The sequence below is a fragment of the Terrapene carolina genome, unplaced genomic scaffold (assembly GCF_002925995.2).
Source record: "Terrapene carolina triunguis isolate 2854851 unplaced genomic scaffold, T_m_triunguis-2.0 Scaffold740, whole genome shotgun sequence".
In the NCBI taxonomy this organism is placed as follows: domain Eukaryota; kingdom Metazoa; phylum Chordata; order Testudines; family Emydidae; genus Terrapene; species Terrapene triunguis.
The window spans coordinates 329,829-401,917 of record NW_020665091.1 but is presented as its reverse complement, the minus strand read 5'-3'; the positions used below and the strand labels follow the sequence as shown (position 1 = coordinate 401,917).

General features: G+C 45.3%; 1 protein-coding gene across 2 annotated transcripts; it reads left to right on the top strand.

Annotated features, from left to right (window-relative positions):
* Positions 1–25,199: 25,199 nt before the first annotated feature.
* YBX3 (Y-box binding protein 3) lies at positions 25,200–60,975 on the top strand. Of its 2 annotated transcripts, XM_026660194.2 has the most exons (10): positions 25,200–25,549; positions 30,687–30,750; positions 33,202–33,235; positions 41,808–41,897; positions 42,767–42,889; positions 50,789–50,986; positions 54,637–54,731; positions 57,174–57,345; positions 58,473–58,573; positions 60,921–60,975. In XM_026660194.2, exons 1-9 carry the CDS (start codon positions 25,327–25,329, stop codon positions 58,536–58,538), a joined length of 1,065 nt encoding a protein of 354 aa, XP_026515979.1. In that variant the 5' UTR covers positions 25,200–25,326; the 3' UTR covers positions 58,539–58,573; positions 60,921–60,975. The 2 variants fall into 2 exon arrangements, with proteins under 2 accessions (XP_026515979.1, XP_026515980.1); XM_026660195.2 differs by lacking the exon at positions 50,789–50,986 and having other exon boundaries at positions 25,202–25,549.
* Positions 60,976–72,089: the final 11,114 nt, after the last annotated feature.

Sequence of the window (72,089 nt, the reverse complement as noted above, 5' to 3'; positions counted from 1 at the left end):
TGGCTAGTGTCATTCGGTTGCACAATCCAAGGAGCAGCTTACATGCCAGAGGCTGTGCGTGAACAGCCCAGGAGTGGGGTTCTCACAGCAGAGCAGGGTAAGGCTGGCTCCCAGAGTTAAGGATTGGAGTGACCTAGTAGATCACCGGTCCGGATAACACCAGGGGAACATCACAGAGGGTCCAAGAACCCAGGGTCCAGCCCAAGCCCAAACCTCTACACCGTAATTTCATAGCCACGCTGCCCAAGCCCCACAAGTCCGAGTCAGCTGACCTAGGCCAGCTGCAGGTGTTCTATTGCAGTGTGGATGTACCCATAGCGTCCTGCTGCCTCCCCACTGCTGGAGGCTTTCCCCACTGCAAGAAAAAACTCTGACAGTGGTGAAAGGGTCTGGCAGTGAGGAACTGCTGAAGCCTTTCACTTACACGATGTGTAGCTAAAGATGGCAAGATGGGCAAAGCCTGGTTTTCACTGCAGCATGTAGTTACACATACCCTGTGCCAAAAGTGGTATATACTGTAGACGCAGCCTCAGATTGCTAGCCTGCACGTAAGCCCATGCTGCCATGTCTTCATTACTGTTGTTACTCAAGTTAGCTAAACTAAAGGTAGCTCTGTGTATTGTGTGTGAAAAGGGATGCGTGTATTTGCGGTCTGTGATGTGTGTATGTGGCTGTGGTGAGATTTCATAGCCTTCAGTTCAGGTATAACCAGTCTTTTTTTTATGCCACTGTAGAGCAAATTATACCTTGCAATGTCCTTTAAGGACACAGACCACTTGTTCCTTTGCCCTTGACATTTCAGATAGGGCCAACAGCTGGCTCAAATCCAATCTTCTTAAATATTAAAGAAACAAAAATACTGAACTGAGATGGTGTGAATGTCACTACACAGTTTAGCGCAGAGAACCCGTATCTTGATAAGCGCCTTACAGGTAGTTTATAACTCATTAGAATAATATCACCCATTGAACATTCACCTTGTATTCCATTAACCCTTAAGACACTGCCTGGGTTCCAGGAGGATTGATGATGATACGTGGAAATTGGGAGTGTCTGGGGGACTGCATAGGGGAGTTGGGTCCAGATCCTTATAGCAGGTTTTGGCAGGTGAGGAGTGCTGGACTGAGTGCTTGTTGGTGGGAGAAGGTTGTAGGACAGGGGTGAGCAAACTTTTTGGCCCGAGGGCCACATCAGGGTTGTGAAACTGTATGGAGGGCCGGGTAGGGAAGGCTGTGCCTAACCAAACAGCCTGCCCCCCCATCCGCCCCCTCCCACTTCCCGCCCCCTGACTGCCCCCCAAGAACCTCCAACCCATTCAACCCTCCCTGCTCCTTGTCCCCTGACCGCCCCCTCCTGGGACTCCCCACCCCTAACTGCCCCCCCCCGGACCCCACTCCCTATCCAACCCCCCCTGTTCCCTGTCCCCTGACTGCCCCCTCCCAGAATCTCCACCCCATCCAACTGCTCCCTGTCCCCTGACTGCCCCACGGGGCCTCCTGCCCCTTATCTAACTCCCCCCACTCCCCACCCCCTTACCATGCCACTCAGAGCGGCAGGACTGGCTTATTGGAAAGCCTGGGAGGTGGGCGGGCACAAGCTGCGCTGCCCGCGTGGCGGCGTAACTACAGGGGAGGGGGGACAGCAGGGGAGGGGCTGGGGGCTAGCCTCCCCGGCCAAGAGCTCAAGGGCTGGGCAGGACAGTCCCACGGGCCGGATGTGGCCCGCGAGCCATAGTTTGCCCACCTCTGTTATAGGAGGATTTCAGCAGCAGAGAGAGGAACTGGTTCAGATTACTCTTCTTGTGGGAATTGCACAAGTGCTCAATAGCTGGGGGTGGGGGGGGAGTCAGGCGATTTTTTGGAGGGAATTGCATGTGGACTGCAGTAGATACAGGTTATCTGGGGTGGGTTGTTATGGAGTAAAGAGTGGATTCAACGCTAACAGCTGCATCAGTATGTAGACACGAACACTCCTCTGCAGATGAGTTATACTCAGCAAATTAGGTACATAGGAGGGTATTATTCTGCAGGGAGTGGTGTGGGTGACTCAGTAGGGGGTGGTCTTCCTCCTGACTCAGCACTGACCCCAATGCCCCAGTGTGGTGCTGGGGGCGCAGTGCTGTGTGGAGTGACATGGGTGATTCATGTAGAACTCTACAAAGATTAAGCAGAGGACGAGCACTAGGGCCTTGGCTCATTTCCTACTGTAGTAATTTCACTATATCTCCCAAGAAAGTCCACCTGCAGTTTCCATAGGGAATTTATTCTTTATTTCCCCTCTATGGTTCTGCTGTATAGTGTCACAGACTCAGAATGGCTGCTGTGTTCCACCACGTGGGATGTGTGGTTCAGACCTGGTTGAAATAGTCCACAATCACTGAGTTTGTAAAGTGGTTTGGAAACGTCAGGATGAAAGTAATTATAGGAATGTCATTTTTTTCATCAAAATGTGCCTACTGTGGAGTCTATAACCCTTCTCAGTGAAATAATTTCACATATCTAACTGCTTGTGAAATATCAAGAACCTGCTGTCCTTCAACAATTAAAAATTGTGAAATTGAAAAAAAAGCTGCTGATGGTAGAGAATGAGAATTTTGTAATTCAGAAGATTAAGGGCCTGATCCAATGGTGAATGAAGTCATTGGAAAAACTTCCATTGACTTCATTAGACTTTGGATCAGGGCCTAAGTGTTTGGTTGGCACTAGGAAGAGCAGAGTTGATTGGTCTTAATAATATTTATATAAGATGCTACAAACATCCTTTTGTAGGTAAATATCAATGTTCTCATTTTTCATTGAGAAAAGTGAGCAGGGGCTTTAAGAGATTTGACTGAGTCAGTGTCAGATTATTATGTATTATTTGTATTGCTGTATCATTGACAGGCTCCAGCCAGGATCAGGGCCCCATTATGCTAGGTGCTAAAGTTTACAATCTACATTCCTGATTAAAATCTATTAGTCCCTTGACTCTGCAACCAGAGTTGGACAGGAACTGTATTTTCTGTTTCATGGGAATTTCCACAATTTTGATTTTTTTTTCCATTCCAAAACTGAAGAAAATCAAAATATTTCAAAATGTCCCATAAAATGACATTTAAAAAAAATTTCTGCTGAAAAGTTTTGTTTTGATTTCAACTTTTGTTAAATAAAATAAATTTTGAAATGAAAAGTTATTTCAAAATGAAAAATCAAAATGTTCCATTTGATCCTATCAAAACCCTTTTTTTCCCCAGAAATTAAATTTAGTCAAAATTGACACATTTCCACAAAACATTTTGCTTTTGATGAATTGGCATTTTCTGACCAAAAAAGTTCTGTTGGAAAATTTCCAACCAGCTCTATCTGCAATCTCTGCCTTACCCATTAGCTAACAGTGCCTCCTCTTGGTATTTCTAAGTACTTCCCAGCTCCAAATCCTTTTCTTAATCCCTTAGACCAGGTGGCTTTTAGTATCACTGTTTTTTATGAATTCATGTTTGAATTTTCAAATGAAATTGGCTTTTCATGTTTTTGCCTGCTCAGTGGCTAATCATTTTCAGCCCCCTGAAATGTTATGAAAATCAACATTTCAGTGTATGAAATCATGTAACAAGACCTGAGAAAAAATTTGCATTATTTTTTATGTTTGTGGGGACCAGAGACTTGTGAGTATAGCTGGTTGAGTAACACAAAAAACAATTTGCAAATATTTTCACAAAGAAACTTGATGAGTTCATGTCAGTATGCTATACATGCTATACATTCAAGTATTTGAATGGCCAATGTTTCTTTGTGAAAATGTGTGCAAATGCTAAAAGTTTTATTAGTTTGGCATTAATAAGCATTCATCCAAAAAGGCATGAGAGGGAGCTATTTTTTATTCACTATTCAACATGTCCTTTAATCATTTTATTGCTTAGAAGAGAGGGTTACTGACCCTGTGCAATAACTGAGGTTCTTTGAGATATGTCCCCCTATGGGTGCTCCACTGTAAGTACGGTAGCATCCCTGTGCCTGGGATCAGAGATCTTCAGTAGCAGTGCCCGTTGGGCCGAACGTGCGCTCCTCCCTGTCTTGCGCTGTGAGCGGTGGTTATATAGCACTGTGCAGTCCAACTACCCTCAGTTCCTTCTCAACCGCCCTTGGTCTGGGACGAAATCCCTAGCAGAGCCCTTCATACACCTGTAGTGCCTTTAGTAATATCAGTGCTTCCGTTGCAAGTTCTTAGTACCTGTTTCCTTTATTTTTTCTTCCCTTAACCCCTTCTTAAAAATATTTATGTATTTTTTCCCTTCACTCTTTCCTCCCTGTTACTCTTTAGATGAGCATAGGTTTCCTTTTCTACACCCTTCCCTACTGGGAAGTTCTCCCTACTTGGGGTTATGCCCGGATCCCCCACTTTTTTCCTGCCTTAAGGGTGAGAGACGGGAGAGAAACCAGACCCCCGTCCAGTACAAGAGAGGAAGCCCACGGATGAGCTCAGCCAACATGATGAGAAAGGGGGAACCTGGCCCTGTTTGTCCTGTGGGTGACCATGCCATTTCCGTCGAGACTGCCCCTTCATAGATTGTTTGTATGAACAGGCAAACCTCAAGACTGGGAGGAACTGACCATAGAGGTGAAATTTATTAGTGCCCAGAAGGAAGACCTGATGCTCAGCCGAGCCTAAAAACAGCTTGCCAGCATGAATGGGGAGACAGTTCCTTGTTTGGAGAAGTTATGGCCCCGTTTTGAGTTGCGGGAAGAAAGATTGTATAGGATGACCCAAGATGTACAGACGGGTGAGACCTGAGCCCAACTACTGGTGCTAAAGGCCGGCCCGCGTGCCGGGGTCCACCAGGTTCCCGGCTGCCCAGTGCAAGCTCCGGGGCAGTCACCTGGCCCTGCGAACTCTGGGGTACGGGGCAGCCACCCGACCCCGGTCCAGGGCAGCTGCAAGGCAGGGGTCCGGCTCACCCCACGTGGTGGGGGTCTGGGGTCGGGGCAGCCTCCCAGTCCCACGAGCTCCGGGGTCTGGGGCAGCCGCATGGTGGGGGTTCGGGGTGGGCAGCCGGCTGGCCCTGCGTGGAGGGGGTCCAGGGTCGGGGTCTGCGCTGCCGCTGCCCTGCCACCCGGCCCTTGCGGCCCAAGTAATACATTGTGGGCCACATATGCGGCTCACAATGTGTAGTAAGTTGAGAACCACTGGCTTAGATTGTCTTCATTAAAGCACCACAGCGGTGCAGCTGCGCTGATGCAGCATTTTATGTAGATTTGCCCCTAGATTGCAGCTTTGGTTGTAAATTCTTTGGGGGTAGGGATTGTCTTTTGTTCTGTATTTGTACAGTGCCTAGCACAATGGAGCCCTGGGCCATGACTGGGGTTCCTAGGCACTATGGTAATACAAATAAATGAATACTAATAACACTGCTCTACAGCCAAAATGCTTCTGAAATAAATGTAGTCAAACTTTACTAATTCTGGGTCACTGAGAACGAAAATGATGCTTAAAATTGTTGATTGGCTCTAGTTTTCAAGATATGCTATTGGGTCAGTATATATGACCCTTGACTTGGGAATGGCGGAGGATAAGTGAGTTATAAAGGGAAGGGATCTCAATTTAAACCAGAAATGACTAAAATACATCTTTGACTGGATCTATGAATAAATCTATGACTGGGTTTGGACAGTACTTGCTTTTTAGGCAAAACAATGAATGATGCAATCTGAAGCTGGTATTGCGTCATCCATGATATGAATTGCATCATGTTATTCCTAGAAGTCATGGATGATGCAATCATAACGAAGCTTACATCACTCTGCTGAACAAATTGCCCTATATCAGCTCTAGAAATCATACAGTGTCGTGCTGTCTTATTTGTCAGTGTTTGATTTTGCAAAGGGACACATTTCTGTTTAGCCAAAGTGAGCAGAGATGCCTCGTACTTGTGTGAACAGTGCAGATAACTTCTGCTATGTTTGTGGTGAAGTGACTTTTGCATCACAGAAGCGCAGTATAACCACTATGGTTAAGAAAGCCTATCACCTTTATTTTGGCTGCAAAATCGGAGATCAGGACAAGAGGTGGGCCCCACACATATGCTGCAACACTTGTGCAACAAATCTTCGCCAGTGGTTGAACAGGAAAAGGAAATCTATGCCTTTTGCAGTGCCAATGATTTGGAGAGAGCCAACAGATCATACCAGCAATTGTTACTTCTGCATGGTGCCTCCAGTTGGGAAAGGTGTGTCAAAGAAGAAAAAGTGGACTTTGCATTATCCAAACATTCCATCAGCTATACGCCCAGTACCCCACGGAGAAGGACTGCCGGTTCCTGATGCACCAGAATCACTCTCACTTGAGTCAGACGAGGAAGAGGAAGAGGATGAAACTTCTGGTCCTGAACCATCAATGTCACAGGACCCACATTTTCTCCCATCCTCCTCCTCTGAACCATACCTCATAACACAAGGTGAACTGAATGACCTTGTCAGGGATTTGAAACTACCCAAGAGTAAGGCAGAGCTGTTGGGCTCCAGAATACAGCAGTGGAATCTCCTGGCAGGTGATGTTAGGGTTTCCATGTTCCGTGACCGTCAAAAGGATCTTGTCCCATTCTTCTTCATGGAAGGTGATCTTGTAGCCTGCAACAACATCGATGGTGTGATGGCAGCCCTCAACATCGTTCACGATCCAGATGAGTGGAGACTGTTCGTTGATTCATCGAAGACGAGTCTTAAAGCTGTTTTACTGCATAATGGCAATGTTTTGCCATCAATTCTAGTTGGTCATGCAGTCCATATGAAGGAAACCTATGACAACATGAAACAACTTTTGAGGTGCATAAACTATGGCCAACATCAGTGGCAGCTTTGTGGCGATTTGAAGGTTGTTGCTCTCTTGCTTGGTCTGCAGACTGGATACACAAAGTACTGCTGTTTTCTCTGCAAATGGGATAGTCATGCAAGAGATTCCCACTACATCAAGAAAGATTGGCCACTCCGACAGTCATTGGAGCCTGGGAGGAAAAGTGTTCAGCATCCACCACTTGTTGAATCAAGGAAGATTTTGTTACCACCCTTACACATCAAGCTGGGTCTGATGAAGAACTTTGTCAAGGCCATTGACAAAACACAAGCAGCTTTCAAGTACCTCCGTGGAAAATTTCCAAGGTTAAGTGAAGCTAAGATAAAGGAAGGTCTCTTTGTTGGTCCTCAGATTCGTGAACTTCTTCGAGATGATGCATTTGACCATGCACTGCGTGGCAAGGAAAAGACGGCATGGAAAGCCTTCCAGTTAGTGGCAATAAATTTTCTCAGAAACAACAAGGCAGACAACTACAGGTTGTTGGTGGAAAACCTCCTCAAGGCATACAAAAGCCTTGGTTGCAACATGTCACTAAAGATACATTTTTTGCACTCTCATCTAGATTTTTTTCCACCAAACTGCGAAGCAGTGAGCGACGAGCACGGCGAGCGATTTCACCAGGACATTGCAACAATGGAGAAACGCTATCAGGGCAAATGGAGCCCATCAATGCTTGCAGACTATTGCTGGACAGTGACAAGAGATGCTCTATTTAATGAATACAAGAGACAAGCCAAGAAGCGCCGAGTAGACACTGAATAGAACTAAACTATGTACAGAATAGTTTTTTGCCTTTTGTTTCATAATAAATTTTATTTATATAACCCTTTTGCTGATTTTTAAAGTGTTACATAAACAGGACAGGTGAAATATTATCATGTAAAGCAACCATAAACACATGAAAAGACCTAGGTTTACAATTTATGACTAAAACTCTACTATCTACACAATATACATAGACATAAAATGTAAAAACTTAAATATCTTAGAAACAGTAGCCAATCGGTTGTTTTAATTGTCATAGTTGAATTCAGCACATCAAAATACATAATAAATAGCACATTTTATCTCTGAAGCAGACGACTTCTCAAAAATTGTAGACCAGTGTAATGAAGAAGAAAGCAGGATGACTGTCTACAAGTGTCTGACGTGTGTAAATGCCAAAGAAAGAGAGGAAAACTTTAGATGGGAGTGAGGGGGATAATTAGGGGTAAATGGGATGAAATTGAACTCAGCTACACATCAGAGGACATTTCCTAATGGTTATATTTCTTAAACAGTGGAATAGTCTCTTTAAGGGACGTAGTGAAACTCCAGTTTGAGATGTTTATAACTAAGGGCTGGTCCACACTGGGGCAGGGGATCGATATAGGAAACGCAACTTCAGCTACGAGAATAGCGTAGCTGAAGTCGACGTTTCCTATATCGAATTAAATGTACTTACTTCGGGTCCACGCGGCGCAGGCAGGCTCCCCCGTCGACAGCGCTTCCTCCTCTCGGCGAGCAGGAGTTCCGCAGTTGACGGGGGAGCGCTTCTGGGATTGATCTATCGCGTCCAGATGAGATGCGATAAATCGATCCCAGAAGATCGATCTCTACCCGCCGAATTAGGCGGGTAGTGTGGACCAGCCCTAAGACTGGTCAGTGTTAATGTAACCCTTCTGCCAGGCCGAGTTGATAGCAGCAAGGGCCGGGTTCAGTACATAGCGGTCCCCTCCCAACAGTGTAACACAAAACCATCTCAAGCCCCCACCCAGTGACCTGGGAAAATCTTACACACACCCCTGGGCACCTCGAAGAGGCAATTCTTCCCCTCTCGCAATCACAGAGTCTCGGTGTAGCAGAAAATGTTTAATAACATGAGGTAAACGACATAGCATTAAATTGGGAAAACACCACAACTAGAGTTCATAGACCAAACCATGAGCGAAGACCCACCCCAGCAAATTGGGCCGTGTCCTTTCCCATCGGCTCTTGAAACCAGCAACCCAAAAATCACCCAAAGTCCCAAAAGTCCAACACCCCCAAAGTCTCTTGGGTCCATCAACCCAAGAATCACCAAAGTCCCAAAAGTCCAACAATCCCCAAAGTTTCTGTCCCTGGTCAGTGCAGCCCCAGAGTTCAAAGGAGGGGGGGCACGCAAGGTGTTAAGGGACACCTTACGTGGTCCAAGGCCGACCGGCCACCTCTCCATGGGGTTCCGCCGCAGCCTTCACCACGAGCCGCTCCACTCCACCAGCCGTCGCTGCTCCTGCCGTCCCACAAACTGCTCTGCTCTACCAGCTGCTCCGCTTCGCTCACCGACCTGTGAGCCGCTCCAGCCGTCTCCACAAACGGCTCTGCTCCACTTGCCTTTCTTTGGGCCGCTCCAACCATCCCCGCAAGGCTCCACTCTGCTAGCTGCTCCTCCAGCCATCCCCACAAACTGCTCCACCAGCAGCTTAGCAATATAGCTTCAGGCTCCCCCCACTAGTTAACACAGCACTCAGTGATCTCAGCTCTTAGTAACTTCAGCTCTTTTGTGATTTTAGTTAGTAGTAGGGGAGCCCCAGCACTGGTGCACTATTGGCCCAAAGTGAATTCAGCTTAGCAGCCTGTAACTAGATTCCTAATGGAATCAAAGTTAGCTCTGACATTCAACAGTGGAGAGCAAAGACAGTACAATTGGTGTGTCGGGCTCACAAAGGGACCCATACCACCAGGTACAAGTACCTGCTCCCACCTTCTCTCAATTCACTAGGTTTTGTAACCCATGCCCCTTGTCAAGCAAGTGCTACTTAGTTAATGGTGAGTCCTTCTGTCATACAACAGTTCCACTGGCCTTGATTCACAGAATCAGGGTAACAAAACTTTATTCTTCCTGCCCCAATAACAGAGAAACTGGAGATCCCACACCAGCCAAAGTAAGCACTTTCAGTTGCTGTTGTCTCATGCCAGGCGGGTGGGTGTGCCTATGCAAACAAGATCAGCCCCTGGAGTTCTTTTCCACACTCACCATAATTCACCACCAGATGTCAGGGTAGAGCTCATCCTGACTCTGCTTACATTAATATTACACACAAAACAAAATAAAAGAAGCAAAGTTGAAAGAACATTATTTAGGTGGCAAACTCAAACTCTCAAAAGTCAGTAAACCCTGGATTTACAGTTGTCTGTGAAACCTTAATCCTATCCCTGGAACATCAATCTTCTGTACTGAATAAATCAGGAGCCCTGTAAAAAATACTATGTGATCATGTAATTTGTTTGTATCATAATGTATAAAAGAAGAGAGTTAAGGTTGCTTGGGTGTCAGGCTAGGTGGTCAGGCTCTAGGTGGTCAGGCCTGGTGGTTGGAGCAGTGGTCGAAGCCAGACATAGGGTTGGAACGGGGCCAAGGGCAGCACTGAAACTTGGGTCCAGAGACAGGTTGTGGGTCAGAATCGGGGTCAGAGTCATGGACAAGCCAAATCAGGTTCGTAGGCAGAGTCCAGAGGCAGGCCAAAGGTCGAAGCCTGATTCAAGTCAGTCCAAGAGTCAGGAAGTCAGGAGGCAGGTGCACTCCTGGAGCAGGTCAGGAAAAGGGCTGGAGCAGGGTCGGGGTAGGGCAGGGACAAGGCTGAAGCGGGCTGGAACAAGCTGCAGGCAAGGCTGGGGCAGGAACAGGATCAAGGGCAGGCTGGAAGCCTAGGGGGGTCTGTGACACCATGAGGCAGCAGGAAGGTTCCTGTCAGAATAGTGCTGTTGCCCAGAGTAAGGCGTGGTCTACACTAGGAAGTTAGGTCAGTTTAACTACATTGGTCAGGAGTGTGAGAAATCCACACCCCTGAGCAGTGTTGTTAAGCTGACCTAAGTCCCTGCATAGACAGCGCTAGGTTGATGGAAAACCTAGCTGCCACCTCTCGGGGAGGTGGATTACCTACACAGATGGGAGAACCCCTCCTTTTGGCATAGATAGTGTCTACACTGAAGCACTGCAGCAGTCTCTGGTTGGGTCAGTGAAATATCTGTGACTGGGGGCCATCTGACCTGGGCCCCACTCAGGGATAAGGCTGCTGCGTGTGTCTGAGTGCTGAGTCACGGCGGCTCTGTTGGAGAGTGAGTCACGGTAGCTGAGTGAGCAGCCTTGGTCCAGCTGCGGGTTTGCCTCACAATGGGTAACCAGAAAACTGGCTTTTCCTAACATTTGAGTGCTTGTCTTTGCAACCTAATGACCTTCTTTGAACATGGGCTTTTTGTATGTAATTTCCTGGTTTTGTTCTTATTAAATGAAAAAAAAAAATATTTTATGTGCAGCTGTAACAACCACCCTACCCCAGTGCCTCATCAGCAGGGTTTGACCCCTGAACCTTCAGACAACATGATACCCAGACTTCTACCAGATGGACTAGAAGTCTAGATACATTAGCTGACAGTAGGTGAAGGCTGTTATCCCACAAAAAAGCAGAATTATCCAGTCCTGGGTGGTCAGCAGGGGGGCCCAACCTGACCCAGCTCTCCCTCTGGAGCTGGGGGAGTGCCAGCTCCACTTGGTGTCCCCAGAGGGCAGCATGGACGACTGGGCCACATGCTAGGTCCAGGGATCCCAGCTTTTTTTCTCCCTTGCTATAGCCACTCCTGCAGCTCATGGGGCATTCCAGTAGTGTGTGAGAGGCAGTTGCTGCTGCTCTAGCGGCAGCATGAACAGGCCTTAGAATATTTGCTGGTTTTGTTACTGTTTTGACAGGCTGCCAAAATGTTCCTGAAGAATGCAAATAGAGAAAGGAAACGGTGACTTCTAACACTTTATATCTTAGGAAAAGCTGAACAGAATTTCACGGGACAAAGAAAAGGCATTTCTGTAGCCTGAAGGAATTCCCCCAGCTGGATATCAAAGGTCTGCCACAAACAATGGAGGCATGAGAGCTTCTCAAAGAAAAGGTGGCAAGATTCCTTTATAATGGAAAGTATTAGATAACCTAAATGTAGGGGGATGCCTCCAGTTCCCTTTAATAATAGTATTTTGATGAGTTGTCCAATTATTTCAAAGTGCTTCATAGTGAGGGAGGGGGTAAGAATAATTGTCTCCATTTCAAAGATGGGGAAACTGAGTCACAGAGAAATTCAGCAACTTGCCTAAATTCACACCGGAAGTCAGTGACAGCGCTTAGAAGCTAGTGTTCTGATTGCTCCACCTCTGAACTGACCTAGACCACACTGCTGTACTGAAGCAGCAAATAATACATCTTCAGAATACATGTATATTATATGTGGTCTAGGAGGTCAGTTCAGAGATGGGGCAATCAGAACACTGGGTTCTAAGCGCTGTCACTGACTTCCGGTGTGAATTTAGGCAAGTTGCTGAATTTCTCTGTGACTCAGTTTCCCCATCTTTGAAATGGAGACAATTATTCTTACCCCCTCCCTAAAAACAGGGGGGAGGGATAGCTCAGTGGGTTGAGCATTGGCCTCCTAAACCCAGGTTTATGAGTTCAATCCTTGAGGGGTCCATTTAGGGATCTGGGGCAAAAATCCATCTGGGGATTGGTCTTGCTTTGAGCAGGGGGTTGGACTAGATGACCTCCTGAGGTCCTGATATTCTATGATGATCTTCAGAATACATCTTTGGGGAAAACCTGCTTGACCCCCTCCTGCATTCCTGTCTTGCATGGGGGATGAATGGCATTTGACCAAATTCACCTTCTCTGTCTTTAATTTCTGTAATCCTATGAAGTACTACAATCCCAAAAGTTAAATGAAGGGCTATAAGTGTGTGTTATCAAACATGCCTGCACAATGGCACTAGAACCTATGGCACACAAGAAATTACTGCAGTATTTCATACAAAGAACTGACACTGATTATTATTTATATAGTACTGAAAGTCTCAGATCAGAATCAGGGCCCCATTGTGCTTTGCGGTGTACAAACAGAGAGGTAGACAGGGTCTCTACCCTGATGAGCTTAGATTGTAAAAAGAACTGATTAACTGGATTCATATTCATGATCCTTAGTTTCCCCTCAAACCTGGCAGTAGTATGTGGGGCCTGGAGAGCTACTTTATTAGCAGAAAACTATCCCCAACTATAAATTGACAAGGCATATCTATCTATCTAATCTAGATTTTTATGTCACAGTATTCCTAACCCAAAGCATTCAAAAATCATAGGTCTCAAAAAGTCATGAGATTGGTTTAAAATAATGAGATTTTAAAAATTAAATAAATTTGGGGTTCTTTTTCACTTCAGAGATTCATAGTGTTAAAACCCAGCAGGGACCATTGAATAATCTGTATATCACAGGCCTTTCAGTTCCAGCACTTATTCCCAGATTTCAGCCCAATAAAATTTGTGTTTGGCTAAAGCATGTCTTTGAGAAAGGAATCCAATTTTTATTTGAAGACATCAAGAGATGCAGAATTCACCCCTTCCTTTAGTAGTTTGTTTCAATTGTTAATCACCCTCACTGTTCAAAATTTGTGCTTATTTCTGATTTGAATTTGTCTGGCTTCCAAACACTAGTTCTTATTATGCCTTTCTTTGCTAGATTAAAGAGCCCTCTAGTTCCCAATATTTTCTCCTCATGAAGGTATTTATACACTGAAATTAAGTCATGTCTCAATCTTCTTTTTGATCAGCTAAACAAATTTCCTAAGGCATTTTCTCCAGCCTCAAATAATTTGTATTGCTCTTCTCTGCATCCTCTCCAATTTTGCAACATCATTTTGAAAAATGTGGACACCAGAACTGTCCACAGTATATATTACAGTATCAGTCTCATCAATGCCGTATATAGAGTTAAAATCACTACTCACTACTCCACTCTTGTTACATCCAAGGACTGCATTAGCCCTTTTTGCCATAGCATGGCACTGAGAGCTCATGCTGAGTAGCTTCTCTGCTATGACCCTTAATTGGCCAATTTTAGTTTGCCTTTGGCTTTAAAAAAAAACATCAAATGTAGAGAGACTCACAATAAAATGGTGAGAGTTGGCCACACTGACACCAGCCCATCACCATGGTACCTGAAAGCCTGCTTGGCGCCTTTACAAAGCAGGATGTGTCTGTCTCCCAAGTCTTCCCCTAAAGTGGGATTGTCTCACGTTAGAGACATAACACTCAGTCCCTTCAAGCTTTCACTTCCCACCAGTTTGCTCTCCTGTGCTCCCTGCATAGCTGTCCCTGCAGAGTCTCCTTAGTGCGGGGTGGACAACACAGCAATAGACTTTGATGTGAAATTGACCACCTTAGGTACCTTTCACTTAACTCCCTGTGCAGTAGGAGAATGGAGGAGATGAACTCTGAGGGCTGTGAAGTGAAAATAACCAAAGCCAGTCAATTTCACTATGCAATCTGTTGCAGTGCTATAGACCTAGCACAACACAGACTCTGCTGGAGCAGACTCTGTGAAGGGGAAAGCAACAGATAAAGTAAAGAGGAAGGAGGTAAATGGGGGGGGGGGGGGGGGGGGGGGGAGTGGGAGGGGGGGGGGGGGGACGGCACAATAGACCAGGAAGAAGGGGGCACATGTGAGTCAGCAGAAAGAAAAAGCTGCTAAGAATATGATCTGTTTTTTTTTAAAAAAGAAGAAGAAAACAGAGAAGAATTTGCAGGCAGACAACAAACTCTAGCACTGTTAGCTAGCTCTACCTAATTAATACCCAGTGTTTGCTGGTAGGGAATGTCATGATTTGAGGCTGCTGTAGAAGGAGGAACTCCCTACTAGTGTGACATGAAACCTGCTGCTTGGAATGAACCAGTGGTAGGATGTTCAGTGTGTGTATGGCTTTGGGTTTTCACCCTTAGAAATTCATTAGACATTTCAGGTTTGTCTGAAACTCTGTTCTATTTGAACCTGGCAAATTTTGATGGTTTCATATACAAAAGTGAGAGTTTTGCTCCTCCAGTCCCTTCTTTTCCCCAGCTTCACCTGCCTTCCTACTTACCTTTAGATGTCTCCTTGTAGTAGGGCCAACAGTCTTTCTACATACCTCTGTCAATGTCTTTGGGATGGGCCAGCTGGCCCTCCACCCAATGCTAGATTTTCAGGTGGCAGCCCCATCTGTACTTTCCAAGAAGTTGGTAAACTCACCCCAAGCACAGATACACCTACTATCTTCTAGAGGTAGTTGCTTTTCAACTCCTCTCCCCTATTGTGCAGCAGAGGGACTGAGAAATGGATTTCCAGTCCCACTGTACTGCTCGTTCTGACCTCTTTACTTCACAGTTGAGATATATCCAAATGCACGTGTTAATAGGCAATCCCTTCCTGAAAAGATGGAGGGATGAACTGGATCCACTACTTACTACTTAGTTAGAGAGGAGCTAACTGAGAATGTGAAAATACAAGGAAGCTTGGAATCAATGTCCACAGGATTCTTGCATTTAGCACAGGAAGGAAAGCAGCGGCACAAGGTATTAGATTCCTTGAAAGCTAATTCTAGAGAATTGAGAAAACTACTGAGTAAATTGCATTGGGGAAGAAGCATTAAAATCTGCCTCAGTAAAAGAAAGCTGGGAAGCATCTTAGACATTGTTCCAGATCATACACACATCCCTTTTCCCTCCAGCCCGGATGGAACTGGGAGTCAGCAGACTCCATGATGCTATCCCCCTGGTTTCTATGGAGGAATGGAGAAGGGAGGGAGGGAGGATTGGGGAAAGTTCATCATCCCATCCATCAACCTGCAGAATCCACTGAACAGTTAATACTCCTTGAGGAGACTTCTTCAGGAGCAGTGGAGATTGGAGGAGTATTTGACAGTGTGGCTCCAATGGAGCGGCACTGCCAGTAAGGGGGAAGGAGGCACCTTCCCTAGAACTGTTTTAGTGGCACTTAAATGCATTTAATTGGAAAAGGAAAAATCAACAAAACAACAGAGACAGTTAAAGCTCACAAAGAAGAGGGGTGTCAAAAATAAAATGGTTTGAATGAATGTTAACCAAATGATTGAAGACAAATTAAAGTATGTATATTATTTGTAAGCCTTGTGGCCGGAAGCCATAGAGAGCAAGGGGATCACTATTGACACCTGTTGTTTAACAGGGTGAAAAGTGGCCTAGAGCTGCTTGAGAACTCCAGGTAGACCAAGCCTCTGCAGGGGAGAGAGCTCTCTGCTGCCATCTATTGGCAGGCAAGAGGAAATGATTGAATGGGCCAGGCCTTATTTGCATTTCTGTTATGTGGCAGTTTGGTCAAAATTCAGTTACGTTTTGGGTTTGAGGGTAATAAAACATTATTATCCCTGTCAGATAACGAAAGACAAAACAACCACACCAACTGTGCCTGGGGTGGAGGGGTCACCCTGACCAAAGCCACAGACTGGCATGATTGGGTAAAAGAGCCTGGACAAAGCTATAAATAAATCAAGAGAGAAAAAAAAGAAATTAGTTATTTTGTTATAACAGTGTATTCTAGATGGTAAGGATTCTGTTTGGGTCCTGGATCTGTTGATTCTTCTCTAAAGATTTTGTAAAGGAGGGATATAGAGATGATTCTTTGCTAAAGCTATGATATAATCCAGTAGTATAACTGAAGGACTCCACTGAGAGCCCCTTTATACAGCAATCAATAACAGCTGTGATTACTACTATTGGATTAGATGGTACACCAGAAGCAAACTAGCTAGCACTTACCTTAGGGGCTGGAGACAGACCTACCCAAATTCTGGACTCCACAAACCTTGGACAACAAACAGTGAGTGAGGGGAGGGAAGTGGCTCTTGCAGGAATGTTTTACCTTGTTGAATGCTTACAATCTGAATAGATACATACAGATATTGTTGATTAATTATTATTGGCTTTCCCAAGTTTATTCTATGCCCATTTTCCCCCAATGAAAACTTCTTTGTACAACATACTCAGTGCTTGTGCAGAGGAAATATTGTCTATCAAGGGTGCTTGGGGAGGGGAGTATGGGCAGAGAGGAGAGGGTATTTCATTTTCCCAGGTCTGGGGGCGAGGGCTAAAGCCAGTATTGTTTATTAAGTTTTCAGACAGAACCACTAGATAATTGAACCCAGTCCTTTTTGCTGTTGACAACAGCTGGCAGAAGAGTTATAATGACATTAAAACAAACAAAAAACCTTTAGAAAAAGAACATTGTGGTTACAAAATCAAGCACTGAAAAGTTGGGAAATACCAGACATAAGGTTGCCTCTGCCCTAAACCTTAATTCCCCCCCCCCCCCTTGTTTGTATGCATTATGATACAGTCTTTAGTTAAATGCTCACATATTATTTTCTCCACAGGACTCCTACTTTATTCATTGAATGGGGGGTTCGGCTTGTTTTTTTTTTATCCTTAGTCAATGTGTGTGGCCTAAGGACTTATTTACCACATAATATTCAAACCTTCCACAATGCAAAATTATTGATTTCCTCCTGGATGTTGCTATTGTGTTCTCACCATAGTGTCTGAGTGCTTCACAGACATTCATCAATTTATCTTCACAACGCTCCTGTGAGAAAAGCTGGTATTATTATCCCCATTTTACTGACAGTAAACGCAGCACAGAGGCCTTGATTCACAAAGGTACTTTGGCATCTAACTGCCTCTTCAGGGGCCTCCGTACAAAGAGAGAAAAAGGAAGAGATTGACTTTATCGCCCAGTGGTTATGGCCCCTCACCTGTAATGTGGGAGAGTCAGGTTCAAGTTCCTGCTCCAACTAATATTTAATTATTTATTCAAAGTGGAACAGGAGAGATTGAGAGAATTCACCCCAGAATAGACAGTAACTCATTCACTCACCTGGGATGTAGGAGACCTGAGTTCAAGTCCCTCCTCAAATCAGGCAAAGCAGGAATTAAAATCTAGGTCTCCCACATCTCAAGTGAGTATCCTAACTACTGTGCAATTGGCTATAATGGGGTAGGGGGTCTCTCTGTTTATTCATGAGAAGGGATTGACCTAGCTTAAGCACCTATCTCCAGGAGAGGGGTCCCAGCTGAGAATCCCAAGCAGAGATAGTAGTCTGCCTCAAGCCTGTCAGTCAGGTGTCTAAGGTCCTGATCAGTGGGGATTAGGCACCAAAGGACCTTTGTTGATCTGGGCCCTAAGCCCCATACTTTTCTTTTGCATTTCTTACTGGTTAGGTTAGGCAGCTCCCCACTCAGTTTGCTGGCTTCCGAGAATCCTTTTCTTAGGAGTCTGACTCTCCCCATGCATTGTAGAGAGAGCCTGGGCACCTAAACTGGAGCTGAGAATTCCACTGGTAGTAGGGCACCTAGGAGTTAGACTAAAGTCCCTTTGTGAATCTAGCCCAGAATATTAAGGCTAACTTGTTAAGTGTCCACTAATTTTGGATGCCCAATTTGAGACACCTAGTCCCTGATTTTCCAGAGTACTTAGCACCTTAAATGTTCAAAGCACAGCTCACATTGACTTCAAGTTCAGTTGTGAGCACTCAGCACTTTCAAATTTCGCTCCAAGTGTCTCACGTTGGGCACTGAGAAAATGACAAATACACAATTAGTGACCAACTGTGAACATTTTGGTTTAAGCAACCATTATTGCCAACCTCAAAGCAATCAAAAATAATGAGTCAGAACTCCATGAGATTGGTCCAAAAATCATCAGATTTTTTTTTATTTATTTTGGTTTTTTTAATCTTTTAATTTTTGAACTCCACATGTCCATCCCTAGTGTGCGTGACAATTAGCATTGCCCACTTTCCCAAATGTATAGGGTAAGATGATTTTGGCCACTGCTGAAAAACCACTCATTCAGCCATCCCCTGCCTAGCAATTAATTCTGTCCCCCAGTTCCACCTACCAGTTCTGTCCCCACCCAGTCCTCCCCTCAGTCCAGCCTCCCCAGCTCCCATCATTTCAGCCCTCCCCCCCGTCCCTTTCAGCCCCCTACCCAGCCTCACCTCTGTTCCTCTTAAGGTTCTTCAATGCCCTCCCAGACTGGTGGGCCGGCAGTTGGGTCCCCTCTCCCCCTTCCCAGGCTGCTGGGCTTTTTGCTGACTCCTCATCCTCCCCTCCCCTCTTCTTCCCTCCCATCCCATGAGAATGGGAAGTGGAGGGAAGAGACTTTGCTGGCTTCTAGAAGGGCTGAACTTCATGAGGGGGCTGGAGCTCCTCACATCATCATGAGACAAGCCACAGCCCTGTCTGAAAACCCATTACTCCCCCCCCCAAAAAACAAACAAACAAAAAAACAACCCTGTGAGAGTTGGCAGTACTGAGTGACTTGCCCAGCATCACACAGGAACTCTGTGGCAGAGGCAGAACCCAAGATGGCATTTAATTGCCTTAACCATGAGACCATCCTTTCTCTTCCTCCAAATCCCTGCCTCATCCACTATCCACTGTCCAACTCAAGAAATGAGTACACACAACAGTTTCATTCATTATACAACCCTGATTAAATCCCAGATTACTGTCCATCCTTTGCACTGAATGAGGGAAGAGTCCTGTAGAAAAGAAGTATGGGATCATGTAACTGACTGTATCACAATACATATGTACAAGGGGGAAGGATTAAGATCCATGGACAACCTTAAGTCCAGCATGTACTAACTTTCCAGTGCTTGACTTTGCAACCTTCACGTTCTTTTTAAAATAGGGGTTTTTATGTAATTTAATTAAACAAATAAACCAAATCACAGAACACCAAGCTGGGAAACAGAAATTCATCACCAGGAATATTAGCTCCCAAATTGGGTCATCGGCAGTGTTTGTATGTTTAGCCACAACACAGAGCTCTGCTACTTGAGGTAACTGGTAGCAGTAGTAGGCTGTGTATCTGGATCAATACATTTTGCCAGTGGGTTTCACAGCTATTTACTGACAGCAGAGGAAGGTAGATGCTCAGCACTCCTTGGGTTCAATTCCAGGTTCTGGAGGGGAGCATGCTGTGTTGGTAATATATTATTAATAATTTGTATTTCTGTAGCATCTAGGAGCCCCAGTCATAGACCAGGACCCTATTGTGCTAGTCAATGTACAAATGCAGAAAAAGATGGTCCATGCCTCCCAAGGACTTAAAATTTACTCTTCTGTCTCCACCCCTGACCTCCACCCCCTTCCAAAACTGTCTCTGTTCCCTTCTCCTCCTATCCTCCCTCCAGCTCCTGCCCCCTTCCCCTTATTTGTGCCTCCCTATATACCTTCCAAACCCTTCCCCTCTCTCTGCCTTCTATCCAACTCTTGCCCATTCCTGTACCTTTCTCACTCTACTGCCTTCTGTTTCCCACTGTTTCTCCCCATCCCCCTTGTGGCTAATGCTCCCCCTGAATCCCCCATCCCCTCTGCTTTTCTCCACCCTTCAGCTCCTGCAACCCCCTCTCCCCATATTCCTTCTTGCCCCACCCCTTGCCCCACTTCATTCTAAATCAGGCTGCTTCCTCCTTCTTCTCACTGCCTCAGCACCAGCAGGGGGAACCTTGAGAGCATAGGAGAGATTTTTTGGCCTGCCCTAAATTTTGATGGCTGGTGCTACAGTGGCACAGAGCAGCCAAATGCAAGGAAAGTCCTGCTTAGAACCCTGGACTGGAGGCTGCTCTGTAGGGATGGCACCTATACAGTCTAGTCAGCTGGTAGGAACTGAGAGGGACTGAAGCATGCTTAATACAGACCGAATCGTAAGAGAATTTAACAGTCAAACTCTAACAAGTCTCTACTGAGCACATACAAACTGATATGGCTCATAACTTAGCCAACTTCCCACCTCCCCAACCCGCTAAAGTAACTTCCCTTGACTCTAGGATGACTTTCCCCTGCCAAATTTCAAGTCCCTGCTCCTAAGCATGGAGGCGCTAGAGCTTCTAAAAATAAATTCTTACAACCAATTCATTAATTTGAGGAAAACACACATCTCCCTCTAATCTCACTCTTGGAAACAGCTCAACAATTGTTGCTGAAACTTTCGAGAAATATTCAGCCAAATTCAGACACCCAGCATGTAAAATTTCAGCCCAAATTGTTAAAGTCTGGCAAAGTTATAAGCAACTGAATACAGGGTTTTATAATGGGAAATATCTGGCAACCTTAACTGCATCACCTATAATATCAGAGGAAAGTAACTGGTGTACTATTGGCAATTTAGGTCTACTAATGAATATAGAGAGGCATGAAATTAATGACTTGGATATACCTAAGATGACAAACTTATTTTTAAAAATTCATCTTCAACAAGAAGAATAAAGAAAAAATTACAGAATTGACTATGAGGAAAACCTCATTAAAACAGTTATTCATTAAAAACTAGGAAGAAGACTGCTTGGAAATATAAAGATAAAGACATCAGCCCCCACAAATATGTATCATAACTTATTAAGGGAGTTAGGAAATGAATTCTCTGTAGCGCAAGTAATTGTTTTTGACAAGTCATGGAAGACTGGTGAAAAGGAAATGTACCAATCTTCAAGAAAGGGAAGAAGAATGATGCTGGCAATCACTTCCCTGATACTCTTATTTCCCTATTAAAATAATTTGACAAATATTAAGAGGAAAAAAATTTAGAGAAGAATGTAAAAGCCATGAGCAGCAGGGCTTATAACTAGATTTTCCTGGACAGAGCTGAGTAAATTGTTTTTTAGACAAAACTGCACAATTAATGGAAGGAAGGAAACCAATAGCAACAGGTTTGGATTTTAATACAGCATTTTATTCAGTGTGTCACAAAATCTTACACTCAAAATTAATACAAACTGGCTTGGATGTGAATACTCATATGGATTGAAAATTGCAAAGGGCTATAACATAATTATAAAATAATATAATCTGCCAAGTACAGTATCGAGTTGAATCTATCTCCCCTTGTAAGTATTCTCACACTTGCTTCTTATCAAACTGTCTGTACTTGCTACTCTGAAAAGTATCGAGTTGAGGGGAGTTGTAAGCTCTTTGGAGCAGAGATCATCTTTTTGTTATTGGTGTGTTCAAAGCCTAGCACAATAGTGATTATTACAGTAGTCTCCATCTTCATGATTTAGAAAAGGGCAAAACCAATATGTTAATGAAATTTGTAAATAGACTCCAGATGTGAGTTGGAACATTGATGTCTGAGTGGTCAGCAATAACTAATATTTAATGATGCATTAACTCGAAGCCTGAGATTATCTGCATATCAAAATGGTTCGCTATTTCACTACTGATCATTTTAGTAAAAACAACTGCTACTTTGGTATTGTGGATTTGGTTTGTGATTGAGGAAAGGGCACTGTTACATGTTTTTCCCCCTGCTCTGACACCTGTCAAGTCCAGAGGCTTCTTCAAGGTTCACAAAAAGTTTCAATAATGCACGATTTTGCATAGTTCAAACCAGTACCAAAGTGCTCACTGGCAGAGAGTGCCTCATCTTAGAGGCATGTTATCAGTACCTTGGTACTCTTCAGCAGGGAATGCTCTTAAAATAAATTAACTGTCTGTTTGGCAGAGTTCTCAGTGAGATGAGGTGTAGCTGGACATCAGATGGGAATAACAGGTGTATAGGCCAAGAACCACATTCCAAGTGGTTCAGGCCTTGATATGCAGAAAGCAGTGGAGGGCCTGAATAGCCCACATCTGGGATAGGTTAGCGGCTGGATATCAGGGGACAGGTGGCAGCAGGGTCAAAGTAGATGTAGGTTCACACTTCTACCTCCTGGGGAAGGAGAGACATAAGAAGGGGGTAATGAAGGGAAGGGGAGACACTAGGACCTTGTCTACACTACATGGTTTTTCGAGAAAAGTCAGCTTTTGTCAACAAAACAGTGGAAGTGTACATACTTCTCTCATCGATGTCACTCTCCTGCTAAGCCGACATAATAAAACCACCTTGACGAGTGGCATAGAGCTTTTTGCAAGATAGTTAGAGTGATCAGCGTCAGTGTAGATACCTCACTTGGTTATATCACCCTAATTGGCCTCCAGGAGGCATCCCACAGTGCTCATCATGATAGCTCTGGTCAGCAGTTTAAACTCTGCTGCCCTGAAGTTATAAAGGTATGCACCCCTCCACCGTTTAAAGGTCCAGGAATTTTTGAAATTCCTCTTTCTGTTTGCTCGGCCTGAGCAGTTCACACAGCATCTTCCCAGTTGACCATGCTGGCTTTCTGCAGCAGATGCGCTCCTAAGTGGAGCACACCAAAACTGTTGGATCTGCTGAGTATATGGGGAGAGGAGGCTGTGCAGTTGCAGCTTCGCACCAGCCATAGGAATTTCGATATTTGAGCAACGACTTTGGACGTGGTCAGCCAACACAAGGAGTGTTGTGTGGACGTGCTTCACTGATGTTATTAAAGCGACTTATGATCGTCAACAATACTTAAGTTGACTTAACTCTGTAGTGTAGACATGGTCTTGTTGGTGGTAGAGCAGTAAGGAGGAAGTGATGGGGAGTGAAGTGACACGAAGAGGGGGTAAAGGATGAGGATGGAAGAGATCAGCAAAGTGGGAGGTAGAAGCATTGATGCAGGGGCAACAAGGACAACACTATAAGGATTTGGGGGGAGGGCAGGAGAGACAGACGGGAACGCTCAGCAAGAAGGAAAGGAGAGACATGAAGGGTATGTCTACACTACCCATGTTACAGTGCGGCTGCGGCAGCACTGTGACGTGGGCAGTGTAGTCACACCTTATTGCCGGGGGAAAGCTCTCCCGTAGATAAAAAATAACCACCTCGAACGAGAGGTGGTAGCTGCTCCCGGCGATATAGCGCTGTCTATACTGGCGCTTTTCAGCACTAAAACTTTTGTCGCTCAGGGGAGTGTTTTTTCACACCCCTGAACTAATAAAGTTTTAGCGCTGAAAGTGGCAGTGTATTCACAGCCAAAGACAGAAACAATGACAGTAGGAAGCTGAGGCTAGGTCTACACTACAGCGGTGTTCCGACCTAAGATACGCAACTTCAGCTACGTGAATACCGTAGCTGAAGTTGCGTATTTTAGGTCGGCTTACCTGGTGGTGAGGACGGGGGAAAGCCGACCGCTGCCGCGCTGCCGCCGACTCCGCTACCGCCTCTTGTCGAGGTGGATTTCCGGAGTCGACGGCAGAGTGATCAGGGATCGATTTTACCGCGTCCTCACGAGATGCGGTAAGTCGATCCCCGATAAACCGATTGCTACCCGCCGGATCGGCGGGTAGTGAAGACGTAGCCTGAGACATGACATGGGGCAGCAAAGGGTTAAGAGGAGAAGAGAAGGCAGGCAGTGAGGAGGGGCAATGAGTGGGGAAGCAGTGATATGGGGAAGCAACAGAGAGAGAAAAAGAGATAAGGGCAGAGAGTGGGAAAGAGACACCTGGCACAGGAGCAGCAAGGGGGAGGGGAAGGAGAGAAGGAAAAGTAGGCAGAACACAGAGGAGAAAAAGGCCTATTTATTATTATTATTATTACAGTAGCATGAGGAGAAACCCTCCTATCAACATTGCCCTAGGTGCTATACAAACACACTGTGCTTTCCCTGAATAACTTAATCTAAATTATTATTTATTCTTATTAAGGGATTTCAGTCCATGCCACCAGGAGCCTGTGAGACAAGGTTAAAGGAGAGAATAGCAGTTGATTTTCTGAAGAACTGGGGCTCATGCAGCTCTTATTGTCCTCATAGGCAGCAGCTGGGTTGACAGTATTTTTGAAAATCAGGCCATATAGTTATGTGCATAAATATGAACACAGAAGTCTAACTTTATGCACCTATATTTAAAAAACAACAACAAGGAGTCTGGTGGCACCTTAAAGACTAACAGATATTTTAAAAGCTTGGCTTTTGGGCACAGTTTCACTCTTTTCCCTGTGTAGTCAGTCAGTTTCCCCTATTTGTGAAGCAAGAGGAAAGAAAAAACTTTTTTTAAAAACATAGGAAAATGCGGTTGTAAACACAAAACTTGGCAGCACAACCCAGGGGCATAGGTAGGACATCAAAGTCCCCCTTTTTTTTTTTAACATTGATTAGATTTCAACTCGTTGTTGTTTTAAGATAGTGAAAGTTAATTTAAGTCACAGATGTTTTTATGTTTTATCAGATTCCTTTGGTAGAAATAAATGGGCCTAGATCTGGTCTCCCGCTGGTGCAAATCAGGAGAGAATCCACTGAAATCAGTGGATTTACACTAGTATAAAACTAGGCCCAAGTTGCCCATGTGGTGTGAGTAAGGCAGGACCCCAGGGCCCCTTTACCCCCAGCGGATTGCATGGGTGTGTGTGGGGGGGGGGGGGGCGGTACACGAGTGCAGAACTGGGCCCTGGGTGTGTCAATATGTCTTGTCCTCATGGGCCCCCGGGCTGTGTCAGTTCAGCACCCAAAACCCTGCTAATGATAAAATGGGGACGCGCACGCGCTCGCGTCTCACTCTCTGCAACTTTCCCTGCCCCGTGCGGAGCAGCCCCACGGGAGGCGGGGCCCGGTCGCTCTGGCGGCGCGGCCCCTTTAAATGCTAATGAGGCCGCCCCAGGCTCGGGGCTGGCCCTAGCTGACTGTATTAAAAACTTCGGCGGGGCCATTTTGGGGGCAGTAAGACCCAGCGCGGAGCCCGAGCGACCCAGCGCGAGACACCGACCCACCCGACGCGCCGCGCGCCAGCACGCGGCCACCACCGACCGCCCCGGAGAGACGCAATGAGCGAGGCGGCGCAGACCAGCCCCACGGCGGCGGCCCCCCCATCCCCCACCGGCCCCCCCGCCGCCGCGCCGGCCTCCCCGGCCCAGGACGCCAAGCCCAAGAGCCCCGCTAGCCCCAGCGCCCCGGCGGGCAGCGCCAGCGGAGACGCGGCCCCCGCCGCCCCCGCCAGTGACAGCAGCAGCGCGGCCCCCGCCGCGGACACGGAGAAGAAAGTTCTGGGTGAGGCCCGGCCGGGGGGCGCGCTTGGGGGGCGCGCGCACGGGAACCTGGGGAGCCGGGCAGCTCCCACGTGCGGCGGGCGGGGGCCGGTGACAGCCACAGAGCGAGCCGGCCCCGCCTCGGCCGAGCTCCCCTGGGGTGGGCGCGGGGGTCCCGGCCCGGCCGGGCGATCCGGGGCGAGACCCCCGGCTGGGAGCTGGGCCGGGCCGCCCTGCGCACGTGGAGCGGGCCGGGGATCCCGCATGTGGCCCCCGCGGCTGCTGTTGTGTCCGGTGCGGGAGCGCGCGTCCTGCGCCCCGGCTGCCGGGGTTCGCTGAGCTGACTGGTCCGCTCCGCCCCTGGGACTCGCGGCCGGGACCTGCCCCGCTGCGCGGCCAGCCAGGCCCCTTCCTCGCTGCTGCGCGGCCGCGCTTCCCGGGCGGGGGCGGGAGCGGGAGCGGCGGCGCTCACGAGAACGTCGTAGAAAGTCTCCGTGTAAACAGGGCGCGTCGGCCACTGAGCTGCGCAGCGCGCGCGCCGGGCCCGGGGGCCAACGCTCCGCAAAGCTGTAGGAAGTGCAGTGCCCTTCCCGCGGCCGGCTCCTCCGCCCGCAGCGCTCCGTGGGGAGCCTCAGGCTGTCAGCAAGGACGGGAGTAAAGGCCACGGGGGCGGTTCGACCTGTGTCCGAGATGGGGGGGGGGACAATTATTTGCCCTATTGTTGCAGCATGTTGGTCTCAGGGTATTACAGAGGCAAGGTGGGTGAGGTAATATTTTTTTATTGAACCAACTTCTGGTGAGTGCGACAAGTTTTTGAGCTACCTGGACCTGAAGAAGAGCGCTGTGTAGTTTGAAAGCTTGTGTCTTTCACCAGCAGACATTGGTCCAATAAAAGATAATACCTCAACACCTTGCTGTTTATAGTTGATATTCAACATCCGTTTGCTCATGGAGACAGACGGGTGTAAAGGAGGTTTCACGGTGGGAGGACAAGATCCTGGTGTTGGGAGAACTGCTGATTCCTCTCACAAGTAGCTTCTGTTGCCCTCATTCCTTTCGGGAAGATAGTGGCCTGTCAGTCACAGCGGGCATCAGAAGTGCCCCTGTGAGGATGCGTGCCTCTGTTTCACTTGACTCACCATGATCTGACACACTTGGACACAGTCTGTCGTTTGTCAATGAATTCCTTAAGGACTTCTGAATGTCCCAGGCGAAGGATGGAGATTCCCTAGCATCCTAGTGTAGGGGGGCCAGCACTGAGAAAAGTGCAGGCGCTTGGCCTGGCAGGAGAGCTTTTTGAGGATATTAAGTGTGGTAGCAGCGGGAGAGAGAAATGAGGAGCAGGTGGAATTAAAGCCAGGTCAGTCGGGGGGTCAGATACTGATATTGGTCATCAGCTTCCTAGACTTTGTTTGCAGTATTCTGTGTTTCCTTTAGTAGTACTATATTGGATCCATTTTGGGTAGATCAGCAATACAGCGTGGAGGTATGTCAGCAGTGTTCTAAGGGTATTTTAGCCATACTCGCACTAATCGTGGCATAATTTATCAGCATTCTGGAGTACAGTTCCTCTGGCAGTATTGGATTAAGGTTCTTTTGCAATATACTCTCATGGGCAAAGATGCATCGAAACAAGCACTCCTAGATCCAAACCTCAAACTTGTGCAAGTTTGGGTTCTGAACTGGATTTCTTGGTTCAGGCACACCTGGGATACCTCAGGGGTATATCAGCAGTTATGAATTCTGGAGTACTGCTGCTATCTGTTTCAATTTCTACTGGATAGAGTAGCTTGTAGGATGGCTTAAAAAGTCCTAATGTATTTTAGGAACTACACTGTTGCGTGCTATGTTTGCACTAGGGATGTAAAATGTTAACCGGTTAACTGATAAGCATCAGTCTTACCGGTAACGTATTCAGTTAATGTTTAAATGCCTAATGTGCACATAAAAAAAGTCGCAGCAATACCATTTCATAGTGTATGTGGAACTAGGTTCTATATTGTTAGGATTGGGACCATTGCTATGGAACTGACATCATAGGTGCGGGAACTAGGAGTGCGGGGTGTGCTGCAGCACCCACACGTATTACGCGACGGCCAGCCGCCGGGACCCCGGGTAAAACATAGGGGTGCTGCAGCACTCCCCTCGTCCCTGGTTCCTGCACCTATGTTGTGAACTTGTTAACGGTTAAATGGTTAAACGATTAACACAATAAAACTGGGGCTATGAGACTAACTAGTAGGGAAAAGGCCTTTGCGCTCATAAGGACTGAGACACTTGAATAGGCTTTCCAAAAGAAGCTTTCAAAGTCCTATGGTTACTGACATACAGGAGCAGATTAAAAAAGATGTCCTTGGGAATGAGGGTGGAAGGAGTTTTGCAAAAGAATGATAAAATCTTAAATTTGGTCTGATGTCAAAATATTGCTGTTGTCTGCAAACCAGCCTTATTGCTAGGTTGTGTTCGTGGGGTTTTTTTTGTTTGTTTGTTTGTTTTTGACACAGGGAATGGAAGGATAGCGCTTTGACTGCGTTGGTTGAAAATGCTCTCTTGAGCAAGTCTTTTATTTATCTTGTTAATCTCAAACTTCCATGTTAATGGCTTTGCAAATATGTATGCTAAGTGCCACTGAAAGCATATTGTAACACATGGTGAGACCCCCTGAATTTGATGGATAAATAGAAAAATTAATTACCCACCAATTTTTGTTGACTCTTCATTAAGAAAAAAATGAAACTTGTGTCTGAAGTTTCCTGGGAAATTATTGGTTTCAGTCTGAGAGCTTTCCATGGACCTGTTGAAATGAGAGGGTTGGCTTAATTCAGTTCCTAGTGGGACACGTGTGCATACCACAAAAATCACCTCCATGATTGTCATTTATTGATCCCCGTTTTGGCAGACTAACTGGAAAGGCCAGGGTACTGAACTCTCATCCCTAGAAATGATATCTCCATGGTGGGGATGAGATACACTTTTTTAAAATCTGTCTAATGTAACTGTGGAAGTTGTCAATGTAAGTAGTCTAGACCATCATGCTTAACTGTCTAGGGTTAGGTAGAGGTGTTCCCTGGTGGCAGCTTATTCCATAATTGCTAAGGCCCCCCCCTTAACTTGGGAAATTGTGGAAAATGCGGATTCCACAATATTAGGCTTCCATTGCAGTTTTGACAGCAGGAGTCCCCGCTTTCAGCCCTGGGCAATTTTGACAGCAGGAGTCCCCGCTTTCAGCCCTGGGCGGCCGACAGTGGAAAATTGCCAAAAAATAATAATGGACTTAATAAATAATTTTTAATAATTAATTATTTTTTCTAATTTTGCATGGCTTGTCCACTACTCAGCTGCAGTATTTTGACAGTCATCCCACAATTCACGTAGGGCCTTAATAATTGCCCTTTTTGGGGTTTCTTGCGCCTTCCTCTGAAGCATGAAGTACTGGCTTTGGCCACAGGATGGGGTGGACTGGAGGCCTGGATATTGATGGACCCCTGCTCTGATTGAGTATGGTAATATCTGTGTTCCTATCATTCTAGTTAAGGGTTTTGGCCAATTCTCTGTCCAGCTCCCTTTCTTTTCCTTGTTCTTTGAAGCAGGTATATTCAGTACAAATAAGTTATAAATGAAATTTTAAAGTGAATTTTATCTTTTAAAAATTCTAAAATTCAAGAAAGTCTGTTACTATTTTAACATGCATGTTTGTCTGCATATTATATCTGGCAAACTTATTTGGTTAGGGGAACAACCCATGCTATAGGACCGGGTGAAACTTGTTCCTCCAAGATAGTATAATAGGGTCCATGTGAAGGAGGGTGGTTGGGGACTGTTAGCAGAACGTTTCAAATCAAGAGCTGTGGAATTTTAGGGCTCAAGATCATGCTGAGTTCTCAGTAACTGTTGGATTCAGTTATCATGGAAAAAACAGACAAGGAGGAAAACATCAGAGACCAATAGATGAAACTCAGGCCATCTGTTTAGAGGTTCCCTGTTTCACTGATGTAGTCTTTCTTTTGATTTTCTAGAAAGAAAGGAAGAATTGGCGCAGGATATCCGATTATATCTGTATCCATAGAATGTAAGAGTTAGTATAAGAAAAAAGCTGTTTAGGGAAAACCAAGAGGCTCTGTAACTAGGGATAAAGGGGTGAAAAAGAGCAAAGGGTGAGCGTTTCCAGCAGGATATCAGAAAATATTTTCCTAACAGTAAGAACTATCAGCCAGTGGTATAATCTCCTTAGGGAAAGTATTAAAAGCCCCCCCTGCTCCACTGATGCCAGACAAGACCTGTCACCCACACTCCAGATGATGCAGCATGAGGTTCTCTGTGGTATTTTTCTGTCTGCTTCTAGATGTCCTGAGTAGGCACTCCTGCCATGTTTGCTTTTTGATAGCTGGATACTAGAGTTAAACACAACTAAGTGGTGCCCCAGTCTGGCAGCTGGATTCTCTGCTTGTATGTCCTGCATCTTGCCACAGCCCATGTTCAAGCTAGGGATCGCACATGGGGATCAGTAGGCAGCAGCTGGATTGTAGAAGTGGGAAAGATAGCCTAGAAGTGACAGATGTGATCCAGTGGTAAGAGAATTGGGATGGAAATCAGAAAATGTGGGTTCCATTCTTGGCTCTGCCACTGACTTGCTGTGTGACTTCAGGTCAGCGGTTCTCAGCCCACGGGTACTGCCAGGTTCCCCGCTGCATGGAGCGGAGGGGTCCAAGCTGCCCCTTCAAGTTCTGGGGGCTGGGGCAGCCGTCCACTCCCGGTCCGGGGCAGTCGTGTGGCAGGGGTCTAGGGTCAGGCTCCAAGCTGTCGCTGCCCTGCCACCTGGACCATGCGGTCCAGGTAACACATTGTGGACCATTGCTTCAGGTAAATTGCTTATCCTCAGTCTCCGTTCCACATCTGTGAAACAGGACTATTCATTTGTCCCCACCTGGGTAAAATAAACTGATAAACTAAAAAAGTGCTATGTAAGTGCAAAGTATTATAAGGAAGCATTTCTTTGACTATAATAAGGTTATGTTACATATTGGCCTGTCCTAAATAACTCCGTACAGTATTTGCAGGTGTAAAGGAAGGGGAACACACACCTGTTGTGTTTGATGCAGGAAGTTACTAGATGTGTGTTACTAGAGGGTGACTGATATTAATTTACTTTTAATTTTCAGCCACTAAAGTTCTTGGCACTGTCAAGTGGTTCAACGTCAGAAACGGATATGGCTTTATCAACAGGTATGTTTGTTATTATTGATAAATTTGTGCAGCACCGCAGTTCACATGCTTAATGGATCTATTAAGTCTTGAGCCTTCAAAATCAGGCTAGAAATCTCACAGGAAGAGGGGTTTTCTGAGATTTCTGGTATTTCCTGTTTCTGGTTGGGTTCAAAATACCACAAGGTTGGCCTGTGATGCCGCATTTTAGCTCTGATAGCCTGATAACCATTAAGGTTCTGAGTTAAAATCAGATGATAGGTGGATGTGGGAGGAAGTTATTGAACCTTTCCAAACGTGGGTGTGTCTGTGTTGTGGTGGGGAGGGGAACAGATTTGAGCTTTGGAGAAAGTTTTGGTAAAGGTGTTCTTACTTTCTGTCCAAACACGTTCACTCATCCCAATTACAGTCTCCACTAAAAATCCACAGTTCTATGTTTTATAGTTCTAGCTGGGCACAGACTTGAACATGCAGAAGTTACGGGGTATTCCAAAGCTCAAGTCCAGATCCACATCTGAATTTTGGAAGTGGTCCCTCTCTCTCTCTAATAGGTCAAACCAAAATTCTGGCTCTACACTCCCACGCTGAATTTTAAGAATCTGCATCTTGTACTCTGTCCACCCTCAAGGGCATCTTATCATCCACTCATGTGGGTTACTAAACTGTTTCTAAGTGACTTCAAGCAAAAAATGGGAGAGCTAAAAGCTAGTGGTACGTGGCTTGCTCATGAAAACACTGTGATAAACTTACAGTTGACAAGCTACAGAAACTTGATTATTAATATTTTTTTATTTTTTTTTAAATAGTTTTCAAACTTTTTTTTAAAATCCTCTGTCAGAAAATGGATATAGCAAAAGAATCCAGACAAGCCTCAGTTTAGGGAGTTCGATAACTCAAGTAGATCAGAGACGGGAGATAAAGTATTTTACATCATAGAAACCATTTCCAATACAGCACTGTATTGTGGCGGACTCCATGTCTGTGATGAATTAGAGAACGGGGATATGGAACCTTTCAGTGCAACCACAGCTCACTGAGGCTGGCTGCCCCTCATATAGGACACTTATATTGGGGATGGGGAGAGGGGATTCGATTCATGTTGAGAGAGCTCCATATCCCCTTCTATAACACAGTTTCCAAGGTCGTGCAAGATGAGGAGGGTAATGAATGGCTTGGAGTTAAGGAAAATAACATCAAGCCTTCCATCTCTAGGTCATTGGTTTTACTTCAGCCCCTCTGAGGTAGTGATTCTTTCCAATTATGTTCTCTCAGTGAAATGCATTTTCTGGCTCTCAGTCCAGTGGGAGAAGGCTCCGCACAATAAAACCATTATCAAAATTTGCACACTTATTGTCTTCCCCTACTTTCTCTGATCCACCCGTTATCAGTCCCAGTAAGGAAGCCAAACGGTTGAATAGGCCATAGAGATTTCCCTTGTTTCCTGGGAACATAGAGATTACACCCAATAGTGCTTCTAGTTCAGTATCCTCACTCTGACAGTAGCCAATGCCACATGCATCAGAGAGGGTGCAAGAAACCATATAGTAGCCAATTATGGAACAACCAGCTTACAGGGGAAGTTTCTAACCCTTGTTAGTGCTTGACTTCTATGCCTGGAAATAAAAAGGTTTATATTCTTATACAATTCTATCTTCCTAAATCAGGAGGAGCATATTTGGGAGAAGGGCGGGGGGGAAGAGTCCCTCAGATTTCTTGACTGTCAACTTAGCACCTTTTCACAAGCCACTGTAAACAGTAGCGTGGTACTGAAATTCTTTTGGAGTATTTAAGAGTTCCTAGCTTCTGCATCTGTGTGCGCGCACTGGATGTGAGTTCTCTCAGATATGTGTCAGCCTGTATCACATGCAGAATCCTATACTGGGTGGAGGATTGTCTAGACAACCTAGTAAGTTTTGCTCCTTGATTTCATACGTAGCTCTCCCCCTCCCAGTGAGTATTCCTAGTCCCTCCTCTCCTGGGCTGTTTTGGGTTTCAGTGTAAGGGGAGCTATGTTAACAGCTGTGCACAGTCCTGTTGACAGTCTCACTTGACCTGTGGGATAATGTGCTGGGAGCTTGAGTTGCAGGTCCTGTGGTCGTGGAGAGGAGAGGGAGAGAATATAATAGCCTGGCTGCCTATGTCAGACTACACCTTGGATGTCTGTCCACAGATTACAGGGTGGTCCCTGGGGAAGATGGAAAATCCCCTGCTGTTGGGGAAACGATACAGAGGGAATTCACAGCCAGGTCTGAATGGAGAGACAGAGTAGGTTTGTACTGCACGTGGAATCCCAGGGGGTGTGTGCCCTATGGAGGCTCCAGGAGATGTATTTCCAGGTTCTGTTCCTCCTTAAAAGAGGTACATGGACTGGTGAGTTGAACCCCAGGGACTATCTCCAGTAAAGCTGCAGGCCTAAATAATCAGATGCCCCATGATTACATCTCTCTCTCTCTCTCCACACTTTTTCCACAGAAATGACACAAAAGAAGATGTGTTTGTTCATCAGGTGAGTGAGAGGCAGTGGACTGTCTTTTTGTAGATTTTATACATTGTAAAACTTGTTGCCACGTACTGTCCATACTCATCTCTCAGCCCTAGTCTCTCCTTATGAGTGCTAAAGGCGTCATCCTGAATTGCTTCAGCCCCACATGTATCACTGACAAATTTCCTTCTCTTAGCCACTCTCATTATATGGAGTTAAAGGGGTTGTCCTAGTCAGAACTCTCCCAGCTTCCTCTGTGTATAACAGTTACAGATCCCCCTCTCTATCTTTCATCTCCTTCTGTCTTCTCTTGCCCACTGTGGTTTAGGCAGGGGGCTTTTTTCTTTCCAGCAGGGTAACTGCTCAGTTGGTGTGGGGGAGGGAGTATCTGGCTCAAATAAAGTGAAATGAACCTTTTTCCCCCCTGTTTTCTACCTCATTCTCCCACCCTCCTTTTCTTCTGCACCAGACCCTCTGTTGTTCATACTCCTGGCTTCCTTTCCAGTCCTCTCACTCTTCTTTTCTCCTTTTCATTCTTAGCCCTATTCCTCCTCTTGCTCTACTATCAATCTCTCCTTCTGTCCCCTTTCTTGCCATTCTTGAAGGAAAAGGATCCAATCGGATCCTTAACCAGCCTGGACATTATCAGCTGTCACAATGTGAAACAGCTGCAACCAAGAATGACAGGCAAGAGGGAATGCACCAGTTGTGACTGGGCAGGGAGTGGTCAACAAGAAGCCTGCTAGTGCACATGGGGTTCCCTGAGCCATCAGCAGGTCATGCTTTTAAAGCGTTTCCCTATGACCTGGGACTTCTGTTCTGAGATTTGAGGATGGCTGCGACCTCCTGAGGGTTAAATGTTCATCAGCTATCTGTATTTACATCACACTCATTACTGTAATATCTGAGAGATGCACATTTGACCAAGAGGTTGTTACCCACACAAAATTCTGTTACTCACACACTTTAGGGGCACCCACCTTTACTCAGTTCCTAGGGCTCAAGGCATAACCCTCTTAATTTAGGCACCCATCCATACCCCATTCCTGGGGCTCAGGCATTACCTTAGGCTCTAGGGCACCCACCTTTACCCCGTTCTTAGGGCTTAGGCGTGATCCTGTTAATTTAGGCACCCACCGGTACCCTTCTGTGGTCTCAGGGCATTACCTTACACTCTGCGGGTTTGCAGAGTCTTTTACCAGTGAAAGAGCCTTACACAGTAATATCCTACTTAACCTCTATTTATTAACAGTTCCCTACAAAAATGAATGCATACGCTAAGCATACAATGCTCACCACTCCCAGTCTTCTTGATGGCCAGTCAGGATCAGGTCATCTGATCTTGGGGCTGTGTCCTGGAGTTGGTTCCCAAGAACTTCCTTTTGGACCCCAGTTTATATAGTGAAACTTGAGTCCTGCTTAACCAATACCTTAACCAATCATTTTACTAAAATATTACTAAACAATTTTCCAACCAATTCCAAAATCTTGTAAAACAATTCTTTAACCCGTTATACCTTCATTAGTTTACACCTAGCAAAATTAATTATGTAACAGGCAGAAACAATCAACAGACAGAGACCATACAGCTAAAGAATAGTGAAGGGATAGCTCAGTGGTTTGAGCATTGGCCTGCTAAACCCAGGGTTGTGAGTTCAATCCTTGAGGGGGCGATTTGGGGCAAAAATCTGTCTGGGGATTGGTCCTGCTTTGAGCAGGGGGTTGGACTAGATGACCTCCTGAGGTCCCTTCCAACCCTGATATTCTATGATTCTAAATGGGGGACCATAAAGACAAAACAATAAAGTAGGGATTTCACAACCACAGCTTGTCGATAAGTGATTTCTTGCCAGACAGAATGCCATCAAACAAAGTTTTCTTGAACCGTCTTAAGATCTGTTTCTTTATCTGGTGATGGTGGGTACTATTAGGACAGGAATGTGAGGATGTGACTTTCTGCTTCTTTGCTAATGGCTGCTGCTCTTCTAATATGGCTACAGAGAAAGGCTTTAGGCCTTAAATATGGCTACAGGAAAAGGCCTTATCCTTACAAGGTTACGTGCATTCCCTGTTGGGAAGCTTGTCCCAAACACCTGAAAACAACAAAATTTCAAATGCTCCCTGATGAGCTAGCACCAAACCTTAAGCACCAAAAGCACAGGCTTCTACCACTTAAAGTTAAAGGAGTAACTCCATCAAGTGTAAGAGGTTTTATCCTCTGTGTGAGCCAGCCACTAGAAGCAGATGAGAGACACACATAGTCTGCATGTTAAACAATGGTTACTGTGTATGTGTATATAACATTACTGGTGCTAAGGATACTCCGCTTGGTGGTGTGACTGTTCCTCAGGGTGATAGGAGTCAGAATTAACCTCATAGTTTTTAAGAGTTTGTGAACATGTTAATGAGAGATGAGACAGCAAGGGTGTTTGTGTGTAATTAATTACGATTTATATTGCATTAGGGGCGATGGCCTCATGTGCTAGTCATTGTACAATATCTCCCTGTCCCTGTCCCAAAGAGCTGACAGTCGTAAGTGCCAGGCTATAGGCAGCAGGTGGATACAGCTAACAGATGGGGTCAGCACAAGGGAACCGTGAGATATTGGCCATGATGAAAAAGGTGATAGCAGCAAGTGAGCTGCCTAATCATTGTCAAACTTTTAATAGGCATCATGGCAGTGAAGTATTTTTAAGGAGAAATTTAAAGAAGGACAATGAGGTGGCTCTACAGCTATTTACAATGGCATGGGAGTAGGCACAGCGGTGCTTGTTGAAAAGTTTTTAAAATGGGCTCTCAAGAATGGCATTGTTAGCATTACTGCATAAAAGATTATGGTAGATGAGGGTTCTTAAATGTGAAGACTAATAGTTTTGTGTTTTGATGCAGCAGAGTTTCTACCCACTCTCTTTGTCACCACTTTGTTCCTGTCCTCAGAGAAGGGGAGATGTGTGATTCCCATATGTAGATTAAGGAGCCATAGTGGGAAGATGGGGAGAATTTTTGTCCTTCCAAAGGTCAATATATGGGTAAAGTGGATGGGTAAAATCCTCTAGGAGTGTGCCCTTTGAGCAAAATCAGGCCTGATGTTAGTGAGTGAAATTGCATTTATTTCAGATGTCTACTTACTCTAGGATTAAATTTGTCCCATTGTCTCAACATCCATAACTAGACTATTCTGGCTGGTCTTAGACTTGGTCCAGGATTTGATGTTCCTGAATTCATGCTTCCTTCCCTTTCTTTTGTTGTCCTACCACCCTGTCAGGAGCCCTAGCCAAATGGCATTTGAAACTCTGAAGGATTGACCACCTTCAGGCAATACTAGGCAGTTGGAGTTGGTATTGATTTAGTGGGAAGTGATATCCCCACTGCAGTAGTCTGGTTTTCCTGGTAGGATTCCTAACCAAGTACAAACTAAACCAGCCCCTGCTGAATTTATGAGAGCTGGGAGGGATCTCAGCTCCCCTTGGGATGGTACAGTGATTCAGTCAAGCAGATTGTGGCCTGCCTGAGTGAGAAGGAAAGGGAACAGTCAAGCAGGGAGTGGCAGTTACAAAGTCCTATCAATCACGTACACAAACATCCTGCTCTGAACTGCCTCTTTCCTCTCTGGGTAGTGACTGTTCCCTGCCTCTGTGGACTCCTCCCCCAGCACTTGGGAAGTGTGGAGGAGGGGTTGGATTACACATGTAATCTCTTTAGAATAAGGCTGACCTAGTTGAAGGGACACACCCACCCTCCACTCACACAGTGGGAGGGGAGCAGGCAGATCTTATGATCAGGGTGGGGGTTAACACTCTTTATTTGCTGCTATTGGATGCTATTTATATATACACAGCATACAGATTAAAATACTTCTCTCCTTAGAGCATACATGGCTGCTTTGTATTAACAGTTTCTCTCTTGCCATGGCTCCAAATCATGCAGAATCTGGAGCTAGAAAGACCTATTTGGCCTCATCTTGCTTATCGTTCTTGGCCACGGCCTGATCATTCTTTGGTGTGTTATCTAGGTCTCTGTCTATTACCAGTTATAAGTGACCCAAGTGATGTGCCTCTACCATTCTCATTGGGGAGGCTATGGCTATTCCAAAATGAAATAAATGAAGAAATATTTCCTGGAACTTTCCTCCTGAAATTTTAACTAATTTCTTTTAGTTGCAGCCCCTTTAGCATCCTTAAAAGTCCCTATCCCTCTTTGATGTTTAAGAACATAAGAATGGTCTGACCCAGTACGGCCAGTTGTCCATATAGCCCAGTATCCTGTCTTCAGACAGTAGCCAATGCCAGGTGCTTCTGAAAGAATGAACAGAATAGCAATCATTAAGTGATCCATCCCCTGTCATCCACTCCCAGTTCTGGCAACCAAAGTCTAGGGATACCCAGAGCATGAGGTTGCATCCCTGGCCATCTTGGTGAATAGCTATTGATGGACCTATCCTCCATGAACTAATCTAATTATTTTTTGAACTCTGTTATAGTTTTTGGCCTTCACAACATCCTCTGACAAAGAGTTCCACAGGTTGACTGTGCATTGTGCGAAAAAATATTTCCTTTTGTTTGTTTTAAACCTCTGCCTATTAATATCATTTGGTGGCCCCTAGTTCTTGTGTTATGGAGAAGGAGTAAATAACACTTCCTTATTTACTTTGTTCACACCAGTCATGATTTTATAGACCTCTATCGTATCCCCACTTAGTTGTCTCTTTTCCAAGATGAAAAGTCCCAGTCTTATTAATCTGTCCTCATACAGCAGCTGTTCCGTATCCGTAATCATTTTTGTTGCCCTTTTCTGAACCTTTTCCAATTCCAGTATATCTTTTTTTTGAGATGGGGCGACCATATCTGCACACAGTATTCAAGATGTGGGCATACCATGGATTTATATAGAGGCAATATGATATTTTCTGTCATATTATCTATCCCTTTCCTAATGATTTCAAGCATTCTGTTAACTTTTTTGACTGTTGCTGCACATTGAGTGGATGTTTTCAGAGAACTATCCACAATGACTCCAAGAACTTTCTTGAGTGGTAATAGCTAATTTAGAGCCCATCATTTTATATGTGTCGTTGGGATTATGTTTTCCAATGTGCATTACTTTGCATTTATCAGCACTGAATGTTATCTGCCATTTTGTTGCCCAGTCACCCAGTTTTGAGAGATCCTTTTGTAACTCTTCGCAGTCTGCCTGGGACTTAACTATCTTGAGTAGTTTTGTATCATCTGCAAATTTTGCCACCTCACGGTTTACCCCTTTTTCCAGATCATTTATGATCATGTTAAATAGGACTGGGCCCAGTACAGACCTTGAGGGGGCACCACTATTTATCTCTCTCCATTCTGAAAAATGACCATTTATTCCTACCCTTTGTTTCGTATCTTTTAACCAGTTACCAATCCATGAGAGGACCTTCCCTCTTATCCCATGACTGCTTACTTTGCTGAAGAGCTTTTGGTGAGGGACCTTGTCAAAGGCTTTCTGAAAATCTAAATATACTATGTCCACTGGATCCCCCTGGTCCACATGCTTGTTGACCCCCTCGAAGAATTCTAGTAGATTTGCGAAGCATGATTTCCCTTTACAAAAACCATGTTGACTCTTCCCCAACAAATTATTTCATCTGTGTGTCACAATTTTGTTCTTTACTATAGTTTCAACCAGTTTGGCCGGAACTGATGTCAGGCTTACCGGCCTGTAATTGCCAGGGTCGCCTCTGGAGCACTTTTTAAAAATTGGTGTCATGTTTGCTATCTTCCAGTCATTTGGTACAGAAGCTGATTTAAATGATAGGTTACAGACTACAGTTAGTAGTCCTGCAATTTCACATTTGAGTTCCTTCAGAACTCTTGGGTGAATGCCATCTGGTCCAGGTGATTTATTACTGTTTAGTTTATCAATTTGTTCCAAAACCTTTTCTAATGACACCTCAATCTGGGACAGTTCCTCAGATTTGTCACCTAAAAAGAATGGCTCAGGTTTGGTAATCTCCCTCACATCCTCAACCGTGAAGACTGTTGCAAAGAATTCATTTAGTTTCTCTGCAATGGCCTTATCAACCTCAAGTGCTCCTTTAGCATAGATCATAGAATCATAGGGTTGGAAGGGACCTCAGGAGGTCATCTAATCCAACCCCCTGCTCAAAGCAGGACTAATCCCCAGACAGATTTTTACCCCAGTTCCCTAAATGGCCTCCTCAAGGATTGAACTCACAACCCTGGGTTTAGCAGGCCAGTGCTCAAACCACTGAGCTAGCATCCCTTAAGGTTCTTTCAGCAGTGGTCCTGAACTGTGAACTGTTCCTTCATTTATAATCTGTGTATTTTATTTTGTTTCAATTTTGAATGAATTCAAAATAATTTTTTTGTCTCTGTGTAGTATAGCTCCTGAATCTGTCCATATACAATATATTTCTATTATCACCGTTTTATCTAATTGAAATATTCAGAATTGCAATCTTTCTGTCCATAAATCTCATAATACCACATTTGAAACTATCCGGTCTGTCCTCGGTCACCATAGAATCTGGGCACCTCACAAATTTGAATGAATTTATCCTCACTATACCACTGTGATATAGGTAAATCTGGTATTAGTTTCATCATTTGACAAATAGAAGTGTGCCAGGAGACACTGAACCAGATGAAATAATGTGACCACAGTCACACAGAAGTCTGCATCACAGACAGGAACTGCACCCAAATCTCCAGATTTCAAGTCTAGTGCTGGTATCAAATTTTCCTAGTTTTGATCTAATCTGTGTCCAGGTTTGTTAATTGTGATACCTAGCTCTTATATATAGCATCTTTTCATGTGAAGATCTCAGAGCGCTTGACAACACTTCTAGGTATACTTAATCCTGCCTCAGCACAGGAAGATTGCTTAGATGACCTCTTGAGGTCCCTTCCAAACCTACATTTCTGTGATAGTGCTTCAGGTAAAATCTTTGGCATAAATTGCATTGACTTTAGTAGATGTAGGGGTAGCCCACTAATTGCTCAAGGAGCCTTTCAGTGAATATGGGCTGAGTTTCTGTATCATATAATGGAAGAGATATTTGACCCTAGGTGTTTGTCTGCGTAGCAGAACCAAGGGCAAGAAGAGGAGGCCCTTTCTGAAAGTCACTTAACACCTTACAGTTAAAAGGTCATTAATAATGCCAGACCAAGTAGCATTAATGGTTCTAGCCCTCTAGAACCATTGATAGTGGAACAGAGCCCAAAGCCAGAAGTTTTGCATAGTTTCAGATTTTGTTGCAAACACCTTGCACAGTTCTCCTGCATTCCCTTTGTTGACACTTTGGGGGCACTACTGGATTAGGGGGGGATGGTCTGGGTAGAGGGATGCACAGTTAATATTGCCATCCATCAAGAGATTTCAGCCCAACTCCCATCTGCCCATCTCTCCTTGGCTGTCCACAGAGAAGAGAAATTCAAGATGCTGTCAGGGTAGTGTGGCTTCTTGTGCCTCTGTCCTCTATGGTCTCTGAAAGGACGTCAGGTCTTGGGCCTACTGCCTGTACCTGTGTCTGTGTGGAATTAGGTCAGGACCTAAGTACGCTATCCCATGTATACCAAACACTTATCGCCATGCAGGTCCAATTGGGTTTCAGGCACTTGTGTCTCCTCCCTTTGGGGACTTGCAACCAATGCAACAACCTTCTTAAAACAAAGGACCAGAGCATTAGAGAAAAAATGGCATATTTAGTCTAATCTAATCTTATGCTTCACCACAAGCAGTTAGATGAACTTCCCTCTTGAGTTACAGGAACAGAACTAACTTGTATCTGTTAGCAAGTTCAGATCCTCCTGTGACTGAGCATCTCTCAATCTGATTCTCTGACCCTACCCTGTTTGAACTTTTTTGGGGGGGAGTGGGGGATGCTGCTTAGGAAGAGGGCTAGAACCATTAATACTACTTGGTCTGGCATTATTAATGACCTTTTAACTGTAGGTGTTAAGTGACTTTCAGAAAGGGCCTCCTCTTCTTGCCCTTGGTTCTGCTACGCAGACAAACACCTAGGGTCAAATATCCCTTCCATTATATGATACAGAAACATCACTGTAGTGAGAGCATTAAGAGTATTTGTCACAGATACCATGGTACTCTTTGAACTATATGGGGAGAAAGTGCCAATGTGGATGCCAGTGGGGTTGTAGGGATGGTCTAGAGCATCAGAGGGTGAGTTAGGACTCAGGAGACCTTAGCTCGGTTCCTGGCTCAACAGCAGACTTCCTGTGTGACTTTGGGCAAGTAACTTTATCTACTTAGTGCCTCTGTTCGATGTCTAAAAATGAGAATAATATCTCTCATTACACCCTGTGAGGTAGAGGGTATGCTCTGTTAAGGATTGAGTGGTACTGAGATAATAAGATGCTCAAGGTCATTTAAATCACTGATAGTGCCCTTTCTGAATAAAGCAGAGTGAGGCTGTACATGAATAGTCTGAGATTGGGCAGAGGCAAAGGTAGCAGCCACTCCATCTCCTTGCCGCGAGCCACTAACTTGCTATCGGGGAACTGCTCTGGGAGAATCTGATTTCTGTTGCATTCCACCTCTGACTTTTGATCAAGGTGACTGTTTTGTCTCTTTAAAGACCGCGATCAAGAAGAACAACCCACGGAAATACCTACGCAGTGTTGGTGATGGAGAGACTGTAGAATTTGATGTGGTCGAGGGAGAGAAGGTGAGAGACTCTGAGAGATGGAGAAAGGCCTAAGTGGTCTTGGGTAGTCCATTGCCATCTTTCTCCCAATGGGGTTGGATGTAGGATCATTCCTTTGTATACATCCTCTAGTGCTCTGTTCAGTCTAGTGATAAATTACTCCACTGATGGAGCTTCTACTATTTCCCTTGGGAGACTATTCTCCTGTCTAATAAATCTTTACAAAATATATCAGGATCTCCACTTTGAAATTGTTTTTCTTTAATTTCATCCCATTACTCCTATGGGTTATAAAATTTTCTTATTTGACTAGATTAATTTTTTTAAATAGGAAGGCTGTAGGTCTGTACATGCACATTTTTGTACCCTACTGAATAATTCTCTCTGTCCTTGGTATTTGAACCCTTCAAATACTTGTAGATTCATGTTTCCTGTTAATTGTCATTTATCTAATCTGTAGATATTCAGGGTTGTTTTTTTGTGTTGTGTGTGGTTTGGTTGGTTGGTGGTTTTTTGTTTGTTTGTTTGTTTTAGTTTTTGTTCCTCAAAATTCAATTAAATTTTTCTGGCCCTCTGATCATTTTGCTGATATCTTCTGAACTCCCTATAGTTTGTGAATCTCTTTCTGGTAATGAGGTTGACAGTACCTGGCCTGCTTGTGCATTCTTGCCATATGAGGCTTGTGAGGAGTGGAAAAATAAGCAGTGTCAAAGAAAGATGCTATTTGGAGGGAAGACAGTCCCCTCTTGTCTTAATTCTGTAATTATGGAAACAGGGAGATGTTTTGATTCCCCATCTTGCTTCCTTTCTCTGGGTCTGTCTGCCTTCCACTTGGTTCTTGTTCTCTTGCCTGTTTTTCATCACGTCCTTTCTCTCTGTTTCTATCTCAGGGTGCAGAAGCAGCCAATGTCACTGGTCCAGATGGAGTCCCCGTGGAAGGCAGTCGTTATGCTGCAGACAGGCGCCGTTATCGACGTGGCTATTATGGCAGACGCCGTGGACCACCTCGTAATGTAAGTTGGGCTCAGTTTTTGTTTCAGCACTCCCACTTCAACCCCAGATCCTGAGATTCCCTGCGTGAGGATTGGGGAATTCCAAGTTAAGCACTATGTCATGATGAACAAATCCAGCTGAACTTGGAGGCAAGTGGTATGTTCCTCCTGATGTGCCCAGAAGGGAGAGGTTAACCAGCCACTGTCTTCTACCAATATTACGTGCTCACGATGTTGGAGCTGACACAATACACTCAGCCACTTGAGCTTTTCTGAAGAGATACCTCCCTGGTGTCTGTCTCTAGGAGGATGTGAAAAGTGGCTTTTGGTTGTGGAAGTATTTTCCTCCTTAAAAATGTGCCTCTATTTCTTTGCATAGTGAAGTACTCACTCTATTCTCTTCACTCATTCCTTTTTGGTTCTGTCTATGCTGGCCTAAAAGGTGATGGAATAAACAGTTGCTTTCCTTGCCTGTACAGGGACCATGTTAGGCCCCTATCTATGCAAGGGCTTCAAGCAGTGCACCTTTTGCCCGGTGATTATTCCAGAGTCTGATGCCCATGTTTGATGCCTCCTATGCCTGGGTAAAGCATTGTGCAGAGTGCTATACTTTCATTCCGTGCACCACATGGGAGATTGAGATGAGCCTGCAGCCTCAAACCTAAGCCTACAGCCTGATAACCTGACAGGTCTGTCAAAGGTATTCAGTTCAGCCTCTGTGCTGAGATCCTGTGACACAGGGTCCAAGACGCACACTTGCGAACCCTGAGGCCAGAACTATCATGGGCTGAAGATTGGAATTTCCTTGGCTTTGTACCACTTTAGATTTACACAGTGGCAATATCTGCACCAATTGCTAAGATCTCAAACCTAGCATTGACTCAAGAGGCGGCAACAACAAAGAGAGAGGAAGCCACATCCCTCTCCTTCATACCGTTCAATCCATGAGGGCCTTGAAGACTGTTATGGCATTGCTGTCGCCTGTTCTCCATGCTTCTCAGGAACTGGAATAACTAATTTGGATTCCTCATTGGTTCACGTGGCAGTGATGTCTTTTGATATCTGTGTGCCTGAGTTTGTGGGGGGTGTCCACTGACAAGGCAACTAGCCAACCCACCACTTGCTTTTTTTGCTGCTTGAACTCTGTCGCTATACTGATTTCTCTGGTCTTAATCCAGAACTGCCTTGGGGGTACCTTCAAACCCTTTTGGAGATTAACTTGGAGGGTCTCCTGACTCAGCCTCAAGACACTGGTCATTTTCCCCCACCTCAGATCAAGGTATCATGGAAGGATATCTTGCAGGGCCATCTTCAACCTGTGTTGCCCTGTGTACAGGACTCCATGAAAGCCTTGCTGGAGGTTGAGGCCAATCTCTGCACTGGCACCAGTGCCCCTTCCAACACTAAACCTTCCCTCTGCACCAATGCCCTCACAAGCACCTATTCCTCATCTGCCACTGACACAGCCTGTCTTTGATGACACTGATACCAGTAAGAGACCCCTTGGATCTATCCACATCTGTGGAATACTATGAGACTCCTTCAGAGGAAACGTTCAAGTTCCTTTTGTAGGCACATACAAATAGTATCTCATCAGAAGAACAAATTGATGCTTCATCGGTTTCCCTTCTTATGAACAGATACGGTTTCAGTAACTAGTGGGGAGAATGGCAAGTGTTCTCCAGCTGCAAACAGGGGTTATGGCACCAGAGATATCAATCCCCTGTTTATCATATTACAAATGCAGACCAGGGAGAAGCTTGCTCTGTCTACAGCTGTGCCCAAGGATATCTGGCTCTCTCTGCTCTCATTTCCAAGAGAGCAGACAGGATTTATGTTAAACCATGTGAAGGACATCAGTTATAGTGTTGCTTGGCAAACTCCATGCTGTTAACTTGCGGTACAGGAAAGAAGGGTAAGTAGGGTGTCCCACTCTGCCCTCTCTGTCAGAGGGGATATTAACTGGATATTTTGGTAGTATGTTCCTACTTACCTGTCTCGTTAGGATTTTGGGTGGCCAACTATAAGCCACATGTCCCATTACAATTATGCCCTGTGGATGCCATGAGCCACATCCTGGAATCTTTTCCTGAGGAACAGAAGAAAGGAACTAGGACACTGGTTGCTAAGGGTCGTGTGCTTGCTAAGTGCTCCCTAAAAGCAGCATATGATGCCTTGCACAGAAGTGCAAGAACAGTTGCCCATCTGTATAGAGTGTACTCCTTTGAGGGCCTAGGCTTCTTTAATGACAAAACAGATGAAGCCCTAGAGAACATTAAGGCCTCTGCCTGCTCTTGGTGGCTAACTATCCTCTTCCTCAACTCGGAGGAGGTCTGCTCTTCCTACTTTCGAAGTCAGGTTCCCTCACAACACAAAAGCATGCAATCCCAAAGGTGATATGAGCCACCTCCTAAACTTGCTACTGGCCTCAGCACTATGGAATCAGGTTTCCTTGCCACGTGGCCCTCAGCATTGGCCTCTAACCAAAAGTTTGGCGAGGTGTGGTTGAGAGCTTTGCACCAATTTACGTCATGTCTCCCTATCCTTTGGATCCAGTCTTTTTTTTCTATAGTATCTGATATAGGATTACTTCCAATTGCTGGGTACTGGACACTGTCAGTGACAAATACTCCATCCAGTTCTTCATTGTGCCATCTTGCCACCTCCCTCTTCAGGGACCCATATTCTGAGACAGTTCCATCAGAAGTAGTGGATTCTCTTCTCAAGAAGAGCTATAGAGGAGTTTCCACAAAAACGCTGAAGGGAAAAGATTTTATTTTTTCTCTTTCCTGATCCCTGAGAAGAATGATGGCCTGAGACCCATTGTGGACCTCAGAAACCTCAACAGGTACATATAACCATTCACATTCAGGATGTTCACGATGGGGGGCATTTATGGCTTCCTTAAAGAACACCTGCTTTCATGCAGCATCCAAATGCTTGCATCAAGTTCTGAGGTTCTGTGTGGGGACAAGACGCTAGAGTCCTTCCTTTATCACAGCCCTGTGAGTGTTCACCAAGTGTCTCATAGTGGTTGCTGCACTCCTCAGACACCAAGCAATATTTGTTTACCCATGTCTGGTTGACTGGCTAACAGTTAGCTCTCAACAGGATCTGTCCTCAGCGATTCAGTGTATATATACAGCCTCTTCCAGTCTTTGGGATTGTTGATTAACTGGAAGAAATCCACTTTTCAACCGGCACAAAGGATTACCTTTTATCAGAGTGGTCCTGAATGCCAGTGGGTCAGAAACTTTCAGGATGGTACCTATTGCTTCCCACCTCAGCATAGTTGCCCCAGTGCCTTCAATCTTGACTAGGGTGTGTATTGCCAAGGCCATAAAACACGGCATAGGGAACACCTGGGATTCCAGACAGGCTATCAAATGCTCCATCCAGTACATAAACAGGACAGTGTAGTGCCCCTAAATACCAGCAGAAATCATTCAGTCTCTCATTAAATATAGCTGCTATATGGGAGGATTGAAGGGTGGCGAACATATGTGTATTTTAAAAAGGCTCAGTGTTCTGTGAAAGTATAGGTCTATAAGCTGTACATCTGTATCTGGTAACCTGGCTGAAACAATAACTAAAAATAATCTTCTAGATGTTTTATTACAGGGTCTACTCACTACAATTCTTGCAAAGGAAAATAGATTAGTACAACACTATTAAAATTCTTTGGCCTTGTCAATGAAGTAGTTGACAAAGCAGAACCAGCTGAAATAATTCATTTAGACTTCCAAAAGGTCTCTGACAAAGTCTCTTACCAGAGGCTACTAAAGATGCTAAGTATCATAGGATGAGAGGCAAAGTATTGTCATTTGATCAAAAATTGGCTAGGAGACAGAAGGCAGAGTAGAATGGTCAACTTTCATCATGGCAAAAGGTGGTGTGGTGACTCTAGGTTCTGTACTGAGTCTAGTGTTTAACAATGAAAAGGGCAGTGAGGTAGCAAAATCTGCAGGTAACACTTATTTAGGTTAGTCAGAACCAGAGAGGACTGTGAGGAACTACATAGACTTGACCAAGCTAGGTAAATGGGCAACAGGAGGGCAAATGTTAATTTAACTATCCTACACAAGAAAAGGGCCTGGACATCATTGTAGACAACTCAATGTAGACCTCTACTCAGGGTGCAGCTGCAGTCAAAGGAGAACAAGATGCATAAGAAATGGCATATAATGCCATTACATGAATCAGTGATATGTTTCATCTGGAATTGCAGTTGCCCTGGTCCTGGGACTAGCCCCTCCTGCAGTTTCAATCAAGAGGGATAACGTTAAGGGCTGCAGCTGTGATGCAGTAGCATAGAATGTTGTCCTGGGAGAGAGACTGGCAATGAGAGAGCTGGGGGAGGGGGAAGGAGTTGGAAGGCAGTTAAAGGAGGAGAAGACAAAAAGAGGCGGTGCTGGGGTAAAAAGGGGATTTGCCAGAGGAAGCTAGCTGGCTGAAACGTGGTGTGCAAGGAGCCTGGATGTGAGGGGCATACCTCCATGTGAATGATGAGGTTGACCACTGGGACTTTGACAGGGAATACAGTTTGGGTGCCTTGGCTGTCCAGGTAGAGGAGCTATTGTTCAAAAGTGGACCTGAGGAAAGAGATGTGGTCATTGGAGTGTCAAAGCAAAGGTCCATCGCAAGCCAGAGACAGTTGAAGGTGCTGGGATAACTGGGGTGAAGCTCAGGGAAGAGGAGGAGCTGATTCTTTCTTGGGGTGACACAGCATGGTATTAACAAATTTCTTTTGTTGTGATGGTACTTTACTATTTATTTTCCTAAGCAAGTATTTGTTACTTTATATTAGTGTTCTGTTATTTATTTATTTATCTTCTTGTCCCTACCAAATTTCTGGGTTTTTCCTTTTTAAAGTTTACATTTTAAGATTATCTCCCTTGTATTGGCTTGCCTCTGCCTTTCTGCACAGTAGGAATAGCCTAACTGAGGACTGGGTCACTGCAAAATACTGCATGCAGCGTTTGTCACCTCATCTCTAAAACAATATTGCAAAAATACAGGGGGCTCAGAGAAGAGCAATGAAAATGGATGAGCATGGTAAAGACTGTCATATGAAGAAAAATTAAAAGATTGGGATGATTTACCTTAGAAAGAAGATGACTAAAAGAAGACCTGATAAAAGTATATAAAGTGCGTGTGTGTGTTAGAGCTTCTGTTTTTCCCTGTCTCATAACAGAAAAACAAGAGGATGTTGAAATTGAAAGGTGCAAATTCAAAACTAACAAAAGGAAATATATAATTGGACTGTGGAACTTGCTTTCAGGGGACGTTCTTGAGGCCAAAAAGTTAGAAAGATTCAAAGAGGGATAGCACTACAGACGCTCCCCAGGTTACGCAAACCCAACTTACAGAAATCCGCACTTACGGAAAAAGTTTCGTAAGCTTTTTTTTTAATTGTCAGAGATACGTTCCTGACTTACGCAAGGCGTTCCGGAATGGAATGCTTGCGTAAGTCGGGGAGCTTCTGTATAGAGATAAGACTATTCAGAGTTATAATAATTAATGCTCAAAGGAAGGTCTTGAAAGGGATATACAGTTTCATGATTAAAGCCAGTCTCTGACTATTAGGATGAGGCCTTCATGGAGGCCCTCCCACTCCAGCTGCAGGATTTTTAACCTTTTTTCTTAAATATCTCATGCTGGCTACTGCTGGAGACTGGATACTGGACTAGATGGACCTTGAGTCTGATCCATTAAGGTAACTGGTATGTTCCTGCAAAAGTGGAGGAATTAGACTTGTGCCTTTTTTTTTTTTTTCTGCTTTATAATCTATAATGGGAAGAAACCTGGAGGAATATTTTAAAATGTTTTTGTCTTTCCCGACCCCTGCACAATGTCTTTTTTTTTTTTTTTTTTTTTTTTTTTTTTTTTTTTTTTTTTTTTTTTAAATATTAGAAATTCAGGTCTCTTCTACTCCCTCCTGGAAGACTTTATAGATGGCTAAAGAACTGGTAGGATTATGGCATCCAGGCTTCAGTCTCCTGTGGAACTGCGAGGGAAAGGATTTTATTTTAATGAGATTGTCTAAAAACGCTAATACACGTGTTTCTTAACTATGCTAAATCATTTCTATGTACTCTTCACCTTTTCTGAAGTCAGTGGCGTTTACAATGGCATAAACATGGTGTAACAGAGTGGAGAATCAAGGTGTGAACTGCTTGTCAGGACTAAAGAAAAACCTGAGAAGAAGAAGATCTTAATGAAAAAACACAAACACCCAATTCCTGTCAATTGCAGGCACTGGTCCTTGTAGTAGTGCTCTAGCAAAAAACAGGGAAGACATGACTTGATTGTCTTGATGTTTCAAAGCCTAAAAAAGAGATAAAATCCACTTTGGAGAAACGCACACTTTCTTTGTACCTCCATAAAGAAGGAAAAAGGAGACTTTTTTCTTTTTGCATGTCACTTCTAGATTATGGAGACGAGGTAGTAAGTGTAACAAGTTTTCTGCCATTGACTTCATTGGTAATAGGAACAAACTATAGCAAAATCCTGGATTCCATGTCTAAACTAGAAATTCTGCGGAAGCTGCATTTAAATGAAAAGGGGGAGGATTTTACTAAATTAAATAATTCAGATGAAAAGACCAATCAAGTATAGTATTCCCTCAGTTATTTATTTTGGTATTCAATTCACAGGTTTTACATTGCCCCTAAATTTTCTCTCTTCTAGATGCTGCAAGACTTAAATTAAATTGCATTTTGGAAGCTGTCATGGGAAAGATGGAGGTTTTGGCAGATACGTAGGCTGTCGCAGGACTTTTCTGCAGTGTCAAAGGCATGGGAAATGGTTTGGGATTGTGGGCCATGTATATTGGCTGGAAGCTACGCTAAAATGATCAGTTGAAAAATTGGTAGCACTAGTGATATTGTCATAATGGGATTTCAGTGGTAGCTGCAGGAACGTGCTAGCCGCCACTTCCCGCAGCTCCCATTGGCCGGGAACGGTGAACCACAGCCACTGGTAGCTGTGGGGGGGGCGTGTCTGCAGACGGTCAACGTTAGCAAAATGTCTCGCGGCCCACAATCAGATTACCCTGATGGGCCAGCCGTGGATTGCTGACCACTGGCATAGAGCATCTTCACCAGAAGCACTACAGCAGTGCAACTGCATTGGTACAGCTGTGCTGATGCAAGTGTAGACCTGCCCTAAGCCTGGTAAAGGGGATTTCCTGTAGTTCAGATGGTACAGGCTTACATTGTTCAAGGTGAAGGACTAGGGTTCTAGTCTTGGCTCATCAGAGATGTGGGGGAGTGTGACTTTTCCAGTAATCATCTGTCTGTAGCACACGCATCCATTACAGGGGGCAGGGGAGGGGCTTGCTGATCTGGATTGGGCTTTGCAGCGCAAGGGAGTCTTGAGGAGGAATCTGGTGGGTATGCATGCTAGGATAAGGTAGTACAATGCAGGCCTGTGGCTAGCATGGAAGAAGGCACAAAGACCAGAGTAGGCAAATACACAAAGGGAATGATGAAATGGTATTTGCTTCCAATCATGGCTCTTGGTACCTCCTTCTCCCTAGAACCAGTTCCTGCTCCTTGATGTTCACATTATGCCCCTCCCCACTCTTCAGTTGTTCCTTAGTTAGGCTGCATGTTATCTTTCCACCTTCCCTCTTAAATCAGAACTTCCAACCCCTTCATCATTCTTGTTTTTTGTTGTCCCCCCCACCATTCCCTTCATTGTGATTGCATCTTTCTGGCACTGCAGTGCCTGGAACTGGATGTTGCTGTCCTGGGGCATTCGCACTGGAGTCACAGAAAGGGACTGTCTCCTCCCAGATAAGGTGCTCAGGTGTGCAGTCTAGAATTGCATTGGTTTTGTGTAGGGGAGGCACTGGTTTGACATCTGCCCCCTCCTTCCTCCTCCTGGTTCTCACTCTGTGTTTCTTTGCTTCGCCAGTACCCGGGTGAGGAGGAGGAGGAGGAGGGGAGCGGGAGCAGTGAAGGATTGGATCCTCTCATCACCGAAGGGCATATCCCAGGGTCACGGAACCAGCTGCGCCGCCCACAATACCGGCAGCGCTTCTTCCCACCTTACCGCGCGGGACAGACCTTTGACCGCCGCTCACGGGTCTATTCCCATGCTGATGGCACGCAGGTAAAACAGCATCTGGAAACTATGATTACTCCCCTGCCCTGCTCTGCTCCCTTCTCCCTTGCTGCCCCATCTGCCTCTACGTCTGTGAATTTGCTTCTCAGTGGACTGATTCAGACACAGTTGTGACTGAACTTCCAGGTTGGTCTGCTGGTGCACTTCCATCCTCATTAAACAACAATATAATTGTCCGTCAAAAAAGTATAACTAAGTTACATTACTCTGACATTCAAATGGTAATTGCAGGGCTTGGGAGGACTGAGGCAGCAGGATTCTGCTTTCTCTGATGAAGGGGTGATTGAGAAACCCAGCAATCTCCCACCTATTGCAGTGACCTGTGGAGTTCACTGGAGCCATGGGACACCTGTTGCCTCCTCTGTGCATTTGTAGCCTTCATATTTCAGTAGTTCTCCAACTTTTCATTCTTTGTGGACAAGCCAGTAACTCTCCATCCTTCCCGCCATCCCCTCTGCTAATTCTGAAAGATGTCGCCTCTTATGGATCATCTGCTGTTCAACGGATCTCGCTTGGAGGAAACTATTGATCTAGAGCTGTCTGTCTTAACTCAGTTTGTGCCCAGACATCATCCACCCCATGAAAGATGGGGGGAGGGGGTGGAGAATATGGGGTCCTAACATCCATATAGGCTGTTCCATGTTCATTTTAAAGAAAAAGGAAGGGGAGAGTTCTGAAACTATGGGATTTTAGTGTCCCCTGTTTTGTAGTATGTTGAGAGCCTTCTTATTCCAAAGGGATAAGAGTAATAGTTCTATCTCAAACCACTCTAAATGCCCAAGTCCTCTTTCCCTCCTGGGTGTTCACACCTTTGATTGAAGATGATTACCCCTATCTGTACTATCCATTTAGCCAGCATTTGATGGGGATTCCTCTGGTTACTTTTCTGTCTGTCAGTTTTTCCACCAACAAATGGCATTACCTGATGTGCCATTTTCTTTTGCATGCTCTCTGTTTTTTCATTGTCTTGATTCCATTCCCTGCTCTTCTCCACCCCTCCTCCACCTCAGCAGCTGCCCCTGTCAGGCTGCTAAAAATAGTTGGCATAGCTTATATGCAGGCACAGCATGTGAAACTGCAAGTGTCTTTAGTTCAGGTCTGTGCCTCTAGGAAACTTTGGAGGCAGAAAAGACCCAGGAAGGGCCTGATATCTTAATATTCTTTTTGGGGAAGGGGGGATGTTCCTCCTATCCCTATCCCATGAGTTTTAGCATTAGTGAAAAGACTCAGATTGTCAACACCTGGAGACCAAAGTCCATTTTTTCCCACAGATCTGGTACACTGAGGAGCAGCACTACAAGCTTCCCAAACATAACTACCCTTTCTATTGTATCTTACCTCTGTCTTGAAGAAAGTTCATTCTCCATGGCTCCTCTACTAAGATCACAAGTTAAAAATTCAGTTAATGCTAAATGTGGTGATGGTGGTATAATAGCTGACTAACTAGGAACTGGTTGAGACTCACTAAAATCATTCCATATCTGACATCTCTTTTGCAGCCTTTGATGATAGCTTTTGCCCAAAACTGACCATCAGAATCAGTACCCTAAAGCCAAAAGATTCTGTATTTCGTTTCCTGGTGCATGTGTGCAATCCTGTCCCACAGGAATAATGATATAAGCAAATCTCGGTAACAAGACATACAGGCTTAAATTATAAACCTTAGTATCATAAAATAAAATAGTGGGATAGATATGTTACCAAGGGGCTGGCAAGATGTACTGTAAAGAAAGATTAAAATAACTAAATATTTATAGCTTTGATAGATAATGATTATGTGAGACTATGATAACTCGTCTTCAAGTATTTGAAGGGTGACAATACCAAGTAGGGAAAGGAACGATCCTGGTTTGTCAGCATCGTGGACAAGATGACCTAATAGGATTTTTTTTATCTCTAATTTCCTTGGCACTTGTTTGAATTAATTTGTTTGATGAAAACTGGGTTAGGCTGGCTTAGAGATGCTGTGTTTATGTGGCCTGGATTGAATAAACTTGAATTGGATTGATTTGGTATGGATTACAGTAACTCCCCACTTAACGTCCTCTCGCTTAATGTTGTTTCGATGTTACGTCCCTGCTCCGTTACAGAACATGCTCGTTTAAAGTTGTGCAATGCTCCGCTATAACGTCGTTTGGCTGCCTGCTTTGTGCACAGCTGGCAGTCCCCCCCTAAGCCCCCCCCCCCCCCCCGGCACCTCCCGCCTGCCTGCTCCCCCCACCTCCTGCCCAAGGCAATCAGCTGTCTTGCGGCGTTCAGGAGGCTGGGGGGAAGAGTGAGGATGCAGCGTGCAGCCACCCCCTCCTTCCTCTGCCTCCTGCCCGCAGCAGTCAGCTGGTTTGCAGTGTTCAGGAGGGAGGGGGGAGGCTGCGTGCCACGTCCTCGCTCTCTTCCCCCTCCCCCCCAGCCTCCTGAACGCCACAAACCAGCTCATTGCCGCACGCAGGAGGCGGGGGGAGCAGGGGGAAGGCGCTGATCTGTGTTGGAGTAGATCGAAATGTGGACTGCATGAGTTGGATTTATATAGATTGCCCTAGACTGACTTGGAAGAATTATTTTATGTTGAAAGCCCAGTCCTGCAAACCCTCCATAGTATGTATTGGCTTTACTTCGTTGAGTGGCAAGAGATACAGTTTGGATTGGGTTTGGAATAGTTTAGACTGGGTAGGATTGGATAATATTGGCGTATCTTGCAACAGTCTTTGTCACAATGGACATTCCCTTCAGGTGACTTAACAGAGCTAGAGAGTGGCTTTCAACCAAGAGAGGTTCAACACAAAGAGATACCTAGGGTCCCAAAAGTGTTTAGAAGTAGCATCTTTCCATCAATAACTTTCTTCCCATAGTGCATCTCTTCTTGCGATGAATAATACAAGAGCACATGGTGCACTGGATTGGGGCACCCCCAAGCATGTGTCCGAAGGATTTTTGGTAAGGTTTCTGCCTCTCTCTGGAGCAGTGACTAGGCATCCTCAGGTGGCTTTTCTACCATCTGTTTCTTTTGAGGAAGGAGAGGGGCATTGCTGGCTTGTGTACTTCGAGTTTTCTTCATGGTCAGAAGGCTCTTACTCTGACAAAGTTGTTGTTCCTTCTTTGATACATAGGAATTGCCATACAGACCATTGGTCCATCTGCCCTGATATCTTGCTCCTGACAGTTCGGCTCGTTGGTCCATATAGTCAAGTATACTGCCTCAAATATTAGATGTTCCTTCAATTCCAAAAAAGGAAAAACCCCTGTAATGCACTTGGCTAATTGGTATAATGCTTTGAAAGCTTCTTGTCCCCTGCAACTGATTATTTTGTACCTTGAAGTATGAGTTTTCCATTCCTTTAATGGACAAAGTTGTTATACAGTCTTTTAAAAAAAAAAAAAAAAAAAAAATCTAGCCATATTTGTTGACTGATGCCCTGCAGCAGTGAGTTCCACAGATCAGCCATTTGCAGCATGAACGAACATTGCCTTTGATTTGTTCTAAATTTACTGGTTGTTTTAATTTTACCATGTTCCCTTTTGTTCTCATATCATGTCCTGTGATCAGAAGAGGAAGAACTAGCTGGCTTTCACTCCAACCATCTGTAGTTTAGAAATCCTCCATCAGCTGCCCACATATCCATAATCCTTTTGTTTGGTTTTAGGGTGGTGATGGAGAAATCAAGGATGGGGTCCCAGAAGGAGCACAGCTTCATCAGCAAATCCATCGGAATCCCTCCTATCGCGCACGCTATCGCAGGTATGTACCATACACCCTCTCCTATCCAAACTATCACTGGATTAAAGCAGTCACAATGCCTATATAGTACCTAATAACATTTTGGTACAGAGTCCCCAGAACTCAAAATACTTTACAAAGATTTGTATGTAAAAAGCATTCTCACCATTTTACAGAGGGGAAGCTGAAGGAGGGGTGATGGGACTTGCGTGCGTGTGTGTGTGTGGAACTAGGGTATGTGATTCTCTGTCCTCTTTCCTAGTCTCTGGTGTCTCAACAATTGGCAACATTCTAAAATTTGTCACACGTTACCTGTTCTCCTGTATGTCTACACTGCACCAAAAAAACCGCAACCAACAACCCAACACAGCAGCAAATCTCAGGCTCGAGCCCGGGTTCTGAGACCCTCCACCTGTGCTCCACCAGAGCTGGAACAACTACATTTGCTTTTTTTAGCCCTGTAGTGTGAGCTCCACGAGCCTGAGTCAGTTGATTTGGGCTCTAAAATTTGCTGCTGTGGGTTTTTTTGCAGTGTAGACAGACTATTTGAGTCTTACCCTTCAAGATCTATAAGAACAGTTAGAGTCCTGATTTTAATCAGGGCATTGCAATTACTCTGTAGTATCCTGCTGTTCGGACACTTTCTGCAGGGACTTGGGAGTTGGCTAGGTGTGAGGGAGAACCTCAAGATTAAGGACTTGTCTGCATGGGGAAATAACTATTCCACAACAGTTTCCTTGTGTGTACACTTATTCCTCACTGAGGCCGTGGCTACACTCGAAACTTCAAAATGGCAGCGCTGGGGCACTGTTTACACTGGCGCTTTACAGCGCTGTTACTTGCTGCGCTCAGGGGGGTGTTTTTTCACACCCCTGAGCGAGACAGTTGCAGCGATGTAAAGCGGCAGTGTAGCCAAGCACTGAGTGCCTTCATGTGGTTTAGCTTAATCCACTTCCAAGTCTTAAATTAAATCCATTTGGGAAAGTGGATTAAGCTAAACTGCACAAAGGCACTCTTACTGTGGAATAAGAGTCTGGAATAGCTATTGTGCTTTAAATTCAAACTTCAGCTTATTCCACAGTGTCTTCCCTGTATAGACCAGCCCTAAGTTTGTTGAATGCTCAGGATAACTGACTGGGGGCAGGGGTAAAGGAGAGTTATTCTTGCCATTCCAGAAAATGTGGTGCTTTTAAAAGAGGGGGGGAAACTCATCAGACTGCTTTTGGGAGGGGTTAGGGAACTTCTCACTCCCCTCTCAGAGAACAAAATGACTGGTTAGATGACTGGGATAAAAATAACACAGTGACAGGTCAGGTGGATTTCACATGAGCACTGGTGCCTTCCAACAGCAAGTTCATGGACTCTTTTTGGGTTACATGTTTTCCATATTCCACAGGCAATATAGGATTGTTCCCTTCACTCAGCAGGAAATTCTCCAGTCCTAGTGTTAAATGATTCTCAGTGGAGCTTCCACCACATCGGTTGAGGAGATCTCTGAGTCCTCTTTGGTTTCATGAGTAGGACTGGTGCAACAAACAGGTTTAGGTAAAATCAGGACTTGCCTAATTTTCATCCAAGGCTTGAACCTGGAAACCACCAAACTTTTTAAGACTTGGTCCCACTTCTAATGAACTAAGCCCCTCCAATTTGAAAGGACCATTCAGATGCTTGTCCTGGATGTGTCTCATTCATCCCACAAAGAGGGCATGAATGGTGAGTGTGAGATAAGAGGCCCTGAACTGCATTCATCTGGAGTAAGGTCAGATCTTTTGCTCAGCTGTAATGACTCCACATTCTTCACACAGACTCAGCATAAATCACACTTACTCTGTTAGAACTGGGACTAGAATCATTGTCCTTTAGTGCCAAAACACAAGCCTTGAACACCTTGACTAATAATAAGTCCCATATCCTCTCTGTGCGCTCCTCCTATGGGGATGACATCACTCACTACTACATTTGAAGCCAGAGTAATTACATACTGTTTTCTGTGTGAGATCAGTGGGCAGGATTTTGCGCTGCTGTAAATCCAGAGTGATTGAGGCTTTGCTGTTAAACCTCTATTTTTGGAAAGCTGTATTGGCCCCTAGTTCCTATGGTGATGGTCAGGATGGCTTAAGCCACATAACTAATGGAAACTGGGTGGTGGGCAGTACATTTTTTGGTCACCATTTTCAATTGTATTGGCTTGACACTCTCCAAAAGTGTTCTTGTAGGGCAGGAAAGGAAGCCTACAAGGGTTTGGGGTGGGTATCTTGTCGTTTGTTGCTGCAGGGAGATGGATTGGATGAATTCATGGGTCTGCACCATCTCTGATTCACAGCTGAATCCAGTTAAAGTTTAGTCTGATAGAGTTCAAAGGGAACTCACTTGAGATGTCTCTTATCACCTCGGGAGGTTCTACTGGTAGCAATTACTGGGTTTTTTTAAATACCTATTTTCTCTGTATCTCCCCCTGTTCAGGGGACCCCCACGTCCACGGCCTGCACCAGTGGTCGGAGAGGCTGAAAACAAGGAGAACCAGCACGAGGCTAATGCTATGAGCCAGCAGCCATCCCGTCGTGGATACCGGCGCCCATACAATTATCGGCGCCGACCCCGCCCGCCCAATGCTCCATCCCAAGATGGCAGTGAGGTGAGAGCATCCCTGGCAATGGGGAGAGGTATATTGAGTTCTGGGACTGGTGCTACCAACATGTACACCTAAGACAGCTCTGTAGCTATTAGCTTCCCTCACCTGCTGCCCATGTGCCTAATCCTGTGTTGAAAGACGTGGGCAGGGGATGTCATAGTTCGGTGTTGAGGCTGCCAAAACTGGTGCTAAATGTGAGGGTGGTTGTATTTGATATAATCACCTGTCCTACTAGAAACTTGCTCAAGAACCAACAACTCATTTCACACAGGATGGTAAACAGCCATGAGATGGGAATAACTGTTGGCCATTCCTGAACTGGAACCAGTGTCCTTGAGGTGATGGAACTTCATTGCCTTTCCCCACTCCCTCTGAGCCATCCATCTCTCTTCAAACAGGGTCTAGTTGCAGTGTCCAGCAAGAGGCTTAGCGATGAAAGGCTCTGAGTCTCATTCCCCAAACCACATGAGACAGCTGATCTCCCTCCGTGCTGGAGCTGAATTGGAAGTAGTGTGCTAAAGGCAAAACTCTACTATGGTCAATGTTTGAGGATTCATTTTTCTTGGGATTTCCAAGCCTCAATTACTGATACTCAGGGGTGAAAGTGAGCTGGTACGGGCCGGTACTCTGTACCAGTAAGAACCCGCACCGGCCCGCACCGGCCCACACCCGGCCCAGCGCTTTCAGGAAGGTCCTTTGCCACGGCAGCGCTGTAACGTTGCTAGGCCCCCGCCACGGCAAAGGACCCTGCAGCGCTTTAACCCCTGCCCCTTCCCCCCCCTCCCGCCCCCAGCTGAAGGGAGCAATTGCCCTGGGGCCAGCGATTTAAAAGGGCCCGGGGCTCCGGACACTGCTGCCGCTACTGCAGCAGCGGCGTCCGGAGCCCCAGAACCTTTAAATCAACACGGAGCCCCGAGCAGCGTGGGACAGGTGGCCTGGAAGTGGTGGCTGGGGGATGCTGACCCCCCAGCCCCACCCCTTCTGCCCGAGGCCCCTCCGCTTCCGGGGGCCAGAGCCGCCCCGCCCCATACGGTAAGTGTCCTCAATTACTTTCACCCCTGCTGATACTAATATTGAATAGAGGAAGGGGCTGGAAATCATCACTTTGCCATGCAACTTTGTTCTTTCAGACCAAGGTGGCCGAAACACCTGCCGAGAACCCTGCTCCAGTGACCGAGCAGAGCAGTGCTGAATAATGTCCGGCTCCCGAGGCACCTTTACCATCCCTCAGGTAAGGAATATAGGAAAATCCAGAGTTTGAGTGAAATTTTCTCCTTCACTCCATGGCGTGGTAACCAACCAGTCGATCGCAATTGGCTGGTTGATCCTAGAGGATCTCCTGGTCGATCGTGCTCTCCGGCGGGGCTGCTGCTAAGACAGGCTCCCTGCCCGCCCCAGCCCCACGCCGCTCCCGGAAGCAGCCAGCGTGGCCCTGAGGGCGGGGTGGCAGTGGTCTTCCTCTGCACGCTGCTCCTGCCTGCAAGCACCGCCCCCGCAGGCCCCATTGGCCGGGAACGGGGAGCTGTTGCCAATGGGAGCTGCAGGGGCGGTGCTTGCAGAGAGGAGCAGCACATGGAGCCACGTGCTGCCCGCCCCTTCCCCAGGGGCCGCAGGGGCACGCTGGCCCCTTTCAGGAGCGGCGTGGGGCCGGGGCAGGCAGGGAGCCTGCCTTAGCGGCAGCCACGCTCCACCACCAACCGGGAGCTGCCGGAGGTAAGTGCTGCCTGGCGGGAGGCAGCACCCCAACCCTGAGCCCCCTCCTGGAGCCAGCATCCCAGACCCCCTCCTGCACCAACCCCCTGCTTCAGCCCTGACCCCCCTCCCAGAGCTAGCACCCTGAACCTTCTCTTGCACCCCAACACTCTGCCCCAGCCCAGAGCCCCCTCCTGCATCCAAACTCCTTCCCAGAGCCCACACCCCCTCCTGCACCCCAACCCTCTGCCCCAGGCTCAGCCCAGAGCCTCTTCCCACATTGCAAACCCTTCGGCCCCAACCCAGAGCCCGCACCCCCTCCCAAACCCTAACCCTCTACCCCAGCCTGGTGAAAGTGAGTGAGGGTAGGGGAGAGTGAATGACCAGGGGGGCAGGGAGGAGAGGATGGAGTGAATGGAGTGGGGCTAAGGGGCAGGGCCTCGGGGAAGGGATGAGGTAGATGGGTTGCTCTTAAATTCAAAAAGTGATCTTGGGTGTAAAAAGGTTGGAGACCACTGCTCTATGGCCTAATAATTGGCAAGCCACTACCATCTTAATTTCCCCTTTGCACAGTGACAGGGCTGTCTATCTCCAGGACAGGCTCACAAAAGTCACCTGACAATATCCTCTCAGACACTTCAGCTAGAGGGAGTTGGGTTTATTTGATGGCAGCCATGGAGCCTTGGGATGCTGGCCCCACAATTCTATTGCATAGCACAGAAATGATTCTGAAATCTTCCACAGTTCCCTTTGCTGTGTGTGCAGAGTCCCCTGCCCCAATCCCAGAAGCATTTCCAGGTGGAGATTTCCTTTTCTTGACACTTGAAGTCCAACCTACTCACCCTTATTTTCCATTTATTTTCCCTCCTAAAAATTATTTTCCTCTGTTTTGGGATCTGCCCCCATGCTCCTATCCAACCCACACTTCATCTAGGACTCAGGTGTGGGTGGAAGACCAGACATTAGGAATAGGGGTGAGGAGCATGGCTGCAAGAGAGATTTCATCCCAGAATAGAATCTATCAGGAGCAATCCTGAAGATTTTTCTCAGGGCTCAGCCTTGGGGCCAAATGAAAGCCTGGCATAACTCCATTGATATCAAAGGAATTGCATCAGAGATGGATTAGGTCCCCTGATATTTAAAGGCCTGTGTACCATAATTGGATAACATGAGGCCATGCTTTTCTTCCTGTCCATACAAGAAATATCAAACTGTTTTATGATTGTATTGAGATACACACTGTTCCAGTAAAGTCAGTTTTCCATCAGACAGTTTTTAGACGATATGCATATAACAGACTCAACAGTATCTTTGTAACTAGGTCATGAGACGTGTCAATGGTGTTTGTGTCTGTACTCTTTACACTGCCTCACTGTTTGTGTTGGTGGATTTTGGAAATATCTGGTACTGTCACATAGCACCTCAGCAGGGGGCAGAGTGCCTGGCGGACATGCACATAGAGCAGCACCAGCAGCTTGGAATGCAGGATGGCCACCTACTCAAAGATCTTGGAGGAAGGTGGAGCAACCAACTGGTTATACAAGCGTTGTTGGGAAGTGGGGGTCCTGTCTACATTGCAAAATAAGTGAGATTTAACTGGTTACAAGTAGACAATCATGTGCCAGACGAGGTCACTGAGAAGGGAAGCACACTGTGACTGGTCATAGTTACTAACAGTGTTGTACAAGGATAAAAGTTGTGCTTAGAGCCAACAATCTTACTTTTTATTTTTATTTATTTATGTTTATTGTTTTATACCACATTCCTTGCTGTTGTAGCTACAAACTTGGTTAAAAGTTGCAGACAGGGCCTAGGAGTTAATGGAGGGGGGAGTATTTGAAGAATTAAATAAAGAAATCACTTGTTTAATTTGACCTTTTCTACAGGTGTCCTAAAGTGTAATTACAAAAATAACACCAAAGAAAGATCCAAGCAATAAAATGAAAACAAGTGACAAAAACAATGAAGATTTGAAACATCGGAACTTAAGAGAAATAAAAAATATACCAGCAGCTGAGATCCAGGGAACGCCTGCAACAGATGCATAGAGAGAGAGAGAGTGAGAGTCAGAGCGACCTCCCCAGCTTCCATGGCCACTGCGGGGTTTTTTAAAATTACACCATTTCGCTATTATATATATATATATATATTTTCCCCTCCAGTTTTTCTTTTGGTACCAAACTAAGAAAAGAGAAAGTGGGGGGGGAAAACCCCAACCAAAGAAATGAAATTTTAAGTCAAAAGCTTTTTTACTGGACGCTGGTGCTAAAACCTCCCAGGTGTGATGAGGGATTTTTTGTTTGTTTTTGTGCCAGTCCTGCTTAATTTCAGGACACGGGGAGGAGAAATTTCTGCTTTCCTTTGTAACATCTATATGAAAATGTGCAGTGTGGGTGACGTTCCTCACAAATAAAAGTGATTTAACTTCCAAAAAAACAAAACAAATGAAAGGTAGAAGTGTCTCTTCCATGTTTACTTTTAAACAACCTGAACTACTAACTTTGATCTTTCAGCACTTAGATAACAAAATGATAGCTGCTGTTATGAATACACTGGATTTGTATACAGTGCCCAAAAGCATGCTGGACACTACAGAAAAATTCGGACATGCTTGTGTTGTGTCAACTTTGTGCCAACACAGCCAGTGTACAGTGGTCACAAAGCAGCTGTAATATCCCATCCCTGGGACTACCCTCCTGCTGTCACAACCAAACTGTGTATCCCCTTCTTTGAGTGATTGCACATTCCACCCCTGTGTGCATGTGTCCCACCTGCAGTTGCTAGAAATTTTTCCCCTCAGTGGTACCCATCAGGGCAGTTCGAGTGCCCTCTGCTGCATGCCACTGTATGCTGGTATAAAGGGTCCAGCCTTCCCAGAGCCTCCTCAGTTGCTTCTTACTGCCTGTGACAGTCATTGGAATTACTTGGCATGCCTTAGTAAATGCTTTGTGTATTTTGTTGAACATTTATAATAGTTTTCTGGTTTTATAGTAGATTAGTACTTAGAGCGTAGGTAGGATTAATTTCTTTTTCGGTCCCTGGTTTAGGATTTCCATTTCTCTGTGCAGAGGGATGCTTCAGTCACCAGACTTCAAACCCTGCATTGCTTGTGTTAGGTCAATGCCTGTGTGCAATCCACACTCAAGCTGCTTAAAGTGTTTAGGGGAAGTTCATATTCTGGATCATTACCTCAAGTCAAGGGGAAAAGCCTGTTCTCACAGTGGTCTCTCTCTGCACAGATGTATCCACATAGACCTATTTGCAACCAAAGCCAACAGGAAATGCCATCATTGTTGCTTCCTACAAGGTCACAGTCCCAGTTCTCTAAGGCTTTCCTTCTACCCTGATCGAACAAGCTCGGCTACACTTTTTCTCTGATCACACTCCTACACAAAGTGTTGGTAAAGATCAAATGGGACCATGCTCTCGGGTTATACTAATGGCCCCAGCAGCACTAATTCTCCACTCTACTGCATCTGTCAGTGGAGGTTCCAGTTTTGTTTCCATTGGACCCAGACTTAATCTCCCCAAATCACAGTCAGCTGCTCCACCTGAAGCTGCAGGTGCTTTATTTAACAGCTTGGAAGCTCCATGGGTAAATCCTGAGGAGGAGTCTTGCTCAGAAAAAAGTTTGCAGTGTCTTGTTAAATAGTAGAAAGCCCTTCACCAGGTCTACTTACATGTCAAAGTGGAAACGTTTTTCCCTCTGGTCTCGTTAATCTGGAGTTTCATCAATGCAGTCCTCAATCTTGCATATCCTGGACTATTACACCTACAACAGCAATGGTTGGCAATTATTGCTTTCAAGGTCCACTTGGCAGCAGTATCTGCTTTCCATCCTCATGGACAACAGTTTATGTATTTTTTCCTAACAATCTGACAGTCAGATTTTTGAAGGGCCTGGAAAAGTTGTACCTTTAGCTAAGGGAACCTGTCTCCGCTCCCCTCCCCTCCCCCTGGGACTTGATCTTAGTTTAGTCAAGGTTCATGGGCCCTCCATTTTGAACCTCTAGCCACATGTTCCTTGCTGTATCTATCACTAAAGTTGGCTTTCTTAGTATCCATCACTTTGGTCAGGAGGGTTGCTGAGCTGCATGTTCTGACATCCAAACTGCCTTATAAGGATAAAATATATTTCTGCTGTCATCTGAGATTCCATTCTAATGTGGTATCTAATTTTCATATCATATTTACCTACATTTTACCCAAAACCACACGTCAATAGAGAGGTGCAACACTAACACACCCTAATGTTAGAAAAGCTTTGGCATTCTATGTAGATGGGACTAAACAGGTCCATTTATCAATCCAACTATTTGTGGTCACTGCAAACCATGAGTGGGATGGACATGTGAAATACATCTTGAACAACAATGGTTACATAACGTTAGTAACCATTTTTTACCACAGGAGCTCCTGGTTCAAGGGCCATGCTGTGGGAGGGGGAAACCAGGATACCTATTCCATCAGGCTTTGGCTTCAGTCAGGCATTAAAGCATAAATTTACAAGTTCGCTGTCACTCGGGAGAGGGTCTTACAACTGCAACGGTCCCTGAAACAAGCCTCCATTCCACAGCAGCAAGATAGATCCTGTGGTGCTAACAGAACCTCTTTATTTGAAATCAGTATAAGATTCCTGACTGTAATGGCCTGGGAGAGGAAAGTTCTCATTCTTGTGTGGGTTGGTGGTTGAACTTTATTTAGCACCTCCACCCAGCATATGCTGATCCTGCTGCTAATGCTCCCAAAAGAGCTGTCTGATCACTGTCTGCCTGCAGCCAAGCTCAGCCACATTCCCACCCAGTGCCTGTCCTAATTGCCTGACTCCTCTCTTCCAAGTGCCATGACTCCACTCCTAGTGGCCAGTCTCCTCCAGAATGTTGAATACTTCTTGAACCACCCCGTCCCTCTAACTGTACCACTTTACACTTTCCTGCCTGTTTAACTGGCAAGTGCTCCACCTACTCCACCCCCCCCCCCACACACACATATTAAACCATACGTCTACCTGCTTCCACATGCACACTTTCCTTTTGCTAGCTGCAGATCTTACCATTTCCCTTCTATAGAATGCTGCAAATAGAGAAGAGTTTAAAGGGTTAAAGTCTTAGATGTGCAGATGGCATATGTATGTGATTAAGCAGCAGGGAGCATTGTGGGGGGTGGTTGTCCATGTCTCCTTTTCTGGTTTCCTTGCTGTTACTGGTACCCTGTATTCTGCAGGCAGCTTAATAATTAAAAATCATATCAAGTTCTGTGGGGACCCACTTCTTTGGTTTACCCACCTCCCAGCACACATTTGCGATACAGTAAGATGCAGGGTGTCAGATGGGAGAGCTGAGATCCAAGGCATCTTGCTTCCAGCTGCAGTGCAGGTAAGTTAGGGTATTTTATATTTTCTCTGTCCCACTTGCTCCTTCTGTCACTTCCTGTGTGTGAATGTGATGGAACCTAAATTGGAACTGAAAAGCCAGCCGCCCTCTGGTGATTGCAATGGAAATTCCCTGTTCACTTTTGGGATTAGTTATTAAGTCTCATCTTGAGACACCCTAAAAAGGAAAACTGCAAGCTCAGTGCAGGGAAGAGCTGGAGCTCTTGTTTCATCCTTCCCATATTTTTCCCGGTTCACCACAGTCCTGCCCTGTAGCACTTAATGCTGTTCAATTATATTAGAACACCCACTTCTTTGAGAGATGTCCCTATGGGTGCTCCACTTCAGGTGTTGGTGTGTCCCTGCGCCTTCGTTCAGAGATTTTTACAGCAGTACTTGTACCAGTCACGCACGCGCAGAGCCTGCCCTCCCGCTCTTGAGTGTACCTTAATAGTACACGTGTGCAACCGGTCTCCTCAGTTCCTTCTCTACTGTCCCGGCCTGAGATGGAGCTCAGCAGACTCATTAGAGACTTTCTCTCCCTTTGTTACAATTACCTTTCTAATTAGTTAGTTTGGTACCAGTAGTACTTAGTTACCACTTTTCTATCTTTTTTTCTCTTTTTTATAAAAAAAAAAAAAAAAAAAAATTCTTTTTCTTCATTCCTGTTAGCGGCAGCTGCTTCTGACATGCCTGGCTCCCCAGGCTTTAAGCGCTTCTCTACTTGCAATGATGCCATCCCTCTGTCAGATGGCCATTCAAAATGCATACAATGTTTGGGGGAGTCCCACATCCCCCAAAAATTTGCCCACTGCAGCAAGCTTAAATCTAGGGCACGGTAGGACAGGGAGCTGAAAATAAAACTGCTCCTCCTTCAAAAATCCTAGGGTCAGCTTCAGACCAGGGTGCCGACTCCGGCTCCGCTGCATGCCACAGGCCACCCCCCCCGCCACACACACACCTCAAAGAAGGACAAACAAACTTCAAAAAAACAACACCTTCTCTCACCCGCAAAGGGAACTTCGTGTGAGAAGACTTCCCTGGGCAGGTCTACAGCCTCCCTCCCAGCGCTTCTCCAGATGAGCACTTTTGATGCTCCGGGCTCTTCCGGCATCGCACAAAACCAGCTTGTGGCAGCGGCGGTACTGCAACGCTCTGATGCCAAGGCTTCAGGCTTCCAGTTGCCTGCCTCTCATATGGCACCATTCGGCACGGCAACATAAGCAGTGCCGACATGCCTGACCCCCCAGCAGGCTGCTATTGCTTTCCCGGCACCCGCTGAGCTGGCCGGCAGTGAAACAATGTTAGGACACCGGTGCAGAGGAACTTTTCTTCACAGCAAGTTTCTCTTGCACAGCCCTCACCTCACAGAGGAGCTCCAACACTGCAATTTATAGTCAAGGGACCTGCTGGTATCACCTATCCTGCAGTCACTCCTACTTAATGCCTACTTCTCTCCAAATGCTCAGTCAGGGTCCGGACAGCCTTCCTCCAGTGATGAGGAAGCTGGACTGCAGGGGGAATTTTTACCATATGAAATCTCCCACCCTCAGACCCCAATCAATAGAGGTCATAGAAAAATTACCTCGTCCTACTCTCAGGGTCCTGCCCCATGGTGTGTAAACCCCTGGATGGCACCACCTATGCTCTTCCCACCACAGTGGCAATATTGGTCTCCATGGGCATCTTATCCTCGAGACCACACTCGCTATGCCAGCTCAACCAGGCGCGACACCTGCCCGGCACCGCCAGCTGATGAACCTGCCACTGATGTAAGGCACCAGGCAGCATCATCACAACTACAGGATCAGTTACAACCTGCCTCAAACCCAGTAGACCCAGTTACGCCTGATGAAGCCTTATTTCCTCCTCCCCCGACATCTTCGGATGGCTTCTCAAAATTTCAATACCTTTTCAAAAGAGTTGCCAGTGAGTTAAGAATTAACTTGGAGGAGGTTCCTGAACAGTAGCATGAGTTACCGGACATCCTGCAGCCCTCTTCTTCTTCTAGGATTGCATTACTGATCAATGCAGCCCTTTTGGAACCTGCTAAGGCCATCTGGAAGACTCCCATTACAAGCCTACCTACCTGTAAAGGAGCGGATCGCAAGTACTTCATCCCTTCCAAGGACTCTGAATTCCTTTTCACTCATCCAGCGCCAAACTCGCTGGTAGTAGACGCAGTCAACCAAAAGACCAAACACCAGTTTTTCCCCCCCCACACCCCATCTGACAAGGACAGTAAGCGATTAGATCTGCTCAGATGTAAAGTATATGCATCTTCCACGTTACAATTTCGCATTGCTAATTATACTGATGTTCTGGCAAAATATGACGACAAAAATTACAACAAATTCATGGACTTTATTGATGACATTCCGGAAGAAAAGAAACAACAAATCACAGCTCTAGTTTCCGAGGGACAAATCATCTCATGTACCGCTCTTCAAGCAGCCCTCAATGCAGCCAACGCTGCAGCAAGATGCACTGCTACAACAGTGGTCATGAGCCAAGGTTCATAGCTCTCCTCCTCTTCCTTTCCTCGAGAGGTCCAGAATACCATTGAAGATCTTCCCTTTGATGGCAACAAACTCTTTGCCTCAACGACAAACGACATACTTTATTCAATGAAAGACTCAAGGGCAACTCTCTAATCTCTAGGAATTCAACCCCCTACGACCAGAAGGCGACAGTATAGATCTTAACCTTACCAGTGTCCATGCTACCCCACATATACCCAGCAATTGCATAGATCACATGAGCAACAACAGCAACGCCAGAGACCAAGATACCAGTGTTGCTGTCCCAATTCCTCGGCAGTGTCTCAACCCCCTCTGACTAATAAGCAGATTTGAAGCCTTGGTCCAGGGTTTAGAAAACAGTGTTCCCACTTCAGCGCTTACACCGCATGTCCCTATTTTTGGACACCACCTACGACCATTCTCCCATCAATGGCAAAACATTACCACCGACAAGTGGGTTTATAGAGGTGGTCAGATTGGCTATTCCATCCCTTTCCTATCCTTGCCTTCTACCCACCCACCCTCCCCGCCCCTCTTCGGGGACCCCTCTCACAAGCAACTGCTCCTCCAAGAAGTACAACATTTCCTTCTATTGGGAGCAGGGGAACTCGTGCCAGAACAACACAGAGGGAAGGGGTTTTATTTCCATTATTTCTTAACAGAAAAGAAAACCAGGGGATGGCAACGGATCCTCGACCTCAGGCGTCTCAACAAATGTATCAAAAAGCAAAAGTTCAAAATGGTTACCTCACCACCATAACCCCAGCGCTGGAGCAGGGCGATTGGTTTTCAGCCCTCAACCTACAGGATGCCTATTTTCATGTGACTATACATTCGGCCCACAGACGCTTCCTTTGTTTTACCCTCTGCTCAACACATTTTCAATACAGGGTGCTACCCTTCGGCCTATCCACCGCCCCTCGTGTTTTTTCCAAGCTCCTAGCCATAGTCACTGCCTACCTCAGGAAACAAGGGGTCATAATATTTCCTTACCTCGATGATTGTCTCCTCAAAGCCTCAACGCTCGACGAAGCGCTTCGATTCATGCAGCTCACTGTCGCTTGCTTCCTATCCCTTGGCCTTCAAATAAACAAAAACAAATCCACATTATCTCCTACCCAGCACCTGGAGTTCATAGGAGCGACTGCTTCAACACCATAAAACTATTTGCCATGAAACTTTGCAACAGTCCTCAGGTCATCGCTTGAGACTGTCTACAACTATTTAGGTCATATGGCTTCATGCACTTTTGTGGTAAAAAATGCATGACTATACATGAGGTGCCTCCACGCTTGGTTGGCCACAGTTTACAGACCGAATGTACATGCTCTAAACAAGCCTCTATCCATACCTTTCAGAGTCAAAGATTCTCTCCTATGGTGGACAGTTCCCTCCAACCTCTGCTCAGGAGTCCCTTTTCTCCAGGATGCTCCATCCCTAATAATGACTATCGATGCATCCCTCACAGGGTGGTGGGGCACACATGTCTCACCCCACAGCCCAGGGGCTATAGTCTTCAACCAAAACCTCCCTACCCATAAACGTCCTAGAACTTCAAGCCATATGCAACGCCCCACATGCACACAAATACCCAAAGAATATGCACAAAAATACCTCTGCACGCAGGAAAACCCTTCCAGAAACAGCCACAAACATTCACATATATACATAATTTTTTAGTTTTGAAAGAGTGAAACTTTTATCCAAATGACTTAAATCAAAAGCTTAGGGCAGAGTTTCTGATCTAGTTTGAGGGAGCGAACAGGAGTGGCTAATGGGAGTTTTGCAAGGGAGTTTAGAGGGGGAATGTGAGGGGGAGCTAGATACACTTAACATTCTTTAAACTTAAAGTAAAAAACAAAACCTCAAAAAAGGAATGAGCTGCAGGAGTAAAAAGAGAATGCAGGCAGAAGTCCAGCAACAGAGTGGGGGTATCCAGTTTATTGAACCCAATGCAGCATGTATGATTACCTGCCCTATGGGCAGGTGGTGTATGTGTGTGTTCAGTGCAAGGAGATCCTGGCCCTCAGAGACCGTGTATGGGCTTTTGAGACCAGAGAGGCTGAACTGGAGGAGCTGAGGGAGACAGAGAGGTACATAGATGAGACTTTCCAGGACACAGCAGAATGGTCCCACTCCAGGTCTGACAGCCTCTGTGCTATTGAGGAGATTGAAAGTCTCAGGGAAGGACACCATCCAACTGGAGCAGAGGGAAACAATCCCAAAGTTGGGACCCTCCTTCCAGATGATGATGTGGTATCCTCTCACACTGAAGATACCTCTTCAAGGGAGGGAACTCCGGTTATTGGGAAGAGATAGGTAATAGTTATGGGGGATTTGATCATTAGAAACATAGCTGGGTTTGTGACGATTGGGAGAACCACATGATAACTTGCCTGCCTGGTGCGAAGGTTGTGGATCTCTTGAGACCTCTAGATAGACTTATGTGTACTGCTGGGGAGCAGCCGATGGTCGTGGTACATGTAGGTACCAATGACATAGAGAAGGATAGGAGAGAGTTCCTGGAGGCCAAATTTAGGCTGCTAGGTAAGAGATTGAAGTCCAGGACCTGCATGGTAGCATTCTCTGAAATGCTTTCAGTTCTACAAGCAGGGCCAGTTAGACAGGCAGAACTGCAGGGTCTCAATGCACGGATGAGCGATAGTCTAGGGAGCAGGGGTTTAGATTTATTAGGAACTGGGGAAATTTTGGGGAAAGGGGGAGCCTATACAGGAAGGATGGGCTCCACCTAAACCAAAATGGAACCAGATTGCTGGCATTTAACATTAAAAAGGTTGTAAAGTAGTTTTTAAACTAAGGGCTGGGGGAAAGCCGACAGGTGCAGAGGAGCATGTGGTTCAGACAGAGACATCCCTTAGAGGAGGATCTATTAATGGACACTCTCTATGTCCTAGTAAGGAGGAGAGGATGGAAGATGATAAAGTACGGGTAGGATCTGATGAGAAACAGTCAAATGAAAAAGAGTCCCATTCAATTATATCATGACAGCTAAAAAGTGAAAAGTTTTTAAAGTGCTTATATACCAATTTTAGGAGTCTAAATAATAAGATGGGTGAACTAAAGTGCCTCGTATTAAATGAGGATATTGATATAATAGGCATCACAGAAACTTGGTGAAATGAGGATAATCAACAGGGCAAAGTAATACCAGAGTACAAAATATATCGGAAGGACAGAACAGGTTGTGCTAGTGGGGGAGTGGCACTATATGTGAAAGAAAGCATAGAAACAAATGAAGTAAAAAACTTAAATGAACCAAACTGTACCATAGAATCTCTATGGATAGAAAGTCCATGTTCTAATAATAAGAATATAGCCGTAGAGATATATTACAGACCACCTCATCAGGATGGTGATAGTCACTGTAAAATGCTCAAGAAAAGCTATAAATATTAATGGGGGATTTCAACTATTCCCATATTGACTGGGTACATGTCACCTCAGGACAGGATGCAGAGATAAAGTTTCTTGACACCTTAAATGACTGCTTCTTGGAGCAGCTGGTCCTGGAACCCACAAGAGGAGAAGCAATTCTTGATTTAGTCCTAAATGGAGCATAGGATTTGGTCCAAGAGGTGAATATAGCTAGACCGCTTGGTAATAGTGACCATAATATAATTTAAATGTAACATCCCTGTGATGGGGAAAACACCACAGCAGCCCAACACTGTAGCATTTAATTTCAGAAATGGGAATTACACAAAAATGAGGAAGTTATTTAAACAGAAATTAAAAGGTACAGCACCAAAAGTGAAATCACTGCAAGCTGCATGGAAACTTTTTAAAGACACCACAATAGAGGCTCAACTTAAATGTATACCCCAAATTAAAAAAAACATAGTAAGAGAACCTAAAAAGTGCCACCGTGGCTAAACAAAGTAGTAAAAGAAGCAGTGAGAGACAAAAGGCATCCTTTAAAAAGTGGAAGTTAAATCCTATTGAGGAAAGTAGAAAGGAGCATAAACTCTGGCAAACGAGTAAAAATATAATTAGGAAGGCCAAAAACGAATTTGAAGAACAACTAGACAAAAATTCAAAAAGTAATAGCAATTTTTTTTAAGTACATCAGAAGCAGGAAGCCTGCTAAAGCTAAACAACCATTAGGGCCACTGGACAATAAACATGCTAAAGGAGTACTCAAGAACAATAAGGCCATTGTGGAGAAACTAAATGAATTCTTTGCATCGATCTTCACTGTTGAGGATGTGAGGGAAATTCCCAAACCTGAGCCATTCTTTTTAGGTGATAAATCTGAGGAACTGTCCCAGATTGAGGTGTTACTAGAAGAGGTTTTGGGACAAATTGATAAACTAAACAGTAATAAGTCAACAGGACCAGATAGTATTCACCCAAGAGTTCTGGAGGAACTCAAATGTGAAATTGCAGAACTGCTAACTGTAGTTTGTAACCTAGCATTTAAATAATCTTCTGTACCAAATGACTGGAGGATAGGTAATGTGACGCCAATTTTTAAAAAGGGCTCCAGAGGTGATTCTGGCAATTACAGTACAGTAAGCCTGACTTCAGTACCAGGAAAATTGGTTGAAACTATAGTAAAGAATAAAATTGTCAGACACATAGATGAACATAATTTGTCAGTGAAGAGTCAACATGGTTTTTGTAAAGGGAAATCATGCTATCTACTAGGATTCTTTGAGGGGGTCAACAAGCATGTGGACAAGGGTGATCCAGTGGATATAGTGTACTTAAATTTTCAGAAAGCCTTTGACAAGGTCCCTCACCAAAGGCTCTTAAGCCTAAGTAAGCTGTCATGGGATAAGAAGGAAGGTCCTCTCATGGATTGGTAACTGGTTAAAAGATAGGAAAGAAAGGGTAGGAATAAATGGTCATTTTTCAGAATGGAGAGAGATAAATAGTGGTGTCCCCCAGGGGTCTGTACTGGGACCAGTCCTATTCAACATATTCATAAATGATCTGGAAAAAGGAGTAAACAGTGAGGTGGCAAAATTTGCAGATGATACAAAACTACTCAAGATAGTTAAGTCCCAGGCAGACTGTGAAGAGATACAAAAGGATCTCTCAGAACTGGGTGACTGGGCAGCAAAATGGCAGATAACATTCAGTGCTGATAAATGCAAAGTAATGCACATTGGAAAACATAATCCCAACGATACATATAA

Bases quoted from the DNA above. Each gene is read 5' to 3' on its own strand.
- YBX3 (XM_026660194.2), top strand. From the start codon at position 25,327: ATGAGCGAGGCGGCGCAGACCAGCCCCACGGCGGCGGCCCCCCCATCC. The intron at 33,236-41,807 runs GTGAGTGAGAGG...GTCTCTTTAAAG, and splicing joins AAGATGTGTTTGTTCATCAG to ACCGCGATCAAGAAGAACAA. The intron at 50,987-54,636 runs GTAAAACAGCAT...GTTTGGTTTTAG, and splicing joins CCCATGCTGATGGCACGCAG to GGTGGTGATGGAGAAATCAA.